The sequence below is a fragment of the Mus musculus genome, chromosome 14 (assembly GCF_000001635.26).
Source record: "Mus musculus strain C57BL/6J chromosome 14, GRCm38.p6 C57BL/6J".
Classification (NCBI taxonomy): domain Eukaryota; kingdom Metazoa; phylum Chordata; class Mammalia; order Rodentia; family Muridae; genus Mus; species Mus musculus.
This window is the reverse complement of record NC_000080.6, coordinates 37308809-37380897: the sequence shown is the minus strand read 5'-3', so window position 1 is coordinate 37380897 and position 72089 is coordinate 37308809.

Genomic DNA, 72089 nt, shown 5'->3' with positions numbered 1-72089 from the left:
TGTTAATCTCTTTATACTCATGCATATAAGTATACATATATAGGGGAAAGCATTGACTGTACAAAGCATGATACTATCAGAAGTTGCAGTCACCCAGGGAAGAGATTAGAACAAATCCCTGAAAATTGAGGAAGATGACGATAAATTACAGAGTGCAAGCCCTAGGTTGACAGTGGTTTAAATGTCAAAGAGTTTTATTTTCTTTCACATAAAATGAGGACAAGTAATAATTCCTCCCTGGTGGGTTATTGTAAGAACCAGATGGGGCAGTTGAGTTCAATCCATTGTGCAATCTATAAATTATATCACCAGTGGACTTGCTTCTAATCCTTCTTATCTCCTTAACAAATGACCCAGAGTTCAGCCCATAGTAAGCACTCAATAAATACTTAAAAGTCTTTCCTTATAGCTCTTAGAGGCTTTGCATAATGCCCAAACTTACCAAATAAAATCACATTAAATCCAACTCTTGGATTTTTTGCTATTGATTTATGCTCATTTCTCTCCCATCACCAACTCAAATGCCCCGTCAATATTTTTCTGATCAGAAAGTCTTATGACAAGCAAAAACAAAAAACAGAAAAAAACACAAAAACAGAGAAATATGTACAATTTTTTAAGTATCTGTTGTGATAGAGTAGCATTTTCTATAAAATGTAGCTGAAATGCAGCATCAAAGGACTACAGATGATCCTGTCTACCTCGGTTCAGTCTATCATAAGAATCCACGAATTGCCTTCACTTTGTAATTCCAAACTGAAACCCTACTGCTGCTTTCTATAGGGACAGAAGAGAGAAAAGTCATTTCTTTAATAAGCATTGGGTAGGAAGAGTTTCTCCCTCCACCTCATCGAATGGTTTCTAACATTCAAACAGAGGATGCACACCCATAATTTGTCTGAATCGAGATATCTTGAGATGATAGGTAACCACAATGTATAATTTGCTTTTCAGAAATAGAGTTCTGTCTCACAGGTTCTACAGAAGAAGCTGCTGAATTGGCTTCTGAGAAATGAAAAGCAGAGGAAAATTATTTGGTCTCCCAGTAGCACCAGAAAAGTAGCCGCAAAACCTAAATAGAGACAAACATCACAGTGAAGTCTTCTTTCACAGGTGTTTTTTAAACTTATTTTAATTTGATTGTCTTTTATAAATGTTTAACCATTTATTTCTGGTCCCAGATATGTTTACAGAAATTTTAGAAATTAACAAAAGAAACCACAAATTGCAAATCCACTCCCTTCTTTTTCCCTTTTTTTTTCAAGATAAACTTTTTGTTTTGAGATTTTTTTTTTGTAGACTTGTACACACTAGTAGGAAATACCAGTTATAACCCCTTTTACTCAGTTACCTTCAGCAGAAATATCTTGCAAAAATTACAACATGTGTTTACAATCAACATACCCATATTGATATGACCTTCTCAGTTTCTGTAGCTTGTCTCGGTGTGTTTAGTTCTACCATTAAATTCATATGCCATCAACACAAGAAGCCAGAGACTTCTGTCACAGTAACCCCCTTCCACAACTCCCTTTTTGAAGTTTCTATTCCCTTGCCTTGTCTCAAAAAGCATTAAAGATTGCTCCATTTTTATCTAGCAAAAGCCTTTGAGATTTATCCAAGTCATCATATATGATTTGCTTCTTTAGGTTAGCAGAGTAGCTCCATGAGAGAGCATGCTATGAATGTACAAAGCCATGCTTTGATCCCAGAACTATAGTGATTGATGATGATGATGATCTCCTGTTTTCTTAATAAGTATTTGACAATATAGATAATATTATAATCTGTTTAGCTATTTACCATTAGTAAATCTTGGTTGTTCTCTTCTGGGGACTATTGAAAATAAAATTGCTCAGACTTTCTGGTAAGATCAGGGCTTCTAGAAGCTGCTTCCAGATGTTCTAGTTAAGGACAGGTGTCATTAGAAGAAATCCATGGAGCCTCTTTAAAACAAAGAGAGGAAGGGTCTACAAAACTCATGAAGACAGTTATAGGACAGCATAACTGCCAAGAAAAAGAAAAGCCACAAACATGCACATACGAAAGCCAGGTTGAACACAGCTCTAATCATGCATCATCCTGGGAATGGTGGCAGAAGCCACATCTAAAAAGTCAGCCAGGTGAGCTACAGTGAAGAGACTGGTGGATCTATCTTTAAGACAATCCCAGACCTCTCAAAAGTCCCACATTTAGTTTCAGATTTTAGTGAGACACTAATTCCTTCAGTTGACACATCAGTCATGGAAAGTTGTCTCCTTCTGTCACTCTACATGACGCAGAGGCAATGGCCAGGCACTGAGAGGGACCACCTTAGAATTAAATTTAATAAATAGAACTCTGAGCTGTGGTGTTCTACCCACCTCAATGGTTTGTGTTCCCACATGAAAGACACACATACAACCTTTATATTTTAATACACCTTAATGGACACAATATCTGGACCACTGCCTAACACCACTACCTCCCGCCGATAGTTCAGAGTTACTGCTGACTACATTCTGTGTTCCAACTTGACTGCTCTAGACTCAGTTGGCCAGTCCTCTGAACCGCACTCTCACGGCTCCTTCCCAGGGCAGTTATGCCTCTCTGTCCTTCACTCTTCTCAGGCCTGGTGTCTCTCCTTTCCTCCACACTCTCCTGGCCCTTAGGATCTCTCCTTTCTCCACCCAGTCCCAAGCCCAGGAATCCTAAAATCCTGCCTCTCTCTGTCCTCTCCAGCTATTAGTTTTTGGCATCTTTATTTACCAATCAGAACTAACTGGGACAGGTTCTCAGAAACTGCAGACATTCTTGTGCAAGAAGTTTTGGGGGGAACATAATTAGCATTGGAATACAAGCAGCTGCAGAGCACATTGAGCAAAACCATCCTATCCTGCACATTGAGCAAAACTTTCCTACCCTGGGGGTGGATAACCCCAAGACAAGAGACATCTCTGATAAACAAATGTGAAGATCAGAAGAACCACACAATGGCAAACTGGAAAGTGAAGGTATAGTTAGGCTAGACTCAAACAGTCAAGTGCATAACTGTTCCATCAATGACTCTGGCCAGGAGCAAAATAACACCAGAGCACAATGAACCCAAGGCAGAGGTCAACAAGCAGATGAGCCCTCTAGCTGTTCAAAAAAATGTTGGCATATACACAAAGTCAGAAGACTGTACTTATTTAATTGTGAATCTAAAAGTATATACCATACATTTAAATGTAAAGATGTTTAAAATCTATAGACTATCTGACAATAGCTTGAGTCCAGGCATAAAAATTGTTGTCCAAGTTGATGGTCAGGGTAGACCTAGTGACTTCCAAAATAACATAGGCTACTGCTGTTGCCTTGGATCCCTCTCAGAGGCTGAAAGGAAGTTCCTATTGCTGAAGTCAGTGTACACTTAGGACAATAGAGTTTGAAGATTCAAGCTGGTTCTAACCTAAAAGCCTCCTTCCTACAGTCTGCCTTCCATAGTTCCAGAAGCTTACTGTGGAAGCGTCCCAGTGAAAGATTCAATCCACAATCCTTTTACGAAAAAAACTCATTTTTAATATTTTTAAGCATGTGTAAAAGCATGTACATGTGCTTGTGCGTGTGCGTGTGCGTGTGCGTGTGCGTGTGTGTGTCTGTAGAGGTGTGTGTGCTTAACGCCGAAGTACACGATTTGTAAGCCAACTGACATGGGTGCTAGGAACCAAGTTCAGGTCCTTTACTTGTGCTCTTAACCATAGAGTCATCTCTCCAATACTGCTATTTCCTTCCTATCTTCTTTTTTTCAATCTTTAATCTTCCACATTCTCTCTTTCATAGTTTTCTTCTTGCTATGCTAGTAAAAGTATCTTTTTCTCCTGTTTATTTCCTTATTCCTTGTTATATATGTATCTAATTTTACTTACGAATCATTTTTATTATTGGACCAGCTTTATCCTTCTCATTTTATTCTCCTTTCTTCTTTTCGTTCTACATTTGCCCTTTCTTCCTCACTTTGCTCAGCAATATTTTCACTGTGTATTATTTTCTTTTTCTGTATGATAGATTTTTAGGTTTTAGTCTGCTTAAATTTATTTAATTTGCCATTGAACTTTTCTCATTATTTTTTCATTACTTTTAAAAGTTTTGATCTTTTGTGTTTTTCTCCTTCCTTCTCTAACATTCTTCTCTACTCCTTTAACTTTCATTCATTTAACCTTGCTTCTCAACTTTCCCCCTTCTTTGCCTCCTTACTTTATCCCACTCATTTACCATTTTTATGTAGGCAAAATGTTTTTTTGTGTGTGTGTATTGTGTAAATATTAGGCTTGTATTATTGAAATGCTGATTTCTCTGCTCTCCTATCTTGTTGCAACCTGGACATGGCATTGTAATGCTTATTCTAAATATCTCCTATTTCAAGTTTGTGTAACCATTCATCCCCATTTATTCTCTCACTTCAAGTTTTTGTCAATAAAAGCTAATCAGCCTCAAACTGTACTACAGAGCAATTGTGATAAAAACTGCATGGTACTGTAACAGAGACAGATATGTAGATCAATGGATTAGAATTGAAGAGCCAGAAATGAACCCACACACCTATGGTCACTTGATCTTTGACAAGGGAACTAAAACCATCCAGTGGAAAAAAGACAGCATTTTCAACAAATGGCTGGCAGTTATCATGTAGAAGAATGCAAATTGATCCATTCTTATCTCCTTGTACAAAACCTCAAGTCTAAGTGGATCAAAGAACTCCACATAAAACCAGAGACACTGAAATTTATAGAGGAGAAACTGGGGAAAAAGCCTCGAAGATATGGGCACTTGTGAAAAAATACCTAAACAAAACAGCAGTGGCTTATGCTGTAAGATCAAGAATTGACAAATGGGACCTCATGAAATTACAAAGCTTCTGTAAGGCAAAAGACCCTGTCAATACGACAAAAAGGCCACTAACAGATTGGGAAAGGATTTTTACCAGTCCTAAATCTGATAGGGTACTAATGTCCAACATATATAAGGAGCTCAAGAAGCTGGACTCCAGAAATTCAATAACCCCATTAAAAAATGGGGTACAGAGCTAAACAAAGAATTCTCAACTGAGGAATACCAAATGGCTGAGAAGCACATGAAAAAGTGTTCAACATCCTTATCATCAGGAAAATGCAAATCAAAACAACCTAGAGATTCCACCTCACTCTAGTCAGAATGGCTAAGATCAAAAATTCAGGTGACAGCAGATACTGGTGAGGATATGGAGAAAGAGGAACACTCCTCCACTGCAGGTGGGATTGCAAGCTTGTACAACCACTCTGGAAATCTGTCTGGCGGTTCCTCAGAAAATTGGACATAGAACTACTGGAAAATCCAGCAATACCCATCCTGGGCATATACCCAGAAGATGTTCCAACTGGTAATAAGGACACATGCTCCACTATATTTGTAGCAGATATATTTATAATAGCCAGAAGCTGGAAAGAACCCAGCTGTCCCTCAACAGAGGAATGGATACAGAAAATGTGGTACATTTACACAATGGAGTACTACTTAGCTATTAAAAAAACAATGAATTTATTAAATTCTTGGGCAAATGGATGTATCTGGAAGATATCATCCTTAGTGAGTCAACCCAATCACAAAAGAAGTCACTTGATATGCACTCACTGATAAGTGGATATTAGCCCAGAAACTTAGAATACCCAAGACACATTTTGCAAAACACAAGAAAATCAAGAAGAAGGAAGACCAAAGTGTGGATACTTCATTCCTCCTTTGAATAGGGAACAAAACACCCATGGAAGGAGTTACAGAGACAAAGTTTGGAGCTAAGACGAAAGGATGGACCATCCAGAGACTACCCTACTCAGGGTTCCATCTCATAATCAGCCACCAAACCCAGACACTATTGCATATGCCAGCAAGATTTTGCTGAAAGGACCCTGATATAGCTGTCTCATATGGGGCTATGCCAGTGTCTGGCAATTACAGAAGTGAATGCTCACAGTCATCTATAAGATTGAACACAGGGCCCCCAATGGAGGAGCTAGAGAAAGTACCCAAGGAGCTGAAGGGTTCTGCAACCCTATAGGTGGAACAACAATATGAACTAACCAGTACCCCCAAGACCTTATGTCTCTAGCTGCATATGTATCAGAAGATGGCCTAGTTGGCCATTAATGGGAAGAGAGGCCCCTTGGTCTTGCAAACTTTATATGCCCCAGTACAGGGGAATGCCAGGGCCAAGAAGCGGGAGTAGGTGGGTAGGTGAGCAGGGCAGGGGGAGGGTATAGGGAACTTTCGGGATAGCATTTGAAATGTATATAAAGAAAATATCTAAGAAACAGAAAAAGAAAAAGAAAAAAAAAACTGATCAGCCAATGGCTGGGCTGAAGAAAGAATAGTGTGGGAGTTCCATGAGCCAAGGGAGAGAGGAAGGAGCAAACGAGAATTTAGTAACAAGTGTAAGAGGACACATCATGAGAGATCACACCTGAAGCCCAAAGAGCAGAACCAATACTAAAATTCAAGTATCTCAGCAATTTTGGATTGGAGGTAGCCAGATTGAGATCAATGACTGCCCATGTATTGTGCAGTAAACCTAATAGTCTCTGTAACATTCATTTGGGAGCTATCTAGGGATAAAAAGAAATACTGCCACATTTTAAATACAATTACATTTTAAAATTTATACTATGTACTAATCAGAATTTTTTCTAGTAGAATAGAATCAAGAGAATGAATATATATTATGAAAGGTGTTTATTATACTGGCTTATGTGATTCTGACTGCATGTCCCAACAATGACTGTCTGTAGGGCAAGAGTCCAGTATCTGTTCAATCCATAGGTCTGGATATCTAGCACTCCTAGTGAGATGCTGAAGCACATGAGGATTCCTCAGGAGCTGATCATCCTCAGTCCTCCCTGGAAGGTTGAAGAAGCTAGACTCCAATGGCAGCAGCAGTAGCAACAGAAGAGTAGATGCACTCACCATGAAGAATGAAAGTAAGCAGGCAAACATATCACTGCTTTTCTTAACATCATTTTATATCTGGATCACAAGCAAGATGGAAATAAAAATCACCAAATATTCAAGATATCAAAAATACAGAGCAAAGAAAGGATGGAAAAATCACCAACTCACCAATAAAGCAAAAATGGAGAGGTAGCACCAAATCTCCCTCAGCACATAGACTTGATTTTATTTTTATTTTTTTATTTTTGTAAAATAACAGGATACTAAGTCACCATGCAAAAGTCAGTAGTCATCCTATATACATATAATAATGCTAGGAGAAAAAAATCCCATTTACAGGGGATTCAAAAATATCTAAAAGCAAACATACCAAGGAGTTGAAAAACTTCTACAATGAAAATATTGAAACACCTAAGACATTGAAGAAGACACTAGAAAATATAAAGACCTACCGTAGTCATATATTGGCAGTTTTAACAGAGTAAAAAAAAATATATATATATATGCCTACGTTAACAAAATCAATGTATAGATTTAAAGATATTCCCATCAAAATCCAATGATGTCCTTCACAGAACAAGGGAAAAAAATTATCTTAAGTTTCACGTAGAACCCATAGATCCTAAAAGTCCTGAACAATCCATAACAAAAATAGCAATACTAGAAATATATAAACAGTAACTGATCTCAAATTGTATGGCATACCCATACTCACAAACAGAATATTTCTGTCACAGTGGAAACTTCAAGACCAGTAATACACAACAGAGGACCTAGTAATAATCCTACACAGCCCCAGCCCTCTAACTTTGGATAAAACATACACGGGAAAAAAACTATTTCACAAATGGTGCTAAGAAAACTGATTTTAACATGTAAAAAATTAATTCTAGGTCTAGATCCCTCAACATAACAAAAATCAATTCAAAATAAACTAAAGCTCTAAGTGAATTGCCTGAAATTTGAATTTGCACAGGTCTGCATAAGTAAAATACTTCAAGATATAAGCATAGCTGAAGATTTTGTGGAGAGGATTGAAATAGCTCAGGGAATCATTGGGCAAATTGGCATATGGGATTACCTGGAATGTAAAAGCATCCTCTAAGAAAGGAGACAATTGTCAAAATGGAGAAACAGCTACAGAGCTGGAGAAATATTCTTGTCAAATTAATTTCAGACAGGAGATTAATATTTGGGATATATAAAATACTGCACAAACTAAACACCAAAAAATCCAAATCTTGTAATCATTTAATAGGCAGATAGTCAAAATAAGAAAAACAAACAGCAAACAAGTGCTTAAAAGAATTGTTCAGCACCGGTGAACATCAAAGAAATTCAAATTAAAACTGCTTTGAGACTTTATCTCACTCCTGTCACAATTGTTGTTATGCAACAAATGCTGGCAAGACAGTGAAGAAAAAGAAACTCTTCTTTGTTGCTACTATAAATTTAAAGTTTTACAGTCACTATGGAAATCAGTATGGAGATTTGTCAAAGAACTAAAAATAGGATGACTATATGACCCAACTGTGCTTTTCCTAGGTAGATACTAGAAGGAATCTAGGTCAACATACCAAAGAGATATGCACATATCTCTATTTATTGCTGTACTGTTAAAATAAAAAGGAAATTTAGCCATCCTCAATTTCTATAAACAGATAAGGAGGTTTTTTAATGCGACATGTACACAATGAAATTTTATGCAGCCAAGCAGGAAAAAATAGACATTTGCAGGGTGTAGTTGGAAATGGAAATCATTATGTCACTAAAAATAAGCCCAACATAGAATGAAAAATACTGAATGTCTCCTACATGCAGATTCTTGATTTAAATTTGCATGTATGGGTATATATAGGTGTACATTTGTATGTGTATGTAGGCCATGATACTGTAATGAGAATCATGAGAAGGAAAATAACAATCATAATGAAGTAGGAAATAGAGGCTGTATTAGAATACCAATAAGGGAAATGGGGATTGGCAGAAAGAAGGTAGCAGCTAGAATGGGAAAGAGGGAGGATGGGGGAGGTCATGGGGGAGACAATGGATGAGATCAAAGTCATGGCATATGTGAATGAAGATACCATGATGAAACACATTACCTGGCATACAGATATAGAAAACAACTTTAAGAAGTCATCAATGAACTGCATTTCTAAAAGTTCACCTTAGCTCCTTTGTCACAGTTTTGCATATGATAATATCTATAGCTTCACACAGTGTTCTGTGCTAGAGCATGAATATATGCCTCATCACTGTGCATGAACACCAGTGTTTTGGAACTTGAAATAAAGTGGGAAACCTTGGTTTCTGCCTTAGGGTTTCCATTGCTGTGAAGAGACACCATGACAAAGGCAACTCTAATGAAGGAAAATATTTAATTGGGGTTTATAGTTTCAGAAGTTTAATCCATTATCATCATGGCTAAGATAAAAGAAGTGCAGATGGACCTAGTGCTGGAGGAACCTAGAGTTCTACATCTTGATCAGAAGACAGTCAAGAGAGACTCTTCTACACTGGATGGAGCTTGAGCATAGCCCATCAAAGCACACACCCACCCTGACACACTTCCTCCAATAAAGCCACACTTACTAATAACAGTACCACTTTCCATAATCCAAGCATATTCAAACTACCACACTTTCCTTTAGGTCATTTTAGTTAGCCTTACTTTTTATTTTTTCAGTCCTTGGTGTTTAAGCACCGAACCTCACACATTTTGAGCAAGTGAACTAATATTGAGTTATACCCATAACTCAGGCCAGAATTCAGTATCATTATTTTAAGTGTTATAGCTATAATGCTAATATGAATCATTTTAAGTGATATGTCAACAGCACAAAATTATTTATCTACACACACACACACACACACACACACACACACACACACACACCTTTCCATTCTTCTAGCTTCCATATGGATACTCTAAAATGCCTATTGCCATTTTCAGTGAATTTTGCAAATGATTCTAACTGGCTCACCTCCTAGTATTGGGTTGGGACTGGACCTACCAGCCTAACTTTTTATAACAAGAGTTCTATCTTCATCGCCTTCTGTTTCCTGGGTCTGTAGCTGTACCTATCAGAGAAAAATTGGAAGAATATATTTTCTGCTATCTCTTGGTCCTCTGCACCATGTTGAAGCCAAACCTTATATCAGTGCCACACAGCGGAGAGAGGGGCAACTTGTTTTCCCTACATGGGCTTTTATGTGACTAAAATGTATTTGTTTATGGATTAAAAAAATTTTTTAAATTCAAAAGATTGTCATAAAACACTACATTTCTGGATTGCCTATGAAAATCAAATCTGCTTCCAGTTTCTATCTGTGCCCAGAGGTGACCCTGTGCCACAGCTCTCCATACCAAAGTTACTCCCAGAGACAACTGGTCTCCCAGGAATGCTGATACATAGGCTTACAGGAGGAACAAGCCACACACAGAAGACCAACCAACACTAGAGATAACTAGATGGCAAGAGGCAAGTGCAAGAACATAAAGAACAGAAACGAAGGCTACTTGGCATCATGAGAACCCAGTTCTGCCACCACAGCAAGCTTTGGATAATCCAACACACCAAAAATGCAAGACTCTGAAATAAAATCACATCTCATGATGATGACATAAATAACTCCCATAAAGAAATTCAGGAGAACACAGGTAAACAGATAGAACCCCTTAAAGAGGAAACACAAAGTTCCTTTAAAGAATTATAGGAAAACACAACCAAACAGGTGAAGGAATTGAACAAAATTATCCAGGATCTAAAAATGGAAATAGAAACAATAAAGACATCACAGAGGGAGACAACGCTGGGGATAAAAAACCTAAGAAAGAGATCAAGAGTCATAGACACAAGTATCACCAACAGAATACAAGAGATAGAAGAGAGACTCTCAGGAGCAGAAGATACCATAGAAAACATTGATACAACTGTCAAAGAAAATGCAAAAAGCAAAAAGTTCCAAGCAGAAAACATCCAGGAAATCCAAGACACAATGAAAGAGCACACCTAAAGATAATAGGAATAGATGAGAAGGAAGATTTCCAACTTAAAGGGCCAGTAAATATCTTCAGCAAAATTATAGAAGATATCTTACCTAATCTAAAGAAAGAGCTATCCATGAACATATAAGAAGCCTATAGAACTCCAAATAGACTGGACCAGAAAAGAAATCCCTCAAAACACCAAATGCATAAAACAAAGAAAGAATATTAAAAGCAGTAAGGGGAAAAAGTCAAGTAACATATAAAGGCAGACCCATCAGAATTATCCACACTTCTCCTCAAAGATTATAAAAGCCAAAAGATCCTGGACAAATGTCCTACAGACCCTAAGAGAACACATATGCCAGCCCAGGCTAATATATCCAGCAAAACTCTCAATTACCATAGATGGATAAACCAAGATATTCCATGACAAAAACAAATTTACATAGTATCTTTCCATAAACCCAGTCCAACAAGGATAATAGATGGAGATCTCCAATACAAAGAAGAAAACTACACCCTAGAAAAAGCAAGAAAGTAATCTTCTTTCAACAAACCAAAAAGAAGATAGCCACACAAATATAATTCCATCTCTAACAACAAAAATAATATGGAGCAATAATCACTATTCTTTAATATCTCTTAGCATCAATGGATTCAATTCCTCAATAAAAAAAATACATAGACTAACAGACTAGATACCAAATAACTCTATTAAATAATGGGGAACAGAGCTAAACAGAGAATTCTCAGTTGAGGAAACTTGAATGGCCTAGAGGAACCTAAAGAAATGTTCAACATCCTTAATCATCAGGGAAATGCAAATAAAAATGACCCTGAGATTCCACTTCACACCAGTCAAAATGGCTAAGATCAAAAACGCAGGTGACAGAAGATATGGGCGAGGATATGGAGAAAGAGGAACACTGCTCCATTTCTGGTGAGATTGCAAGCTGGTACAACCACTCTGGAAATCAGTCTGGTGGTTCCTCAGAAAACTGGACCCAGCTATACCACTCCTGGGCATATACCCAGAAGATACTCCAACATGTAACAAGGACACATGCTCCACTATTTCATAGCCGACATATTCATAATAGCCAGAAGCTGGAAAGAACCCAGCTGTCCCTCAACAGAGGAATGAATACAGAAAATGTGGTACATTTACACAATGGAGTACTACTCAGCTATTAAAAACAATAACTTCATGAAATTCACAGGCAAATGGGTGGATCTAGAAAATACCATCCTTAGTGAGGTAACCCAATCACAGAAGAACACACATGGTACTGATAAGTATATATTAGGCAAAGAGTGCGGAATACCCACGTTACAACTCACAGACCACATGAAGCTCAAGAGGAAAGAAAACCAAAGAGTGGATACTTTAGTCCTACTTAGAAGGGGAAGCAAAATAATCAAGGGAAATAGAGGTTGGGAGAAACTTGGAAGGAAGAGAAGAGGGGGAGGGGGGAAAGAGGGACAGAATCATGTATGGGAGAAGATGAAAGAGATGTACAGAGGGTCAGGAATCGAACAGAGGTGTATTGAGTAGTGGAGTATGGGGAACTGGGGGTAGCAACCAGAAAGTCCCAGATACTAGAAAAGCAAGAGCCTCCCAGTACCACACAGGAATGATATTAGCTGAAATACCCAACAAAGAGAAGATAGAATCTGTATAGACCAGGCCTAGAGGTTGCCACCCACCCATCTCCTAAATTTTAACTCCAAATATAGGGACAAAGAGTGGAGCAGAGACTGAAGGAAAGACCATCTAGAGACTGCCCCACCTGGGGATCCATCCCACGTGCATATGCCAAACCCAAACACTATTGCTGATGCCAAGAAGTGCTTGCTGACAAGAGTCTGATATAGCTGCCTCCTGAGAGGCTCTGCCAGAGCCTGAACAATACAGGTGAGAATGCTCACAGGCAACCGCTGGACTGAGCACAGAGCCCCCAATGGAGAAGTTAGGGGAAGGACTGAAGTAGCTGAAGAGGCCTTATCTGGCATCAGTGGGAGAAGAGGCACTTGGATCTGTGAAGGCTTGATGCCTCAGTGTAGAGGAATGCTAGGGTGATGAGGGAAGAGTGGATGGGTGGGTAGGGGAGAACCCTCATAGAAGCAGGTGAAAGGGGGAATGGGATAGAGGGTTTGCAAAGGGGAAATCAGGAAAGGGGATAGCATTTGAAATGTAAATAAATAAAATATCCAATTAAAAAATAAAATAAAGAAAATAAAATATAAATAAAAATTATATTCCTACCAAACGAAAAAAGAAAATCATGTTCTAGAAAACATGGTGCTAGGCAGAACTTTCTTCCATGAGTAAATCTCCTATCCCTGAGCTAGCTAAGGGTGGGCCATAGTCACAGCTATCATGTGGCTAATAGGACCAAGGAAAATTGTTTTAAATCGAAATTTAAGTTTACTTAAATTTGAACTACCATTTGGGATTGAAACGGTTGTACTGGTGAGTATGTCTTGGACTCTAGCTACTCAGCTACAAACCAAACACACAGCAGCATTTGGAATCTTTTGCAAAATGCAGACTTCCAGGTCAAACCCTGAGACAACTAGACCAGCATTCACATTTTGACCTAATTCCTGTATGAACCTCATGCCAATAAAGTCACTATCCACTTCCTGGAATAAAAAATGAAAAACAAAAAGAAAATCAAATCTGTCACCCAGGACCTGACCTTAACTCAACCTTGACTCCTGTCATCTTAACAGAAACAACTCTGCCGTAACAATGAACATGCAACTCTCTACTTTTCTTCAGGGTCAGCTTCTCCAGCCATAGAGATTGTCACTCTGTGTCCTTGAGCTAACAGACCTTGAGTTAGCTCAATAATGAGCAACCACCAACATTATCACTGCACTGTACAAATACTTTCCCCAGAATTCATTTATTGCATCCTCACCATTAAAAGCTGGCACCGTTTAATCCTAATTCTACAGAACAGGTGTTCTTCTCCCTGTTTGAAAGCCCAGGAGACTAACTTTCTGAGAGGGAAGTTTTGAGATGATACCTGGCTTTTTGTTGCTAAGTCCAGTCCAGAGTACTTTACTCTCTGTTCCAGCAGATGAAGCAAGGAGACAACCTAGAATGCCTTGCTTTAACATGTGAAGGTCCTTTTATCAAAAGAATGCCATGGATTCCCCAGGCTGTCATTCATTGCCACCCACATGGAGTACTTATTTTGTCAATCTAATCAAAAACAAAATCCAAATGAAGAAACAGATCATACTGAGAAAAATCTGGCTATGACCTTTCCAATTACTACCTATTAAGATTGAAGCAAATTGCTTTCCTGTCACTGAGGTGGCTTCATGTTCACCCACTTCTAAAATCTCTAAACATGGGCTAAAAGAAGGCACCATCATACTTTCAAATGACCAAGAATAAAATATAAAACAAACAAACAAACAAAGGGGTTTGCCACCCACCCATGACAAAAAATGTGTCATTATACGTGGTAAAAATCTTAGCGTGGGTATGTATGGAGAAGAGCTACTAAAGTGTAATAAAAGTTGAGCTTAAGACTCCACAGTCCATTCTGTCATCTCTATTACCTCTAACAGTGTGACCTCTGACAACACCGCTGTGTGAAGAGACAGAACCAGAGCACCTCAGAAATGCCACGAATAAGCTTCTTTAGGCATGATCTTCCAAATGCTGTTACTACAAACCCAGCCAAATGCCAGGTTTTCTCAAGGGATAGATAATAAGTAACTCAATCCCAGCAAGCATACAGCAAGAACAAGAGAGGGGGGAGGGATAGGGAGACGAAGAGGGAGAGGGGGAGGGGGACTCAGACCAACAAGAGAATGTACTACTCATGGGGGAGGCAGCTTCCTTACACTGAATGAGGAGAGAGGCAGCATAGAAAGGCAGAAGCAGCAGCATGAGCCAACTAGGGCAGACAGTACTGCAGTAGCAAACTGTACTCACAGATTCGGGGATACTCAGCACACCCTTTTTTCCCTTGAAGATGGCATGGCCAGGGATCAGTTCATCTGGAACGTGGTGGCAGTAGTAGTGTGTTTGCCAGGGTCAGGCTCCAGCTCTCATTCCTACAATCTTCCCTTGCTATGTTGGACAGTCCTCAGGTGAGAATTCCAGATGAGAATTCCAGATATGCAAATGAAGGAGTTTGCAGGTGTATCCAGATACCAGGTAGTGATTATTCTAACCACCCTCAGCTCCTGAATTTCCCACTGAGAACTCAGACATCGGGGAATGAAGAGAACCCATTCAAGTTTCAGCCTTCTGAACTTCCTGAAGGATGGGATCTGTATTAGTTTCTTTGCTTGATGCTGAGACAAAATTCCTGAGAAAGTACAGTTTAGGAAAGGAGTGGTTCCTTGTGGCTTATTCTTGGAGAGGCTACAGAATCCACTAGCACAGTGTTGCATTCTGGGACTCACGTGTACATAGGCAAGCAATTTTTGATAGTAGTTTGAATGATACCAATGGTAAAGTATGTGCATTGTCTGATACTCAAGGGGTCTATCATAACAGTGCCCTTATAAAATGAATATGGCAGCTCCTTAATAGCACACCAGTATCAAGTCTGACTCCAAAAAGTACATGGCAGCAGGACCAGCGATAAGAGCTAGATACAGTCAGACAATAGACAGGACCTGACACAGGCTGTCCTTCTAGACAACATTCTGAGTCGGGAGATTCGTCCCCTCATATATGCCCATCCTGGGCAGTTATCAGATGTTTCCTTCATGAAAGGAACTAAGGCATTCTTGTAAGGATGAAATGTATTTCAAGGTATGAGAGTTGTCCCTGTGCTGAAGGGATCTCCTCTTGTGGAAATATCCAGTCCAAGTTTCACCATGTGGGGAAGTAACAGATAGTATTGGCCCTCAAATGCCTGAGTAGGCCATAGCTTATCATCAGTCATAGAGCCATGGGACATCTCTGGTATTCTATTGCACTGTACTATACTATACAATGCTATATATTTAATACCCACCCTTTTAAGTTATATTTAATTATCTGTGGAGGGCTTATGTATATGTGTCCAGGTCAGAGGACAACTTGTAGGAAACAGTTCTCTCCTTCTACACATAGATTCTAGGGATTGAACCCAGGTCCTCAGCTTTAATAACAGATTCCTTTACTCTCTTTGCTGGAGAGTTTTATATCAGCTTGACACAAGCCTGAGTCATCCCAGTTAAATGAGCCCTAAATTGAAAAACCGTCTCCATCAAATTAGCCTGTAGGCAAGTCTGTGTGGCATTTTCTTGATTAATGATTGAAAATGGGGGCACTGCCACCTCTGGGCAGGTGATGTTGGACTGTATAAGAGCCATCTGAGCAAGCCATCAAGAGCAAGCTAGCAAGCATCACCCTCTATGGATGTTAGTTCCTCCTTCAAGGTTCATGCCTTGACTCCAATCCATGATTGACCATAAGCTATAAGCTGAAATTAACCCTTTCCTCATCATGGTTTCATCACAGCAATGGAAAGCAAATTGAAACACCCTTGGAGACATCTTGTGTTAGTCATTTTTTGCATCCCTAAGGTTGGGGTAGTTTATTGTACATCAGCTATCAGAGGATGAAAATATGAGACACATTCATCACAGAGCCTGCACAGGAAGGAGAATCAAGCATGACCCAAGAATGCAGCCAAAATATAAAAGATAAAATCAATGGAAAGAAGCATTAGCTCTAAGAGCTATTAGTCTATGCTACAAAACCGATTCTCAGTGCCAGCAACACACACAAATGGCTAGAATCACATTAATCATTATAATCACATTAATCAGCATGGGATTATTCTCCAGAGAAATGCCAAATGGCCTTTTTATATTTTTTTCTTCTAGGCAAGAGAGATAGTTTAATATTTTTGCCAGACATACCCTACCCAGCCCCCTGGTGAGTGCGCTACAAGGCACTAGCTTATGAGGAAGCCAGTAATCACTAGCCCTAGGAATATAAGGGACTGGTTTCTGATGAACCCCCATGGACCAGAACTGTTTCACCACTTGAGTGTTGAGCCTATCTGATGCCTTGTCTAGTACTGCTGCTTGGGACATGTACCATTGTACCTCAGTGTGTACTGGTTTCTGATGAACCCCCATGGACCAGAACTGTTTCACCCCTTGAGTGTTGAGTCTAACTGATGCCTTTTCTAGTACTGCTATTGGGACATGTACCATTGTACCTCAGTGCTGTGCTTCGGTCTTTTACCTGCCTGATCAGAACTGTCCTACTAGGGCTCCTCACTGTCATCCTCTATGAAGAAGACATGCCTCCTGGATTAGATATCCACACAGGATCAAGCCCAAGAACTGCTACATTTTGGGCTGCCTGTAGAAAAGACTACTAGCTCTCCTATACTGCAGAATTTTCCTGAGGCTCTATTTGGCCTTTGGGCCCAAGTACCAGACTCTTCTGTTCCACAGTGGTCCCACTCACTCACTAGCAAAGCCTCCTGTGTTGTGATAACTTTTGAGGAAAGTTCAGCATCCCCACAAAAGCCTGAGCATCCCCTACCTGGAGCCATTGTGAAGCCTCTTTCTTTTTCTAAGAACTGCCTCTCGTGATTCCCCAAACATTACTAAGGAAGGTCAGAGATACATGCCAACTCATTCTTCCTAGATTTACTCAGGCAAAAGTAAACCTTGCTCTAAGGAGCTGTTTTCTAAGTGGGGCATTTACCTTCAGCTTGCCAGTTAATACCTGTGGAGCAGAGTCCCAGCTTACTCAGCTCTGCGGCTACAAGAAAGACTTAATGGACCTCAAGATCTCATGGGGTTGGCAGTTTAAGCACAAATTTCCAAATTTGCAAAGGAACTGTCTTGTTGTTTCAGTTGTTAGGGGGGAAGACAAAACAGGAGAGTGGTAGTCTATTGACTCCTCCTCTTGCAAAACAAAACAAAACAAAACAAAACAAAACAAAACAAAACAAAATCCAGGCAGGGCTGCAAGGATTATGAACAGAATCAACAAGGGGCACAGGTGGCAAAAGGTACTATCTACCAGTCAAAGCTGATCATCAGAGAAGCATCCAACAATAGACACCCTTCTTCTCCCAGGAAGAAAGAAGCAGCAGGTCTGAGCAATGGGAGGAGAGCCTTGGAGCCTTGATTGAGCCCCATTGTGGAGCTGACTGGGAAGGTTGCACAGCTGGCCTAAGTGTTGTATTCAGCAAACCACATGATGGGCAGGGCTTTTGTGCCAGGGACACTCCAGTCAGCACGGAGCCTTAGACACTTGAGAAAATTAAAACCTCTCCGAGCCCTTTCACAACACACCTGATTTCTGTATTAAATTTTGAGGGTGGATAGGCATTGTGTTGGGTAATTGCCAGCCCTGAATGTCACTACAGGCAACAGGCTTGCTCTGATCTCTTCAGACAATGGGCAGAGGCTGGTTCTCCATAGACAGACAGACCAACCCTGGGAACCACTGATAGCCGCTGGATGCTGGGTTCTGGCCCCATTAATTTCCAGCTCCTGTCTCACCATGTACTGGAGGATAGCATTCATAGTTCGTGACCTTAAGTCAATGGACTGAACTGGCAGGTGACCCAACGGGTTTGACAGCAGACCTGTCTCTAGCAGCAAGCATGCAGCTGCAGAGTGAGAAGGAGGGAGGGGATGAAACTGATCATATATAAAGGAAACCTCCAGGGTGAGCCTGCAGCCCTGCAGTACAGTTTCTCATCAAGACTGTGGCTCTTTTTAATGGGAAACTAAAGACAGTCTTAGGGTCTGCAGGGTGGGGCAGTTGTATGACAGCTGTCTACCACTAGCAGTGCTAAGATAACAAGAAAGTCATCTGCTCTGTGCCAGGCAAGGTACTAAGCTTTATATACCAAAGACAGGAATGAGGGAGGTGGATAGGAGGAAAATCTGACTGCTGGAGATTAGATAAGGATCCAGCCTGAGCCTGCAGGCGCCTGCCATTTCTTTTCATTCAGAAACAATGTATACCAAAGTGAGGTAAGTATGAATTGCCAGCTGTTCCCGCCCACCTGTAACAAAGTATGCAATAAAAGTTGTTTCAAGATAGGAGGTCCGCCTCTGATGAGAGAAGACCCTCCGCACACTGAGCCTTCTGAACACAGCCAAATTCTGCACTAAATCAACATGCTCACTTCTTAAATGTTTTCTCAAGGGTGTGTTCTGCTCTCTCACCTTTGTCCCTAGATTCTCTGGGCTAATAGTAATGGACACCAATGAAAACTGATAGCCCCATTCATTAATGGCTTCCTCCAAAATGAGAGTGGCTGGATTCTTAATATTCTTCCTTCCTTCTTTTCTTTTCTTCTCTTTCTCCTTCTCCTTCTCTGTTTTAATTATCTTATCTAGCTCTCTCCTTTGACCAGTCATCTGTTATGCTGTCCTATACAGAAAGAATGCTGTATCTTCCTGTAACCATATACTCAGCCCCAATGCTTATGAGCAGCTTGAGGTTCTATTATAGCTGCACTTGGATTCATCGTCCATCAGATTCTGCTGAGCTGCCAGGTTTTGAATAGGCTGCCATGCCTCAGCATCCCAAATGGAATTTCGGGAAACATCAGGGATTTAGCAATAAAGTCCTTAGCACCAAGTTCTGCACCAACAAGGAGTTCTCTGTACATGTTGGACTTTCAGCCTTGTAAATGATCAACATGTACTCTTTCATCTTCCATGTCTATTTTGTCTAGACCCTGGGTCAACCAGCTATCTCGTTTTTGCTCAGACCATAACTTCAATGTCATTTTTTCAGAGAAACCCATCCCAAACTACCTGAAACACATCACCATCAGCTGTTCCATGAAATCATATTTTGGTTTTCCTCTTACTTTTATCCAAACATTGCTTCCTTTATTTGCATACATCTAATTTATCTCTTCTTCTGGGACATCAGTTCTATGAAAGCAAAGGTTTATCTCTCTTACCCATGGCTGCCTTGTTAGGACCAACAACACTAACTGCACAGATAGCTAATCTTCAATCAGTGTCTGGAGAATGGACTTAGAAGAGGCAGCAATGTCATCGGCACTGTGGGGCACTGTGTCAGATTCTGTCTTTGGTCATAGATGTGGACATGGGGCTACCTCAGAAGGTGCAGGGTCTGGTCATCGCTGTAAGCATAACAGTGGGTGAGCAGCAGAGCAGATGATCCATGTTTATGCACAGTGCTGGGTACAGTGGAGAGGCTCTGGGCTATGGTAGATAACTTTGGAGCCAAAATAGTGGGCATAAAAAAGGGCAGGACAAGTTGATCTTTGACCACAAAGATCATACCTATAAAACATTAAATTCTTATGGTAGGTAAAGAATCATGTGAGGACTTTCTTCTTGGCTTGTGAATAGCCATATTTTCTCTATTGCCTTTCTTCATGTTGCATGTTGTGGAGAGAGAGCCCAGTCTCTCTTCCTATAGCAACACTGATCCTATTGGGTCAAGCCCCATATTATATCATCACTAAACCTTTAAACTGCCCATAAAGCATTGATTCCAAATATGGACACAATGTGAATATTAAGGAGATGAAGTTTCTGCTACAAAGATAGCTATAATAAGTAGGTGTTCCTGTTACATATTGTACAACCAACAGCCTCCTAGTGGACTGGCCAGTACAGAAGATGAAGCCTGACTACGAAGGCTAAAATTTTAGCATGTATTAACATCAAAAACAAATCTTTATTTTAATGAAATGATGCGATATTTTTTCTCTCTTTTTTTTGGTATTTATTTCATTTACATTTCCAATGCTATCCCAAAAGTCCCCCACACACTCCTCCACCCACTCCCCCACCCACCCACTCCCACTTCTTGGCCCTGGCACTCCCCTGTACTGAGTCATATAAAGTTTGCACGACCAGTGGGCCTCTCTTTCCACTGATTCATATTCAGCTACAGACACGAGCGGGGGGGGGGGGGCGGGAGGGGGCAGAGGGAAGGGGTACTGGATAGTTCATATTGTTGTTCCACCTATAGGATTGCAGATACCTTTAGCTCCTTGGGTACTTTCTCTAGCTCCTCCATTGGGGACCCTGTGATCCATCCAATAGCTGACTGTGAGCATCCACTTCTGTGTTTGCTAGGCCCCGGCATAGTCTCACAAGAGACAGATATATCTGGGTTCTTTTAGCAAAACTTGCTAGTGTATGCAATGGTGTCAGCTTTTAGAGCTGAATATAGGATGGATCCCCAGATATGGTAGTCTATAGATGGTTCATCCTTTCATCTCAGTTCCAAACTTTTTCTCTGTAACTCCTTCAAGGGGTGTTTTGTTCCCAACTCTAAGAAGGGCAAAGTGTCCACACTTTGATCTTCATTCTTCTTGAGTTTCATGCGTTTAGCAAATTGTATCTTATATCTTGGGTATTCTGTTTCTGGGCTAATATCCACTTATCACTGAGTACATATTGTGTGAGTTCTTTTGTGATGGGGTTACCTCACACAGGATGATGCCCTCCAGGTCCATCCATTTGCCTAGGAATTTCATAAATTCATTTTTTCTTTTTAATAGCTGAGTAGTACTTCATTGTGTACATGTACCACATTTTCTGTATCCAATCCTCTGTTGAGGGACATCTGGGTCCTTTCCAGCTTCTGACTATTATAAATAAGGATGCTATGAACATAGTGGAGCATGTGTCCTTCCGGTTGGAACATCTTCTGGATATATGCCCAGGAGAGGTATTGCAGGATCCTCCCATAGTACTATGTCCAATTTGAACCGCCAGACTGATTTTCAGAGTGGTTGTACAAGCTTGCAATCCCACCAACAATGGAGGAGTGTTCCTCTTTCTCCACATCTTCGCCAGCATCTGCTGTCACTTGAATTTTTGATCTTAGCCATTCTGACTGGTGTGAGGTGGAATCTCAGGGTTGTTTTGATTTGCATTTCCCTGATGATTAAAGATGTTGAACATTTTTTCAGGTGCATCTCAGCCATTCAGTATTCCTCAGGTGAGAATTCTTTGTTTAGCTCTGAGCCCCATTTTTAATGGGGTTATTTGATTTTCTGGAGTCCACCATCTTGAGTTCTTTATATATATTGGATATTAGTCCCCTATCTGATTTAGGATAGGTAAAGATCCTTTCCCAATCTGTTGGTGGCCTTTTTGTCTTACTGACAGTGTCTTTTGCCTTGCAGGAGCTTTACAATTTTATGAGGTCCCATTTGTCGATTCTTGATCTTAAAGCACAAGCCATTGCTGTTCTATTCAGGAATTTTTCCCCTGTACCCATATCTTCGAGGCTTTTCCCTACTTTCTCCTCTGTAAGTTTCATTGTCTCTGGTTTTATGTGGAGTTCCTTAATCCACTTAGATTTGACCTTAGTACAAGGAGATAGGAATGGATCAATTCGAATTCTTCTACATGATAACCACCAGTTGTGCCAGCACCATTTGTTGAAAATGCTGTCTTTTTTCCACTGGATGCTTTTTGCTCCCTTGTCAAAGATCAAGTGACCATAGGTGTGTGGGTTCACTTCTGGGTCTTCAATTCTATTCCATTGGTCTACTTGTCTGTTGCTATACCAGTACCATGCAGTTTTTATCACAATTGCTCTGTAGTACAGCTTTAGGTCAGGCATGGTGATTCCACCAGAGGTTCTTTTATCCTTGAGAAGAGTTTTTGCTATCCTAGGTTTTTTGTTATTCCAGATGAATCTGCATTTTGCCCTTTCTAATTCGTTGAAGAATTGAGTTGGAATTTTGATGGGGATTGCATTGAATCTGTAGATTGCTTTTGGCAAGATAGCCATTTTTATTATATTGATCCTGTCAATCCATGAGCATGGAAGATCTTTCCATCTTCTGAGATCTTCGTTAATTTCTTTCTTCAGAGACTTGAAGTTCTTATCATACAGATCTTTCACTTCCTTAGTTAGAGTCACGCCAAGGTATTTTATATTATTTGTGACTATTGAGAAGGGTGTTGTTTCCCTAATTTCTTTCTCAGCCTGTTTATCCTTTGTGTACAGAAAGGCCATTGAGTTGTTTGAGTTAATTTTATATCCAGCTTCTTCATTGAAGCTGTTTATCAGGCTTAAGAGTTCTCTGGTGGAATCTTTAGGGTCACTTATATATACTATCATATCAGAAATGATGCAATTTTTATTTTGGTATAAAGAATTAAATTCAGGCTCAGTTTTTGATGTTGTAGGAGGCAGAACACCTTCAATGTATTTTTTTAGGGTTGATCAATACTTTGATTTTGTAATCATCAATTCTGAGAATGCCACTTGGCATAACTATACAGTACAAAAATGACAAAATTGAGCATAGGGTCATTTTAGAAATTGTTGAAGAGTCTGTACTAATACCAGGCGAAATTCACTTAATGATTTTTGTTACGAAGCTCAAGTCAGCAAACTCAAGCAGCAAATTTTAAAAGCCAAACATTCACACACAGTACAACCCAAAAACACCTGCATGCTGAAGAAGGATGAGGAACTAAGTAAGGTTTTCCATTTTTCCTTAATTAAGCCATTATGTTCTACGAGAGAAGAAATGTTGATGTACACAGAACAAACCGCGGGGCTCCTGACGTAATAAGAGTCTCAAATCTGAGCCTGTGAGCGGCCATTCAGAGCTCTTGCGTGCAGTCATGAGGACCATAACTAGAATTCTAGCATTTATGTAACAAGGTAAGCATTCTACAAAGGCCTGTAACTGGAGCTCTTAGGGATTCTATTCTCTTTTTTTGAACCCACATGCACAGGTGGGCAAACATCCTTACGTGCCAAGGTGCACATCAGGGGGCCAGAGAACAACGCTCAAGGGGTCAGTTCCCTCCTGACACCTTATGGGAGACAGTGATCGAACTCAGATCAGTAAGCCTGTTCCTAAGAACCCTACCCACTGAGCAAGCTCACCAGCCCACAGCCCAACACGTAATAAACTGATACTTAACGAATAAAAGCAATCAGAAAGAGGCGTCTGACTTCTTAGGATGTGTGGCCTTTTCTGCTATATCAAAACACTAAGCAATTACAGTTTAATGTGGCACTTGCTACGGGGTGAGGCAATACACACTTTCCGAGCTCAGAAGGAATGCCCGAGCCCGGCTCTGGGTACCCAGGAAGGCTTTCTGGAAAGTAGCACCTGGGTAGACACCTGTAGTATAGGAAGCAGTTCTCAGATAAAAAGAGAGAGAGGTGTCTGATCAGACAGACGTTAGAAACGTGAAAGCAGTAGGTCAAAGGGACAACAGTTTGCCGTTGTGAGCTGCTGCAGATGGAGTCAGAGATAGACAGGGAATGAAATCCATCGGGTGAAGACCCAGAATCTTTATAGTCTCCTGAAGGTACTTGTGTGTTATCCAGAGGGACACAAACAGCTCTGGAGAATTTCAAGAACGAAGGCATGGTCAGGCAGAAAGACCATTCTGATTGACATTAGGAAGTTCAAAGAGAGGCTGTGAGGCTAAAGGCAAATGGAGGAGGAAAAAAAAAAAAAAAAAAAGAGGAAGTGTGCCAAAAGTAATAACAGCTACTCACGGAAGGAGGCCTACCAGACACAGCAGACAGAAGTGCCCCCCACACCAAGAGGTCATGTCCCAGCAGACCACCAAGAAATCCAGCTGCTGCAGCCAAGCAGAAGCAAGTGGGACAGGGTCTTCCCCAACCTCTTCCCAAGGCTACACATCGGATGCAAATTAGAGTCCTCCTTGTATGTGTGTCAGGAGCAGACGCTTCTCCTCCATGGATTCCCCCTGAGGGCACCAGCACATCCGTGGGGAACTTGGCCACATTTTGAGCATTTGTAGCCATGGGCATTTGGTAAATCTGCTTTGTGTGCAAGCAAAATTCACATTTCATCTCCGGAGGCTGCTTAATCTACCGTGCTGTGTTGCTTGCTTAGCCACTGCACAGCGGCCTCATTAGTGCATGCCTTTAGTCACAGGTGAAGAAGAGGCAGAACAGTGCCCCCTGCTGGCAAGCTTTGGGAAAATATGCTGGTTGGAGTAAGCGAGGCTGTGGATGGAGCAGGAGAGGATTGGAGTAGCCATAGCCTCAGAAACTGCATTTATTCCCTCCCCAGAGTTCGCTGACCCTAAAGACGTGAGTCTAGGAGATTCAAAGGAGCCAAGCTTCCGGGAAGCTTTGGCCATCTCCTCCAGCAGAAGCAGCACAAGACACAGGAGACATGGCATTCCAGCAGGAGCCTGAGTATGCCCTTCTGCCCCACCTTGTCTGTGCAACTGCTTCAGAAAGTGGGTAGGTCCGTCTCGTAGAAAAGTATTGGCATAAGAACACATTCTCCACTATGTTCATAGCAGCCTTATTTATAATAGCCAGAAGCTGGAAAGAACCCAGATGTTCCTCAACAGAAGAATGGATACAAAAAATGTGGTACATTTACACTATGGAGTACTACTCAGCTATTAAAAACAATGGATTTATGAAATTCTTGGACAAATGTATGTATCTGGAGGATATCATCCTGACTGAGGTAACCCAGTCACAAAAGAAGTCATTAGATATGCACTCACTGATAAGTGGATATTAGCCCAGAAACAGAGAACACCCAAGATACAATTTGCAAAACACAAGAAAATCATCAAGAAGAGGGAAGACCAATGGGTGGATACTTCATTCCTCCTTAGAATAGGGAACAAAATACCCATGAAAAGAGATACAGAGACAAAGTTTGGAGCTAAGACAAAAGGATGGACTATCCAGAGACTACCCCACCCGGGGATCCATCCCATAATCAATCACCAAACCCAGACACTATTGCATATGCCAGAACGATTTTGCTGAAGGGACCCTGCTATAGCTGTCTCATATGAGGCTATGCCAGTGCCTGGCAAATACAGAAGTGGATGCTCACGGTCATCTATAAGATGGAACACAGGGCCGCCAATGGAGAAGCTAGAGAAAGCACCCAAGGAGCTGAAGGGAACTGCAACCATATAAGTGGAACAACAATATGAACTAACCAGTACCCCCAAGACCTTATGTCTCTAGCTGCATATGTAGCAGAAGATGGCCTAGTTGGCCATCACTGGGAAGAGAGGCCCCTTGGTCTTGCAAACTTTATGTGCCCCAGTACAGGGGAATGCCAGGGCCAAGAAGCGGGAGTGGGTGGGTAGGAGAGCAGGGCAGAGGGAGGGTATAGCGAACTTTTGGGATAGCATTTGAAATGTATATAAAGAAAATATCTAATAAAAAATAATTAATTAATTTAAAAAAAAAGAAAGAAAATGAAAGGTATTGGCAAGTTAAAGGCCGCATCTAGGACCAAACTTGTGCAGAAGCAGCCCGTCAGAAGCTTGAGGCTGGCTGGTGTTCCTCTGCCTCTATCAGGATACTACTTTAAGCGCTACTTTCTATCTCTTGACCCTAAAAGGAGACCCATCCCTAACAGCTATTGCTTCATCTTCAGCCAATTCCTATGCAATGAGCATAGCTACTTTTGCCAAAGACTTCCTTGTTGCAGGCAGGTCAGGTGAAAAGAGTTTCTCACAACTGGGTTGCTCTTCTCTTCTCTTCATCACTTTCATCGCAAAGGAAGATGGGCACCCCTGTCCTGACCCTGCCTCTTCTCACTCTGGCAAGCATTATGTTCAAGAGCTTCTCATTCACAAATGGAATGAGAAATTTTTAAATGTTCTCATTTGTACCAAATTCTTCATTTTTAAAACATATAGCAATTGCAATTTTTTATTTCACCTTTCAGTGATCATTTATGAAAAAAAATTTGTTTGCCATTTGCTGTGGGATTTTTTTTTTGAGTCATGCTCCCTCCTCCCACCCCAATTCTATTGTATCCAGTCAGATATTGTGGCTTGTACCATTTATCCCCTTTGAAACACACTGAGATTTTTCTCTGCAGTTCACAATATCATCAGCTTTTGAATCCTTGATTTGATTTATCTTTTAGTCAACCAAAAACATCTTAGAGCAGTTTCCAGGCATCATAAGAAAGAGGCAGACTTTCTAAACCATTGCATTTCTGAAAGTGCCTTTTTACAGCTTCACACATCAACAACAATCTTGCTGAACACAGAACTCTGGGGTCACAACCTTCTTTGTGGAAGTCTCTGGAGACAGAGGTTCTGGTTTTCTTTGGAATGAAATCTGAGGCTGTTGCCTGCTTTGTAGGTACTCTGTTCTGTTGAGATGCTTTCTGGCTTTTTGTTAGCTCTTCTGAATCACACTGAATTCTCTCTATCCTCCACCTGCTCCCAGCATCCCTCTACCACACTAAGTGCCATCCCGCCCTCAGTCTCTAGGAAGTTAGAACGCTGAGATGAGTCTGTGGTAGGATGAGGAGGGTCCTGGGCAAGGCTCACCCAGAAAGTGCTCCCCGGTGCATTCAGGAGGATCAAGCTTTCCAAGATAATTTCCCAAGCTACATGCAACATCAGCACCAAGCACAATTATGTAGCTGTGTGCTCTGTGCTCTCATTTGGTTTCATGGGGGACTTATTACAAATCCACAGGACTTCTATGGCAAGAACAAAAGTTACATTCATGAGACTGAGGAATAATAAATTGAATCATGAAAAAAATGTTCCTAAGCTGTGTTATATGTTCTCAGAGTTCTGTGTTTCAGGAACACATCTCGAAATTCCCACAGGTACCCACCCATGACAAAATGTGGCTTCTAGTCTCACCTGGATCCAGATGGTTCTGCATCCTTCATTCAAACTGCTTGATAATGTAAGGCAATCCATCCATCCTAAGATTGTCTAAGACTGAAAAGGCATAAGACAGTGCTCCTGGAAGAGGATCAGATGAGGGCAATTTCACTCTAAAACTAAAGAAGAGTTTGCAAGTGTTTTGGCTGCTTTCTGTTATCTCTAGATTTCTCTATATTTAATGTCCACAGTCAGGGCAGACATCCAATGCAGAGTCAACTGCCCTATGGGGACACACTTAGGACTTCTTCAATATCCCTAGTGTCAAAGATAACATTGCCAATTTCAGATAGCCAACATGACTCTGTCATAGGTCCCTGACACCTGGCACTCCATGCTGGTCTGGCGATCTCTCACCCCTCTTGGGTTGGCATCTTTGGTGAAGAATCTTCCAGGAAGCCCAAAGTTTATCTCATTTTTAAGAGCCCCACATCAATTGCCCTATAGAACCGCTCGGGGGCAGCCTCAAGAAGCCAACCACTATAGGTTCCATTGGACCAACCTCCATTCAGATCCCTATCAGCAAGCCCATGCCCTCTTTGCACAGGGAACCCCATCCCTCTCAACCCAGTAGTATCAAGAAAGACCTCTACTTAGACATGAGGAGCAGATAATAGTCAGTTCACTATCAACTTCTATGTGGTTTAGTTTCCTGGAAATAGGCTCTGAAACAGAGACTTGAAAGAAGTTTATTAAAGGGAGCAGTTCAGAGGAACCACTGGGAAGAAAGGAGAGAGAAGGATTGGACAGAGGGCAGAGTGCGGCTTCCATACAGCAGTGGCAGCAGCAGCAGCAGCAGCTAATAAATAGACCATAAAATTCTCAAACTGGGTAGTTCCTTTCCAGTCCTAGTTGCAGGCCAACCCAGGAAGGACCATGACATGGTTGTCCTGCCTGCAAAGGGGGATTCCTAGAAAGGACAGATACCAACAATAACCAGGACTTCGGCAACTAGGGAATTGAGTTTTGTTCCACAAAGGAATCACAGGGGTGCAGCATAGTGCTTTACTGAGTATCAAAAATCAGGAAAGGCTCACCTAATACCATTCTCCAGAAATGGGAACATATGATTACATTGCTGTTTTGTGTTGTTGTTTTGTTTCTTACCAGGATGAAGATGGGTGTTGGTTAAGCTGCTCTGCCAGCTGCAGTGCCTCCCTGGAGAGTCAGCAAGGCATCTCTGTTTTTCCTGTGTTTACCCTTCACAGTCAGCTTCAAACATTTCACATTACTCTCTACCAGCTAATCTCCCCAGCTATAAAACATAACAAAGCTACCCTATCAACTCTTTAGTCTGTGGTGACATCTGATAAATGCAAAGTCTTTAAAAACTACTAGAGCTGGGTCTTCTTGGAAGTACTAACACAGTGTTGATGGAATAGCCAACTCTCTATGTTATGGCAGCCTCCTGAAGCACATTATTGCAATTGCTTAATAAAATTACAATGCCAGAGTGACTGCTCTGGACCACACATGGCAGCAGGCAGCAATGTCCAATAGTGCCATGGCCTAGGTATTGAGACTTCCTGTAAGTTATTGTCATCACATATAAGGACAGTGCAGCCTGATAGACTTCCAACACATCAGAGGTTCTATCCTAGCTTTGACAAAGTAGGGGCGTTGTGGTTGATGTTTCCACAAGGAAGTATTAGAGGTAAATTGCCATTGAAGAGTCTTCACAGCAGATAGATCCACATACACAAGGCCAGAATTATGAGTAGACACTTTAAGGAGATGGGTGATGTTCAAACACTGTTGAGAAAACAACTGTGGATAGGGAAGGGTCCACAGAAATCAGCAGTGCAGGTCATCAGTAAAATACTAAAAAATCAAGGCTTTGTATGGGACACTACAAGGAACTCATGGATGGATTTTTGAGTAGTTTAAGGATCGCTAGTCTGGGTGACCTCCCAGTTCACTCTCAACAAATATGCTTGCAATAATAAATTTCATTAAGCTCAGCCAATAAACCCTTGCACATTAATTGAACCAGTCAACAAATATTTGCTAAATATAATTAAAATGTGATTATTTAAATCACAAAGACTTAGCCGAACACCTCTTGGGGAAGAGAGATAAAGGTAGAAAATGTACTTTCTGTTTCTCAAAAGGCAGTGAAGGGGAAGAGGACAGGAGGGAATGCAGACGGGAGCTACAGAGCTCAAGAAGAGAGGCACTGCCTAAAATAGCACAGGTAAAAGCTGGATCACTATGGGGCTGAGAAACAAAGGTAAGAGATGAGAAAGGTGTCTGTGAAGCACTGGACAAGGTTAGGCTGGAAGGGTCAACTCCAGAGCGTTGAAGTGCAAATCTTCCCACTCCTTGCCCAGCCAGAGAACACTCTTGCCCCACTGCCCCACCAAAGCCAGTCTGTGAATGACTAAAGCTACATCTCTCAAAATACAGACCAGAGCATGTGAGTCCTAAGGAAGGTTAGACAGCACTTCAGGTCAGCATCAAATCTCAGGAAAATATCCGGAGCCTAAAGATGAGCCATCAGCAAACGAGTTTTGTTAATTATTAGAACTTTCTTCTCCAAAACATATTCCCCCAAACAACATGTATTCCTGTGTGCACAGTATGATCTGGCCTGTTAACCTTCATGACACAAGCATACACATGCAGGCAGTCAAAAGAAATCTGTCAAAACTTTCCCTTATCCTGTCTCTAAACTCTCAGCCCAGTTTGTGATCAAATTTACCGGACCTCAAAGCAAGAGCACATGCTCATGGCCACTCACCAGACATCCCTCCTTCTCACCCTCACTGAAATAAAACAGGTACCACTATCTTTGACCAGCACCAGGCTATGTGGGAGACAGCTTCATGCATCAAAACTACAGGCGAGGCATCTCACCAGCTCCAGTCACATGGGCCTGAATACTGTGTGATGACCCAAATCCTCAGCCAGAGCTCATGTCCCATGGCAGAGCTAGCATAAACAGCATCCCACCTGTGCCCTAGCTCTGTGATCTCTAAGGGAAGCTAGCTGGGGATGACAAACTGTCTATAAGCATATATCCAGCAGGCATTATCCTAGAGCTTCATATTAATACAAGTTTTGTTTATTGTTTCCGAATCCCATTGAATCCATCATGTGAGTCTATTCTTGCCTAGAATTCCAAAGATAGGGAATAAGAGTCAATGCAGACCAGGGCTTTTCTTGGGTGCAATCTGATCTCTGCCACCATGGATCTTTGCATTTTGCGGCTACTTGGAAAAAGTCAGCCTCTTACAAGGGCGGAGGCTCCTGAGTCACAAGGACAGAAGAGAGGATCAAAGCATGCTGACCTAGAGGCCCCAGGCTGAGGTCGGGGCTTCAGGGGCCATTCTGACTTGGTAAAGTGAAAAACATAATAAAAATAAAAATAAGTCCAGACACTACAAAGGGCTCCCTGGAAACAAGAGAAGCAACAAGACATGTTCTTAGACAGTCCGCAAGAACTAATCAAAGGCTAGTGGACTTCTGAAAAGATCACTGTGCACCTGTTTCAAAAGCTGTCTTTGAAGGTGTTTTAGAAGTCAAGGACACTTCCAGTGGAAGTCAACTGCAAAGTTACTCAGAGTGAAAACAGAACAGCCACAAAAAGGCCTCTTTGGCCTTCTCAGAGGTAAGCCGCAGGAGCTGCAAGAGACATGCTGAGGAAAGAAGCCACCTTGTCATCCTGTTAACCTCCAGGGCAAGGGCCAGCTTGCTTTCCCTGAGGAACAATTCTAGGTCAAGGTTGAGCCCCTGGAATTTGTTCCATGACTTCTGAACGTGTGGAGACAAAGATGGATAAACAATAGTACCAATCCCAAGATGCACCTGCTAAACCTCCTCATGTGAGTGTGTGCACGTGCACACGCACACAAGCACACACACACACACACACACACACACACACACACACACACACACACTGATCCTTTGAAGCAGGTGCTAGCAAACATGCCTCTAGGACATTTCTGTCCTTTCACTTTTCAAGAATAAACCAGTCCTGAGAAAGCCAGGCATGGTGGCGCACGCCTTTAATCCCAGCACTTGCAAGGCAGAGGCAGGTGAATTTCTGAGTTCGAAGCCTTGTCTACAAAGTGAGTTCCAGGACAGCCTGGGCTATACAGAGTAACCCTGTCTCGGAAAAAAACAAAAACAAAAACAAAAACAAAAACAAAAACAAAAACAAAAACAAAAAAAAACAGTCCTGAGGGAACACAGTCAGGATTAGCATCAAGAACACAGCCCGTGTATCCCAGAGGACCACACTGAAAAAGGCCCACAATATGTCAATATGGTCTAATGTGTTGCTGGTGGCATTTTTTTTTTCAATACTGGACGTTGAATCCAGAGCCTCACACAGGTTCAGCAAGCGCTCTGTCTCTGAGCTATATGCTTCTCCTGGTTTCTTTGTTTTGTTTTGTTAACTTTTAAGTTTTAGATGAACTCTCACTAAATTGCCCAGACAGACCTTGGAGTTGCTCTGGAATCCAGACAGGCTTTGAACTCACAATCTTTCTGACAAGCTCTTGAGTGCCTGGGATTATAGGTCTGAGCTACCAGGTCAACCTCCAATTCTTTTTTTTTTAATATTTTTATTAGGTATTTTCCTCATTTACATTTCCAATGCTATCCCAAAAGTCCCCCATACCCTCCCTCCCCCACTCCCCTATCCACCCACTCCCACGTTTTGGCCCTGTCGTTCCCCTGTACTGGGGCATATAAAGTTTGCAAGTCCAATGGGCCTCTCTTTCCAGTGATGGCCAATTAGGCCATTTTTTGATACATATGCAGCTAGAGTCAAGAGCTCCGCGGTACTGGTTAGTTCATAATGTTGTTCCACCGATAGGGTTGCAGATCCCTTTAGCTCCTTGGGTATCTTAATCATAAAAGATATCCCATGTTCTCATTTTGGACTCTTTCAAACCTACCATTTAATCATACGTGGGTACTTGTACATTTATATATCTATATAACTGCTTCCACAGTGAGGTGTCTGAGCTGTGTATTAGTGACAGACTTTGTGGTCTGCAGAGCTAAAATGTTTACTGACCAACCCTTTACAGAAAAATAAAGGCTAAGCTTAGCCTTTTAACACATTGTGTTATGACACTCACCATGTCCAGAATGAAGGTGGAAGGACTACTGCCAGGCAAAGAGACTTTAGTCTTGGATTTAGTCCCTATTGCAAGTCCTGCTGTGCATTCATGAACATATAATTCCTACTTCACCTCCTTTATCACCTGAAATGTCTTCATTTACCATTAAAAGTTTGTCCTGTCTTGGGGTCAGAAAGATGGCTTGGTGGTTAAGACTATATACTGGTCTTTCTGAAATTCCCAGCACCCATTTCAGGTGGCTCACAACTCCCTCTAACTCTAGCCCCAGGGCCCGACACCCACTTCTGATATCTGTGAGGACTGCACTCACATGCACAAATATACACACAAACACACACAAACACATACACACAGAGACACACACACACACACACACACACAATTTAAAAATAAAATAAATCTTTCTTTTAAGTTTACCCTGTTTTACTCTTCAAGTTTGATCTCTGTTGCTGTGATGAAATTTTCTGACCAAATACAACTTAGGGCAGAAAGGGGGTTCTTTCAGCTTATATTTCCAGGCACTAGCCTATACTGAGAGAACTCGTATCACAGTGAATATCAGTGACAGTGAATATCCAGAACCAAACAGTAGAAGGAAATCAAGAAGAAGGACTTCATATTCAAGACTTCATATTCTTATTCAGGACTGACCAATGACTTAAAGGCCTCCTACTAGTCCCCACCTCTACCTCCTCACCATAAGACAACGCTGGGGCCAAGTGTTTAACAATAAGCCTTTGTCAGACGTTGCAGGTCAGCAATCATGTCCTGAAGAAGCTGTAGAATCTTGGATCCTTCTTCTTGATTTCCTCTTACTCCTTTGTTCTGGATATCAGCAATGTTCCTCTGATGTCCACTCCTGCCATGATGTGTGGTGCTTCATTATAGGCCTAGGGCCACAGGAGCAAGTTTTGATAGACTGGAGTCTCCAAAACTGTGAGCCAACAATTAACTTTTTTTTCTTCATAAGCTGAGTATCTCAGATAACAGAAACCTGAAAAACTCCAAGAGTTATCTGAGATACATTATCAATCCAGCTTATGATTTGTAGTTTTGCACTATATAAATATCCCTGCCACCAGCAAGCACCTGTCAGAATTTGCTATCACTAGCACCAGCTACCAGGAACCACGGAGCTTCTTAGGGATGTTAGCCACTCTCCTGCCCTGGCATTTCTTGTTCTCTTGCTTTGTGGGGTCTCCCTAAGAACACAGTCAAGTTGTCGGCCCTCCATCCTTCATTTCTAAGCCTTCCAGTTCCACTTTTAATAGAACAAGAAATTTCTTCAATTTAAGCTTCATTCTCCATAAACCATATTACATTCAAACTTCATCAAGATGTCCTGGAAAGTCATAGAACTAATGAGGACTCCATGCCAACATACTCTTTCCTGCTCAGAATAGTTCACATTCCTTTCTCTGTCTCTTATGTGTAAAACCTGCTTTCATGAATATTTGCTTTTTTCAGGCTATAATTGGTACTGAGATTGGCTATATAGTTCCTTAAGGTACTATATACAGTTTCAACCATGATTTTTCAGGGTCTACCTTACTCTGGGAGACTCCATTTTGCAAGAAGCTTTTGCCTCCATTTTGTGTGAATTAGATGACCACAGCCCCTGGATGGATCCAGAAACCAAACCATCTGTCTGGTATCACATATTGTGCACAGAATGATAAATGACTTATTCCTTGGAATGGAAGAGAGGAACCCTACAAGGTTATTGTGATTAAATGAGTCTGTGGACATCCATAGTTGTATCATATCAGGGAAACCAGGCTTAAGAATATCTGACATGCCAGATGAAAGAAAGGATATAATTCCCTCACCTGGACCCTAGAATATAATAGACATCATTACAGATGGAACAATAGTAATGGTATGACTGCACACTAACCTATCACCTAAGGCAGGTAAATTCATCAAGTGTTGTGATCCACTGACTGGTTTTGGAGCTTTGGCTCACCTCAGTCCCACACTGTTGTTTCAGCCCACTTGCTTGTCTGCCTATCTGTCCACCTCTTTGCTCACCTGGACCCAAATCTGACCTGCTTTTCTCTGCCCAGGCCCATTTCATGCTATCCAAACCTGGTTCAGCCTCTAGCCTAGCTGCTGAACTCTAAAGCTTCTTTCTCTAACCTAACTACAGAAGCTCCATCAGGATCAAGTTCATTATCTTATCAATAAAGACTTTTTATTGGCCCACTTCTCAAATACATTGGACTCTGTCACAGCAGCCTCTTTACCTTCGATCCATCCTATAACCCACATTTTTATATGTAGATACATAGATACATCTACATCTTGTGATCCAAGAGCTAATATCAGTAATTAAGACTAGAATATAAGAACCTGCTTTCACCTCACTACAGCCAAGCTACTGTGGTAGATGGGCAAATGACAAATTGCTGTGGTTAAAACTGTTAACCTTGTGGATTTATTGTTATTCAAATCTGACGTTGCAGAAAGATACAAACTTCTCCATCTACGTTTCTGCCCAGGGCATGCATAACAAATCAGTAAAGTCACAGAATCCACTTGTTATGTGGCTCTCTCACTTGCTTCTAAAAGCCTGCACTTCTTTACTTCCAGTGCACTAAGACATGATCCTTGCTGCCATTCCATAGACCTTGTGAGGAGGAAAGCCAGACCTTGAGCAAAGAAGGCATCATCATATGAGATTCCTGCCTCAGCTGAGGGATGACAGAAAGCTCATCAGCCAAGGGGAGATTACTGTTGTTTGGCAAAAGAGAAGAGGCTGCTCCTGACAGCCATGATGCTTCTAAGCTTAGGTTCATTCAAACATCCTATCTTTCATCTGTCACAACACTGACTTTATCACATCACACAGTCAATGTCCCTTGCAGCCTCTCTGCTGTCTGCCAGATCAGAGTATCTCCTGTATAACACTGTGACCATTAGCTTTCCTAGTGTAGCTAGAAGCAGCCTTTAACTGTCCTGTTTTAGTAAATTTTAAGCTTTCCTTAAAATTTCTACTATAACCAGTGAAGGGATAGGCAGATGTCTGTTGTCATCATCATTGTTCACACTGACCAAGCTCACTGGCCACTGTTTTCTTCTACACTGCTTCAATGTGCCGCCACAGTCCAGTGGAGTGCAACCACAGTCCAGATATTCTTAGGATGCAGCACTATGCTTCCAACACACTTTAGGCAGCAAGGAACCCAGCCTCAAAGTCTCACCCGGCTGGTCTGCCACTAAGGACACCACTTATCTTACTCACAGAACACTGACCCCAAAACAATTCCTGTGCCTCTTCTTTTCCAGGACCAGCCATCTCTGCAAAGCTGGAGTGAGGGGAAAGAAAGATGGAGTGAAGACATGAAACAAATACAGAGCTTGATACAGCTGAGTAAGAAATGCCAGCGTGCTCCTCTTCATTCACTCTTCTCAAGAGAGCCTTTGATGACTCCCTGGTCTTTCAAACATCACTCCTATTGCAGGAGAACAATCAACAATCCATCCTCTGCTCCTTGCCACCTCCTGTGCTATTGACTTACACGTTAATGCTACCAGTGGGAGATGCTAAGGCTACAACTACTCTCATGTCCACCTACCCATGTGCATCTGAGTGGATGCTAGGAAAGTGGAAATCTCAGTTCTTGTCAAGTTGAGCCAGACATTGGGGCATCTAGGGCAATGGAGAAATGCTGACAGACAGCCTTGTCCTCCAGGAAAAGCTGAAACAGCCTAGAGTATTAAGAAATAGGCTTTCTAGGATGTCGTCCTAGGCCCAGGAGGCAGGCAAGCAAGCTTTCCTGATCAGGGAGAGGCATAAACTGCATCCAGCGGGGAGTAATTAAGTTGTGATTTAGCTTCTCATTATCTCGATCCTCTAGCAGTTTAGGTTTGAAAACATCCATCCAGCTTTAAAAATAAGTCCCTCAGATGACGATGACAGCTAATTCTGCTACTCACACTCAAAACAAAATGAAATGTTTGATATAATTCTCCTTTAAGTGTTAGAGTGAAAGGGGTTTTAAATTATATTAACCTATCCACTAACCAATTAATACACTCAGTTATTAGTAATTTCCCAACTTATTAATGTGAAGGATAATGTTTGAAGTACTGTAGGCATTACAATATTTCCCATTATCTGTGATGGATGTATTCTAAGATATACCCCCACACATACCACCAGTAGATTTCTGAAACCATAGATCTTCTATACAAGATTTCTGTGTCCCATGTTTTTCCTATACATATGTACATCTGTTAAAATTTTTCCTGGGAAAGCAAACAGATTTATATGCACTCCACTTAGGGTACTAATGACAGATCAAAAAAGAAAAATGCATTCAAATCTAGCTTGGTGAATCAACAAGTTTAATTGGGGTTATTTATAGGAATGTGGAACACCTATTGGTGGCTGTACAACTGAAGGAAAGACTTTCTTCCCAGCAACTATTAACTGCCTTCATGTCCTTGAGGAAGTCAGTGGCCTTATGAGCCATGATAGAAAGTTAATGAGCAAACTCTTGAATAGGGCTCCTTTCACTAATCACCAGTGCTGATAGTTCAAGGAACCAATGTCATCCCAGGAGGACATGTTTCACAATAATAACTATAAGGTTTAATTTATAAGTTGTACATAGTACAAGATCACTGGGATGGCTAATCTTGCTTGTCAACTTGATCACATCTGGAAACAACAAAAGCCAATGCATCTGGGCATGCTTGTGAGGGATTTTTCTCGATTACATAATTTTTCTTCTATATCTACACAGTGCAGTGCAAACCAGGCATTCACTGTGTAGACATAGAAGCTGGCATTTATTTATTCTTGTTATTAATAATTATTATTAATACAATACAGCATAAACAATGTAGTATAGAGGGATGAGTCACATCCAAGGGGTGATGGAGAAAAATAGCTTAAGGTTTGATCACCTTACAATAGTACATAATTTAAACGACATGAATTACTTTTGTACATCTTTGTGAAAGATTTTATGGAAACAAAATTGGGAGATGGGGGTACTACCACTGCCATTCACACATTAACACATAAAGTTACTATTGCTAAATTTGATTTACAAATTAGGAAAGAGGTATCTAATTCAATGACTTTATCTATAAACAGATGATTAGGTTACTATGCCAGCCATGAAGATAGGAAGCAAAATTTATCTTAACTCAAAAACCTCTTATTTCTCAATTTAATGCAGTTCTATGATTGTTTGTGGTAATGAGGGATGATCTAGACCTTACAGAGGTAACCTAAACAGATTCCTTACATCATCTTTTAAGGAAGCAAGACTGTGTTTAGCTCAGTTGACTTTGCTTTGACTTTGTCTCTAGCACTGGTTGTTGCACTGGGGACTGAGTCTGAGATGTATCATAATGTAATTACTGGCTTTTAACTACCCAGTGCTGAAGCCCAATCTGAAACTCCTCAAGCCATGATTGAAAGGTTGATTTCTACTCTTAATTGCCTTGCAGCCTGGCAATGACATATTGAAGGCGTTTGAGACTCTGGAGTCATCTGGGTGAAATATTGAGCATAATTCCTGCCAGCCACAACCTCATCTGGGACATCTTCACACCATCTCCTGCTTTCCCTAAAGCACAGCCCCATGAAGGGAGATGACAAGATATCCTGCATGTATTCTAGAGCTTGATTCATAATGCTCTGTTCAAAGAGGTGGAAACATCTGTCAGAGAATTGTTAATATCATCATTGAATTGCAACAAATAAAACCATAATGGCGTAACAACCCTGAATTTGGGGTTATTAAAGTTTCAAAGCATTTTTCTAAACTTCATCTTCTATATTAAACAGAACAATTTTCAAAAAGAGTTTTGCTGTTCCCTTTAGTGTATGCTCCTTCTCTACTAAAAATATCCAATGTTTCTTGAAGACTGAGTGGGAAATTAGGGTCCTATTAATACAAACTATCTGCACTTAAAAGCTACATCTATCAGATAGCTGACTCCTGGTCTTAGGACCCCAGTAACCATGCAATAATTCAGAAAAGGTGCACCTCCAAATTCACCAGTACTCTCAAGTCCTTTAGTCCATTATGCTGGTATAAGAAGATACTATAAACTAAGTCATTCATAAACAAATAAAATTTGTTGCCTATAGTTCTCAAATTCAAAATCAAGGTTCAGGCAAATCCAGGATCCAGTATGGGCTCATTCCTCCATATCTTCTTATTCCTGCCTCACATGGTAGAAGAAGTGGTGCAGGTCTCTTGTGTATGAACACTAACCTCCTTCACTTTCCAGAGGGTCCTGCCTCCTTAGAGATTAGAATTTTACTTTCAACATAGGAGTGTGAGGGAAAAAGAAACATTAATACCATAGCAACTGATGATGCTGGGTAGTTCCACGGCCCTCTGACCCACTGTGAGTGTAGTGCCCCAAGCCCCCAAATATGACACTTATATTATAAATGTGGTACCCTAAACAAGAAAATGTGAGTTATAGCAAACGTAGTAAGATCATGAAATGGTGCTGACAGTATGCACTTCTTGGCATCCACAATAGTATCTGGGTTTGGTGTTTGTATATGAAATGCATACCCAAATGGGACAGTTTTTAGATGGCCTTTCCTTCAGTCTCTGTACCACACCTTGTCTCTGTATATCCTCCAATGAGTATTTTCTTTCCCCTTCTAAGATGGACCGAAGCATCCACACTTTGATCTTGTGAATGGTATCTTGTGTATTCCAAGCTTTTTGGTTAATATCCACTTATCAGTGAGTGCATACTGAGTGTTATTTTGTGATTGGGTTACCTTACTCAGGACATTTTTTAGTCCCATCCATTTGCCTAAGAATTTCGTGTACTCGTGGTTTTTTATAGCTGAGTAGTACTCCATTGCATAAATGTACCACATTTTCTGTATCCATTCCTCTGTTGAAGGACATCTGGGTTCTTTCTAGAATCTGGCTATTATAAATAAGGTTGCTGTGAAATAGTGGAGTATGTGTCCTAGTTATATATTGTGGATGCCAAGAAGTGCATGCTGACAGGAGCCTGATATAGCTGTCTCCTGAAAGGCTGTGCCAGAGCCTGACAAATACAGAGGTGGATGCTCTCAGCCAACCATTGGACTGAGCATAGGGTCCCCCATGAAGGAGTTAGTGAAAGGACTGAAGGAACTGAAGGGGTTTGTAACCCACAGGAAGAACAATAATATCAACCACCCAGACTCCCAGAGCTCTCAGGGACTAAACCATCAACCAAAGAATACAATAGTCTTGCACGCGCCCGACTTGCCAGCAAGAACGACACTGCAACAGGATCCTTCTGCACACATTTATTGGGAGAGCTTGATTGCAGAGGTGAAGAGACCCCAAGCCCAGAACTGGTGCTGCTTATATAGGCCTAGGAGAAGCGTGTCTCACACCCGGATTGGTTATGCATGGGTTATGCTTACCACCTCATTTGCATGTCTCACATCTGATTGGTTAACATGTCCCTCATCTGATTGGTTAACTTGTCTCTCATTTGATTGGTTAACTTTCTCTCATCTGATTGGTTAATTCTCAAAACCTCATCTTGGCAAAAAAAAACTTTACTGCCTATGTATGCGTGGTGGCCAGCATTAGCCAGCTCCACCCTGCAACAGCACATGTGGCTTCCCACACAATTGAGGGACTCATGGCTTCAGCCACATATGTAGCAGAGAGTAGCCTTGTTGGACATCAATGGGAGAAGAAGCCCTTGGTCCTGTGAAAGCTCAATGCCCCAGTGTAGGAAAATGCCAGGGCAGGGAGGCAGGAATGGGTGGGTGGATGGGAGAACATTGTCACAGAAGCAGGGGGAACAGGATAGGATGGGAGATTCTGAGGGGTAGGACTAGGAAAGGGGATAACGTGTAGTGTAAATAAAGAAAATGTCTAGTACTGAGCAGTCACTGGGTATGAGAAGGGATGTTGAACATACAAAATATCTCTAGGCTGCATGATTACCATAGAATCAAGTTCTGAGGTGGTTTGGTGTTTGACTAAGAAAGTTGGTTTATTAGAGGGGTAGAACTCTTGGTGTTTCATGAATGCTGTCAGGTCAATTTCTGGTGAAAATCACAGAGTTAGTTATATGAGGCAAAGTCTGCATCACAGTGGGATGTGGTTTCATCAGCAAAACCAATCATGATTGAAACCATCAACCTCATTCCCTGTGATACTTAAAACTGAGGAATAAAGATGAATATGAGGAGCCAGCAAAGTTTCTCCATGAAAGATGGTAAGTAAATTAGCCATGGAAGGATACCTGATCTCTGTTAGAACCAGTATAACTGCTGATCAGATGTCCACGAGAGGGCTATGAACCCATAAGACTTTATTTACTCAAATAAGGTGCTGCCAAGATTTTGCACACAGACAATGGTTTGTATGCCTGTGATGTAAGGTGAGTGGAAAGCCTCACAAATCTCAGAGCTGCCCTCAGAGAGAATTAGGATGCCACACTCCTGATTGAGAATATGGTGATAAGTTTCATCCCAGTTTCTTTGGACTTAGTCTACTTCTTTCCGCAGTACACAAATTCTTCACGCTGTTAATCTGCTGAATCCGTCAAGCAACAAGAGTTATCGGGAGGCTAATAGATTCAGTTCTGAAGGAAGTCAAGTGCATTCTGGTCTATCAGTACCTCTACTGTTCCCAGAAATAACAGATATTAAGAGGGAACTTTCCTGTACGCATAGAGAGCTGGCTTAGCAGGCTTGGGAAAAAATTATTCTCTCCTTTGGTGGAAAAAAAAGTTTAAAAACATCAATGTTATGTTTGTACTATGTTTATTCTATTAATTCTGACCTTGAAAATGAAGAATCAACTACCATATAATCAGGGCATAATTGCCTAGTAGAGCCTGTCCTTGAAACTAGAACACTAAAATCAGCTCTGAGCTGGGATTCACATAGTAATTAGTCTTAGCCTCATAAAAAGGCTCAACACAGCAAATCCATGTTCCTTAGTCAGTTTAGAATGAATATGTTGCACACTGCAAAGGTAGCTGATGTATTTGAGCCAAAAAAGTTTTTCAGTGAAGGAAAGCAAAGGGTTTAGATGCATCTGTTACAGGCAACATTTCCTGACAAGCATAAAACTGCTAAGGTGGAAGTTAGAAAGGGACTCCTTTTTTTTTTTTTTTTGAAGTGTAAGAACCAAATTAATTCAATAATTTCAGTCAGCACTCTATATTCCCAGGTTCTGTGTCCACACAGTCAATTGGTTATAAATTGAAGACTCTTAGAATAAAGTGTACCTGTACTAAAATACAAGCTGGGTTTCCTTACACCTATCCCCTAAACAATATACAATCGCTATTTACACAGCATTCAAGTTGTATTGGCTATTCTGGGGTGCCTAGAAATAATATAAAGCACACAGGAGGATGGACATAGGTTATATGAAAATCTGATATCATTGTATTTGAGAATCTTGAGGTGTAAACTTTGGTATCCTTACAGCATCGGAGCACCACCCTCAGAGGTATTGGAGGATGGTGACAGTGTACAGGAGTCAATCCTGTAATTATTCATGTGTAAAAATTCTAAGGGGGCTTTTGAGACAACACATGGCATCAATTGCCTAAGATTTGAATAGCATACTGTGGACATGAGTAGCATGGCATACAGGAGTCACAGTGTGGACACTTTGCCCCTTCTTAGAATTGGAAACAATCACCCATGGAAGGAGTTAGAGAGACAAAGTTTGGAGTTGAGACAAAAGGATGGACCATCTAGAGACTGCCATATCCAGAGATCCATCCCATAATTAGCCTCCAAACGATGACACCATTGCATACACTAGCAAGATTTTGCTGAAAGGACCCTGATATAGCTGTCTCTTGTGAGACTAGGCTGGGGCCTAGCAAACACATAAGTAGATGCTCACAGTCAGCTATTGGATGGAGCACAGCGCCCCCAATGGAGGAGCTAGAGAAAGTATCCAAGGAGCTAAAGGGATCTGCAACCCTGTAGGTGCAACAACATTATGAACTAACCAGTACCCCGGACCTCTTGACTCTAGCTGCATATGTATCAAAAAATGGCCTAGTTGGCCACCACTGGAAAGAGAGGCCTATTGGACACGCAAACTTTATATGCCCCAGTACAGGGGAATGCCAGGGCCAAAAAATGGGAATGGGTGGGTAGGGAAGTGGGGGGGGGGAGGGTCTTTTGGGGGACTTTTGGGATAGCATTCTAAATGTAATTGAGGAAAATACGTAATAATAAAAAATATTTAAAAAAAATAAAAAGGAGTCACACAATAGTATCGTCTTTCCAGGGATTTGTCTGTTTGAAGCAAGAGCTCAAACTATATATTGCAGAAAGTAGAAGAAAAGCGAAGGGATTCAGAGAACCAGCAGGCAAAGCAGTACAGCAAAGAATGTGGAAGCTGATAGAGCTAAACAAGAGCATTGGGTACAAAACAGAGGAGTTAGTAAGTCTGAGAAGACAAATGTTGATATATGTTGTAATGGCTTGTATATACTTGGGCCAGAGAGTGGCACTATTAGGAGGTGTGGCCTTAGTGGAGGTGTGTCACTTTAGTACCCTAGTCCTAGCTTCCTGGGAATGAGTATTCCTCTAGATGCCTTCAGATGAAGATTTAGAACTCTCAATTCCTCCTGCACTATGCCTGCCTGAATGCTGCCATGTTCCTGCCTTCCTGATAATGGAATGAACTTCTGGAAGCATAAGGCAACCCCAATTAAATGTTGTCCTTATAAGAGTTGCCTTGGTCATGGTTTCGGTTCACAGCACTAACTCCCTAACTAAGACACATGTGAAACACCTGGGACCTTGTTGACAAGATTCTAATTCAGGAATCTAGGATAGAGGCTGAAATACTGTACTTGCAAGTATCAAAGGATTGGAGATGCTTGCTAAATGGTCACACCTACGTATCTGAATATGAAGGCTGTGTGTCCTTAGTCATTACTATTAGGTAGTGATGGGTTCAGCATAGAAACCAGCCCCAACTCAGAATTCGCTGCAACTCTGTCATGACACAGATGAGACAAGGGAGGTCAGGGGGGTGTTTGCATGGTTGTGTTAGTGAGAAAACCTCCTGACTCGCCTTCCAGTGTACATTATCTCTCTGAAAAAGAAAGAAGAAAGAAAGGAAGGAAGAAAGGAAGGAAGGAAGGAAGGAAGGAAGGAAGGAAGGAAGGAAGGAAGGAAGGAAAGAAGAGAAAACTTATTTAAAAATTAATAGCAGGAGAGGGCCATTTGGTCGATTAATTTTCATTTGCGGTAATCTAAAAGTTTTATCATACATTCCAAATGTGAGGTAAAATTCCCAAACCAAGGACCTCTATTTTATATTAATAATAATTACAAAGTACTCCCAAAACACTTCCCTTCTAGATCTAGGTCTGCCAAGAAGCTATAGAGAAGAACTCAATACGTCATCAAATTTCCTATATTCCCAAAGATTTCTAATAGAGAGCTTTCTTGACATTGAATGATCGCGAAAGCCACAGTAATAGGAACATATTGTCAAACAAATGAAAGTTCTTAGCCCTGTAAGGTGGAATAACTCAGGAGCTCTCAGGTCACAGAAGGCAGAGCAGCTGGGACAGGGCCATACGGGCCTACATATGTACTCAGGAGGTGGGGCTCTTCTGCAGCCCTCTATGTACCTCCCCTGCCAGGGGAGAACTTGCCTGCAGGGAGTGTTCTGACAACGGGACTCAGATGAGATCACCTTTTCTCTCTTGTGACTCTCTAAGGCAGGATCACTCAGGAGTGCACAAGCCTCAGAAGCCAGAACAGCTGGGACAGGGCCCTATGGGCCTACATCTGCACCCAGGAGGAGGGGCTCTTCTGCAGCCCTCTATGTACCTTCCCTGCCAGGGGAGAGCTTGCCTCTAGGGAGAACTCTGATGCTGGGACTCAGAGGAGATTGCCATTTTCTCTCTGGTGAGTCTGTAAGGCAGGTCCAGCCAGGAGTGCAAAGGCTGCCGAAGCAGCAGAGCAGCTGGCTAGGACAGGATCCTACCTGCCTCCATCTGCACCCAAGAGGTGGGTCTGTTCCACAGTCCTCTGTGTACTGATCTTGACAGGAGAGAGCTGGTCTCTCCAGGAGTGCTGACACAGGCTTACAGACACACAAGCTCCAGTCAGAGACAGCTAACATCTAACACCAGAGAATACCAGATGGCAAAAGACAATTGCAAGAATCTTACCAACAGAAACCAAGACTACTTAGCATAATCAGAACCCAGTTCTCCCACAACAGCAAGTCCTGGATACCCCAACACACCAGAAAAACAAGATTAAGATTTAAAATTATATCCCAAGATGCTGACAGAGGATTTTAAGGACATAAATAACTCAATTAAAGAAATACAGTAGAGCACAGGTAAACAGGTAGAAGCCCTTAAAGACGAAACACAGAAATCCCTTAAAGAATTACAGTAGAGCACAGGTAAACAGGTAGAAGCCCTTAAAGAGGAAACATAAAAATCCCTTAAAGAATTATAGGAACACAACCAAAGAGATGAAGGAATTGAACAAAACCATCCATGATCTAAAAATGGAAGTAGGAATAATAAAGAAATCATAAAGGCAGACAAATCTAGAGATAGAAAACCTAGGAAAGAAATCAGGAGCCATAAATGCAAACATCACAAACATAATATAAGAGAGAGAAGACAGGATCTCCATTCTCCATCTTACAGCACAGGCCATTGCTCTTCTGTTCAGGAATTTTTCCCCTATGCCCATATTTTCGAGGCTTTTCCCCACTTCCTCCTCTATAATTTTCAGTGTTTGCAAAGCTTCTGTAAGGAAAAAGACACCATCAATTAGACAAAAAGGTCACCAACAGATTGGGAAAGGATCTTTACTAATCCTAAGTCAGATAGGGAACTAATAGCCAATATATATAAAGAACTCAAGCAGATGAACACCAGAAAATCAAATAACCCTATTTAAAAATGGGATACAGAGCTAAACAAAGAATTCTCAACTGAGGAATACTGAATGGCTGAGAAGCACTTGAAAAAAAAATGTTCAATATCCTTAATCATCAGGGAAATGCAAATCAAAACAACCCTGAGATTCCACCTCACACCAGTCAGAATGGCTAAGATCAAAAATTCAGGTGACAGCAGATTCTGGTGAGGATGTGGAGAAAGAAGGAAACTCCTCCATTGTTGGTGGGATTGAAAGCTGGAACAACCACTCTGGAAATCAGTCTGGCAGTTCCTCAGAAAATTAGACGTAGTAATACCTGAAGATCCAGCCATTCCTCTCCTGGGCATACAGTTAGATATTCCAACTTGTGATAAGGACACATGCTCCACTATGTTCATAGCAGCCTTATTTATAATAGCCAGAAGCTGGAAAAAACCTGGATGTCCCTCAACAGAGGAATGGATACAGACAATGTATTTACACAAAGGAGTACTACTCAGCAATTAAAAACAATGAATTCATGAAATTCTTAGGCAAATGGATGCATCTGGAGGGTATCATCCTGAGTGAGGTAACCCCATCTCAAAAGAACACACATGATATGCACTCACTGATAAGTGGATATTTGGCAGAATATGATATACTCAACTCTCATGAAAAGAGAGAGTAAAAGGAAGCTACTTAAGGAGTAGAGCAGAGAGAGGAAGAAGGCAGTTTTGCCAGAACAGCTTTACAGAGACAGTTTGCAGAGAGAACAAACTAGACACAAGTGAAGACAGAAGTACCCAGAGAATGAGAAGGATCCAGAATATAAGAGCATATTACCAAAGTTAGTATGAGGCCAGGCAGATCAATTCAGGAGAGGCTGAGAGAGAGAGAGAGAGAGAGAGAGAGAGAGAGAGAGAGAGAGAGAGAGAGAGCAACCAGATTAAATCAGTCAGCTTGGTGAGGAGCTTGAACCAGAAGAGCTGAATTCAATCAGCCTTCAGGGAGCAGAAAGACTTAGGAAGGAGTGAGCTTACTCAGCAGTGAGCCTTAGAGACTGAAAACCTTCTAGACCTGGATAAGATTGCATGGAGACTAGAAGCTTCCAGGACAAGGCCTAGGTTAGGAGACTGAAGCTGAAAGCTTTGGAGATGAAAATTATGTCAGGTGAATATTAGTTACTTTTTCATATAGCTATGTGAGCCCTGCATCAGAAAATGGCCTAAAAGGGTTTTAGAAAGGAGTAGTGTTGCATTTTTCAGACCACTCTGTCCTATCTTTCCATGGCTTTCAAGATGAATAATCTAACCTTTCAGAAACTACCCACACAATCAAGATAGCTAGACTCCAGGTTCAGGTGATGTACATATGTTTACTACAGTGCTTTTCTGGACAAACTTAAGTGCATATTAAGTGCATGATAAATAGGATTATGTTCTAGAATTCTGTCTCTCCAAACAGTGTCTATGTGGGGGGCAATACCATTGTCTTCATAAAGATATTCCATAACCATATCCTGACAGCCCCTCTGAGAATTTGTACTTAGATATCTGCTCAGCAGCCACTGCTGAAATTTTTGTAGGGGGTTCTGCTGCTGGGTCCCATCCAATTGGGCAGACCTGGGAATTTGTAGCCATACATTTAAATAGCTTATTTAGCTGTGCATGTTCCACATTAATTGCTTCTGCATTCGATTGGATTTGTGCTTGGTAATTTTCTCCTTACAAAGAGAATACAGATAAAATTTGATGGGCCATGTTGGCTGTGGCCCGGATGACTGCAAAGCCCTCTGCCTTGATGACGATGAGCATAGAAGATGTCACAAGCCAGGGGAGCTCATTGGGCTCTATGTTCCAAAGAGTGCTAACGATACTTCCCTAATTTATCATTTCTGCTTTCCTTTTAGCTTTTTTCGTAGATCTGGTTGACAGGGACTGCAAGGCCTTGCAATTAAAGGATGCATTTCTTCAAGTTTGCTTAATGATTTCTGATGAGGGTACAAGATAACTACTTCCGATTATATTCCCTAACCCCAAACAAATGGCTAGGGGAGACCATCACCAACCCTAGGACTTTGCCTTCTGTTTATGCCATAAACAAACTTAGAGATATTGCCCAGCAAGATTGTGTTACATTAGGATCAATTACATGAAACAGGGGTTAGTTGTTAGCAGGAAATGGCTTTTTCTTCTCACTGTGTTTCTAGTTCAACAAAGCTTTACAGTTTCTTATCTATTGACCATACTTGGCTGGGAAGTTGTGTATCTATTTGCCACACTCACCCATCTATTCACACATGCAAGTACAGAGAGACTGCCTAAGAGAACATTTTAGCCTCAACATTGTCAATTCTGCAATCACCAGGGGCAATCCCAGACACTGAAGAATGTAGATTGGTAGCATCGAGAGTCTCCATAATGGCCCTGGGAATTCGGTATGGACATCTATGCTACTTTTAGTAACTTTTTTGAACACTGAGTGATTGTGACTTAGGGACAATGCTGATGTTTATTAATGGTAACTTTGGTCTGATGCCAGTGTCACACTGTGTTAGAAAACACTCTGGCTTGTTTTGGCCTTTGAACCTGAGCTTCAGACACCTAGTTGCTGCTTTACAGAGATCTAGGAGACTGTTTCCACTGAGAGAAAGAATATAGAACACTATGGTTTTCCATATGTCAGTGAACAGATGACCCCTCTAGATCAGTAGAATCTAAGCAAGAATTCTGTGAGAATCACCGTAGAACAATTTGGTTCTTCATAAAACATTACCAGAGATTTTTAAAGTGTCTCAAATCCAGATATTCTCTTTCTGTCAAATTCTCAAGACACATACTTCTTTCCCTCTATGCTGTACTAAGGGATATCACCATCCATTCAGCTGTGCAAGATAAACTGTACGTTCTTATTCCACTCTTCTCTTTTGTAACCCTCAACCCCTACTATAACAAGTCCATCGATTCTCACAGTGACACTGGGCTTAATCTCACCCAGTTATCTAACTAGATAGCTAAACTAAATAGCTTATTAGCTAAACCACTTAGCTAAACTAAGTAGAGCAGACTGAGCTGTGGTCTCCTGACCTCAGCCCCGGCCCAGACACCCAGTCCATCAGCCAGTCCGCCCATAACACATGCTGTGGTTTTGCTATGAATGATTTGTTTCAACTAAAATACATATTGATGTTTAATCTCTATAGATGTCAGATGCTTTAAAAGTGTTTTAGGACACAATGTGCCATGCTTGTAATTTTTATAAGGTGAACCAACCCCTGCACCCTAGGTTTTCTTGACTATGTGCTCCTTCCAAAAGACTGGCATCTGTTTGTGCTGCTCTTCATGACAGGATTTAGCACAAGGATCTCACTGGGAGCTAACCAGATGCAACCCCTAATTGTAACTAGAAACATTAAATATAACCCTCTTTCTTTTTTTCAAAGTGCTCAGAGTTCGACTAGCACAAGAGTATAAAAACAACATATTAGACTAGGTTAATCCTAAAACATAAATCTACCATGTTAGTCCTCTAGTCGTTCATTGGCTCCTATCTCTACAACACAACCTTCAGCTCCTTCCCATGCCATCTGAGTTGTGTGGAGTTAGTAACATATCTCAGTCTTGTGCTTCTACTCTCTGCTGTTCTACTCCATTGGGTAATATTTGACAACCACACCAAGCCCTCTCATGCCCTATTCTACCTGTGTTGTGCCATGAAATGAACCCCCAAAAGACCACCAAGGAGCCAATTCCAGTGCAATCACATTAGGGTCTCTTTATTAAAGCTTGACCCACCAACCCTGACATAGCAGGAAGGTGGATCCCTGAGACTAGTTTTAGGCAAGCATTTATACCGACAATAAGGGGTATCTAGTATGGTAAACATCTGACTGGGAGGCCATTATGGCCTTTAACATAACTGACTGATGCTGGGAGCCAAATCATAAACTTAACTTCTGTTTTCCTCTTGATTGGTGGTTGTTAGGAAGTGAAGTGTCAGGGGCGGGCTTGTAACCTGGGAGTACAGATTTGTTGGGGAATAACCAGAAAACTGGTGTTAGATACAGGTCTTGTTCAGAGGTAGCCTGGAAAGTGGTGCTAGGTACCGGCCTGTTAGTTAACTTGAGTTCAACCTTAGGTCAGATTCTCTAAGATGGAGTCTGACCCCAAAATATTCAGTATCTCACCTGACACACCCTTTCTCTTTCTCAAAATAGACAATTTATTCCCAGTCATTTTATTTTTACCCAAAGATCATTTGTAAGACTCCTAAGAATATCTTCTATATACAATATTTTTTATAGTCAATGTTTGATGTGCCAGTTACCTAAGGTCCCATTGGGTTCTCCCGGTCAACATTTCTAGTCCATGTGTATAGTCTTATCTTACTAATATTTAGGGAGGAAAGGAATAAGGAAAGAGTTTACTGATGTATACTTTAGAAAGATGGGGCCTATAAAACAGCACAGGATTTGTACATTAGATCCATTCAGAGAATACAGATTATATATTTCTTTGCTGGTTTTGGTTGGTTAGTTGGTTGGTTGGGTGGGTGATTGGTTGGTTGGCTGACTGGCTGATTGGTTCCATTGGTTTGCTTTGATTTTTTGAGACAAAGTTTCTCTGTGGAGAACTTTGGATATCCTGGAACTCGTTTCATAGACCAGGTTGTCCTCTAATGTAGAAATCTGTCTGTTCTGCCTTCCAAGTGATGGAATTAAAGATGTATGCCATCAAGCAAGTTTGGAGTTTTCTCAATATGCACATACATAAATACACACATGTATACATTCACATGTAGATCCGTCCAAGAGTGAAGATACTGCTTAAAGCACCAGGGCATGTGCAGGAACTAACCTGGGAGTTATATGAGAGAAGATGATCAGAGTGGGCTATACAACATGATTTCTTTGTATACAACAAGTATCCCTCATACTAGTGTCTGAGAGTGCCCCTCATCTCAAACAGCCAGATGTCTTTCTACTGTCTGTTTCCATGTCCAATTTTACTGTGCAATTAGATTTTTATAGCCCTACATATCAGAATCCAGAATACAATTGATGTGAGCTGGAAACAAAACTAGTCTGTGCTTTATTTCTTGGGCTGCTTCAGCTGTGTCCATGACTTATAACACCAGACCAATATCTTTAATCTCTCTGTCTCGGTTTTGTTGTATAAGAAATGGGAAATGACTCACATGGGGTTGTCCTTCCATCTGCTCAGATGACAAATGAAAGTAGCAAGCTGACAGCTCAAGCCCAGTAAATGGGTAATAAATTGCAGTGACCCAGACACACACTCTCTTCTGATAGTGGGCTCATTTGTTTAATATGTTGTTGGTTTCGTTATTAAGCATATCTACTCTCTGATTAAATGAACAGAAAGCTCTGGTATTTGGCTGAGCTGATGACATTCAAAAGCCCCCACATATCCTCCTCTTCACATATATAACTGTCATGTGCAAGGCAGGCTACATTGTGTGTCAGAAGGCAAAAAGAATTTGATTTTCATCCTCCTTAAGTGAGATAAAATGTGAAAAATGAACAAGATAAATGGGTCATTTCCCTGGCAGGTTTTGCTTATTAAGAACTCATTTTGAATGCATGGAAACTAATCTTTGTTATGTTGAGGGATTTTTCCCTCACACACTTAATGTGAAACACAGCATTAAGTTTGTACTGCTGTCTGAACATATTCATGGTCAATAGAGGCAACAGGTCACAAAGAAATGAAAGAAAACAACTAATTTCTTTTCAGATGGAAGTGACTTGGTATCACTAGATCAGTTTCTACATGGTCAACCCTGAATTGATTTGCCTGTAACCAATTGTTTTTCTTTGCATTAAGAGTCGGTAGCAATAAGTACTGGAAACTTACTAAAATTGCATTATAAACCTAGCCATTGGCTTTGTCTAATTATGCAAATGTCTCTTAGAGCCCAAAGGGTTTAAAAAACAAAGATTTGTGTCCCAATCCCTTAAAGAGTCCAGAAAAAATATGTTAAGAATGAGAAAGAAAATTTGTTATCTTATGATAGCAATCTGAACATATATGACTAAATTTCCTCTTCTTTGTTGCACCCCAATTATTATTAACTGTCCAAAAACCTATAAAATTGGAGATGAACCTATTATCAGTGGTGAAATAAAGACATAATAGTATTCTCATGGCAAGAATATAAGACAATTTTGTTTGTTTTTTTTAAGTTGGTGTACAAGGTAATGAGTTTCAAAACATTTCATACTTCATTTTTCCCTGTGTTCCCCATTCCATATCTCTACTCCACCAGCCCCCTTCCCCCTCCCCCGTCTTGTCAGTCCCATCCCGACTCTTCATAGACTTCCTCAGCAACTTTTAAAAGACATCCTATTTAATACCCTTTTTTTTTTTTTTTTTTAGGTAGTGCTATGTCCTGTTCCTTCCTATCAACTCCTGACAATGTTATGATAAGGGGCCTGAGGAGAATCTCTCAATATCACATCTGGAAGATGTATGGGAGAAAAATAAGGCTGAGTCTCAGAAAAAACCAGTTGACCCATGAAGTTTGCATGAATGCTGTGAGGAAGCAAACAGATATCTGGTAAAGACTAAGCATTGGCCAGTATGGGGACAGAATTGTCCTCTTAGGCATCTTTATACCTGACCCCCTACCAAAACACCTACATAAAACCTGGGATTAAAAAAATAGAATGATCCTTATCCAAATAGTACTAAGCATTTTGAGATTGCAACAGAGGAGAATTAAACCAACACTACAGCTCCCTTGATCCTGAAATGCTATATAATTACACAGATCAAACATGGATAAAAGCGGTCCTGTATCTTCCCATCTGTTTGCATCAGGGATTATTTGGAGTTGCACTTTCTTCAGCATCCAAAGACAACCTGCTCATCACGCCTATACCGGTTTGGTTTTATTTTCAACTTGTCAAAATCTTGAGTCACTGGAAAGGAACGTTAATTGAATTGTCCAAATCAATTGGCCTGAGGGCCACATCTGTAAGTTGTCCTGATATATGATTGACATTGTGACACCATCCTTAAGGAGTTAGGCTGTGTACAGGATGTAGTTGAACATGAGCCAGTGGGCAAACCAGTACTGTCATGGTTTCTGCTTCAGTTCCTGCTTAACTTACTTAAATGATGAACTATGACATAAAAGAAAAGCCAAATAAGCACTTTCCTTCCTGGGTTTCTTTTGGTCATGGTGTTCATCACAGCAACATAAAAGCAAATCAAAAGAACCTTCACATTAAAATTTGTATTCACTTTCTATTTTGCTCTACCTTGAGTTGTACCCTCTGAAGAACAGGGCCCACAGGCAGGAAACTTCCCCATCTCCTGAACTTCCTTATCCTTTTCTTCTTTAACCTGGCTCTTCTCAGAGACACTAAATGCCATGAAGCCTTCCCAACTGATGGCTGTTCCAAAGACCTTTCCCAGTGAGGTGGAAATGGAGCAAGTGTCCTCTTTGACCTAGCCAGTGTGCTTTTCAACAGTCTCTCCCACATCCCACTAAAAGGACATTCTAAACAGCTATCTTTCCTCTCAAACTTGCGGTCTATTGATCTCCTACTCATGCCCTGAAACCCTTCTATGCTAGGAGAATCATGGTTTACTTTCCACTTCTAGTCCCACAATCACCTTGAAAAACCTGATCTTTAAGTAGATAAGCTAGTGATCATATGGTCCAGCCATACTTAATGGTGCCTGTTGCTAAGTGGTCATGTTGTATCTGTACCTAGCTGGTTCTACTATGATGGTGACCAAATTACATGCAATTCCACAGACACCCCTGGAATTTATCATTATAAAGCAGGTGGTCAGACAAACAAGAATCCAGTAATATGGCTGTCTTTTGGCTATTGGTTGTAGCATTGATAGAATGCATCATCTCTAAGGGATTGAAAAAAATCTTTGGTTTGGGGACAAAAATGAAGTTGACATTTTCTATTCTTAGTATTTGAGGCAATTATAATCCTTCTACTTCACATAACAACAAATTATTTGTAACTGAAGTAAAGCGGCTCTGAAGGAGATGGAATCTGTACAAACATAACAGCTACGTTAAAATTAGCAAATGGCATTTTTAAAAAGACAGAAGAGGGAAGACCATCAGTTCTAGGTCAGTCTTGGCTATACAGCAAAACATTGTCTAAACAAATGATACATCACATGCACTGAATAATATCCATTAACCGTGACTTCTCCTATGCTACAGCATTCTGCTGAGTCCATTTATATTCCATATTTAGTCATTATATTTACTCCTCATCAGAAAACACACTTATTTCTGTCTCTCCTTAAATTCATGTGTAGAACCTCCAGTGTCTGCCAGATTCAGGACAACTTGAGTCGGAAAATCAAAAGGGATCCCCAAGTGAAGAGCAAACAAACAATGCCCATACCCACTTACCCTAATGGTTTTATTTTGTTTAACTTTCTAACTTCAATGTCAATGAAAAGAAATTGTGACCATCCTATAACAGTAAATATACCACCTCAAATTAACAAAACCAGAATATATGATTTCTTAAAAATCTTGCGTCAAGTAATTAGTTCTATGTGGGTTTTTTTGTTTTGTTTTGTTTTTTGTTTTGGAGTAAATATTGTGACCTTAGAACTCAGTTCCTAATAAGCTTCAGCCCTTAGATGAGAATCTCAGGGCTGCTACAACTCTGCCTGCCATACGTGTGGTGCTTTGTAAAAACATACACATTCCACATTGCAAAACACGGAGGAAAAATATGAGAATTAGGAAATCATAGGATATAGGAAAATTAAAATTAGTGAAATACATTTCCCAAAGAATTGTTGTCACCATTGTTATGAAAATTATGTAAATGTTAACAGTAAAGCATTGAGCTAAAGTTTGCATATAAAATGTTTACACAAACAAAGGCCTTAATAAGCTCAACATAAACTCCCAATCCATGTGTTTTATTTACCTATTGATTGCTGTGGTAAAACACTATGAAAAAGGCAATTTATAAGAGAAAGTGTTTAATCTGGGGCTTATGGTTCCAGAAAATTCACGTATGTGACTATCAAGGCAGGGAGTATGGAACAGGCTGGAACAATAGCTCAGAGCTTACATGCTGATCCACAAGCATGAGGCAGGAAGATCTAACTTTGAATGGCAGACTCTCTTGAAACGTCAAAACTTGCCACTAGTGACACACCTCATCTAACAAGGCCACACTTCCTAATCTTTCCCAAAGAGTTCCACATACTTTCCAAGCAGTCAAACATGAGCTTTTGGGGGGGCATTCTCACTAAAACCTCCAATGGAATGGATTTAAGGCAATATGGTGCACAGTAAAAGGAAGCAATGCAAAATATAGAAAGAAAGAAATTATAATTGAATTAAAATTTTAGCCTATAACAGGATTATGAAAAAAAATCACTTTATTCTTGAAGTTAACAATAGATGCAACATCTGTGTGCATATGACTGGAATGTGAAATAGCTCCCACAGGGTCCTGTGTCTGATCATCAGCTCTCCAGCTGGAATCCTTGGGACATTATACACCAGCTCCACTTTAAGCTCAGGCTCTTTGAGGAAATGACAAAGGGAACTTTTTTTCTGTATCCTTGTCCAGTAGCAGAGTTGGCAAATCTAGTCCAGGGCTGGAACCAGGGCCTTTTAGGATTCAAGGCTGTGGCTTTCTCTGCTCGGCTATGGTTAACAGCCCTTACACAGCGATGTCTGAGATATCCTCTCTTCTGTATGCCAACCTTGTCTGATGTAGCTCTCTGCTGACTTTGACCACTTTTCCCCTGAAAAAATATATATAGTTGTATATATGATTCTGTACTTCTTAATAAACGTGTTTGGCATAAGCTGTCAGTTTATTCAAGACACCCTGGTCCCAGATATTGCTTTTGTCTTCTCTAGTTCTCATCCCTGCTCCTCTCACTTAACACCTTAGCATCTAGGATCCTTATTTTTTTCAGGTTGAGGCTACTCAGGTAGCTGTCAGAGCTATAGCAACCAATATGCCATGTGTGCACACATGTATATCTTGTTTCCTTTAAGGTATGGTCCTTATTCTAGAAGTGTGTACTAGTCAGACTTTGCTTGATGCAACATTTATCTGATAAAATCCGAAAGAAGGAAAGACTCATTTTGACTCATGTTTTCAAAAGTCCCAGTTGATGGTTGCTTGGATTCATGCACTTGGCAGTCCATCACAGTGGGGATAGCATGTGACAAAGGAGCTTCTTTACCTCAAGTCTTATAACTAACCAGGAGTTAAGACAATAACCCCAACTACCCACCCTCAGTGATCTCCTTTTTCCAGCTAGGTCCAGCTTCTTAGAGTTCTGAGAACCTGGCACAAGTGAACCAGCACCGAAGACCCAGAGTTTAATATCAGAAGCCTGTGGAGATATTTTAGATTCAAAGGACAGCACTGTGTGCATCCAATTAACCCAAGAAATTCTTGTCTTGTTTGATTTGTTTTTCTAAAGAAATGGGTCCACCATGAAGTGTTGCAAGGAGGCAGCCCATGGACAGGCACATCTATATAGATGCCCACCTACACAGCAAATAGAAATTGACTTTGTAATTCTAGAGTACTTATCCCAAAATAGAGCAGACCCCCAAACCTAAAGAGAGCTGACCACCATACCTAAAACCCGTACATCCTTCTCCTAAGGCAGCAGGTCAGACAAGAGTCAATACAAACAGACACATCCTATCTTATACTAAAGCTGCTCAGACGCAGTTCACCCAAAAGAAGCCTCAGCAACAGCCCTGGGAAGGTCTCACGGTTTCCTCTTCCTGAGCCCAATACGCAAATGCAGAATGGCAAAGCTCATCATTGCTGCCCTGAATCCAATCCGCCCTCACTCTGTTGTGAGGGAAGAGGCCTTTCAGCATAATGATATTACAGTGCCATATTCAGAACCCTTATAACAATGGCATCTGTTTGAAACGATAGTTGAAATTTTCTAGGAACCAAATGAAAAACAGGAAGCACATCAAAGGTCATAGTGCCACGACTAGATAAAAGATGTACTATAGAAATAACAAAGTAAAACAAGGAAGAGTATGAGAGCCAACTAATTTATGGTTGATTCTTTTTTTTTTTTTTTCGCTCACATCATTTCATGCACAGATTAATACCTATCTCCAGGGTGTGTTTTTCAATCCTTACATAAATGAGGGAGACTCATATTCCACAGTCGTATGATTAAATTCCATAAGGTGAAGTCTGTTCTCATTTCCCTTCAGTATTTGTTTTATAGTGTTCAAAACTGTTATTCTAACTGAACTTGCTTGGGGGAGGGGGTGTAGATGAGGCTACCCACCTTATATAACATATGACACTATCTACCTCACATACCATTATTAATAGATATCATATTTTTAATTCAAAGCAAGAATATTGCTTGGTCCAAAGGACTGCTCAGCATGGAACAGGAAGATGTACCCAGAGGTATGACTCTCCCTGACCACAGCCAGGTCAGCCAGCTAAATGGAACCCATAAACACCTGCCTGCACGCTCTGCCTGCAGCACAGGATAATTAATACCATGTTCATAAGCCCTCTACTTTCCATTTACTTTGCCTATGCTGCAGTTACATACCACTGACTTTCTCAAATTGGATATTAATGACTTACTCACTGAAATCTAAGAGGGCTTGCAAAGCGTGATAGCGTGAGTAGCTTAAAAAATGATGAAAGGAGAAAAGGCTGCCTTCTTCCCAAGTGGGTGTGGCCAGGCCAGTGATTTATGGCACTGAGTCTCCTTCCATTCTTGACTAGGAAGGCTGGGGCGGGGAGAGGAAGTGAAGCTGGCTGCATGTCTGCTTCAAACATCTCAGTTGCCTGCTGACAGCATTGAATTGATCGTTCAGGAAGGGCTCTTTCTGCATAGCTGAACTAATAGAACTCATTCATATTCTCACATAAAAAGCAAGAGGAGTCACTGTCATCCCAGAAGAGTCCATGGATTGCATGCCCGGACTCTTCCACCAGCTTACCAGGTCCCACCTCCAGCTCATTGAGCACATTGCATGCTAGGTTCTGCAAGTGCCTATAGGTTACCAACTGGAGTCCTAACCAAAGCCATCCTCAAAGGAACTGTCCTCTCAGCCCTGGCTAATAACTTTCACCCCTTCTTTACCTTATCATTCTGAAGGTCAAGTTAGAAAGGTTGGAAGATTTTACAGTAGCCACGCATGGCATATTCCTCCATCAGAATCACTCAGCACATATTCAGCAACATCCTTTACAGTTTTCCTTCATCTTATCCTCATATAATTGCAGCACCTCCAATGACTTTGTTTCAATGGGTAAATATATATAAATCTTTTAGACATAAATTAGTCGTATCCAGATGTTCTCATTATTTTTTATTATGGAAAGACATTTACCATGGGAACTACCCTCTCACATACTTCTAAGTCCACAATATTCTGTTGTCAGCTATGGACCCTGTGTGGTACAGAGCATCTTTAGGATTTAGTCATCTTTCATATGTAAAACTTCTCATTAATTGAATAACTATATACTTAACTCTCTTCCATTGCCTGGGAATCATCGTTCTACTCTGTTCCTGAGTTAAACTATTGTAGACTTCTTTTCAATGATATTGAGAGAGAGAGAGAGAGAGAGAGAGAGAGAGAGAGAGAGAGAGAGAGTAGAGGTGCCTGTGGAGGTCAGAAGGAGATATATAGCTGGAAATATAGGCAGTACTGAGTACCTGGATGAGATGCTGAGAACCAAACACTCTAAGAGAAATACCCATTCATTACTGGGTAGCCTTATCTAACCCCCAGGCAAGTTCTGTTAGAATAACAAGTTTGGACACTATCAAACACACACTTAAGGTAAAATGAGAACAGACCTCACTTTATGGAATTTATGCATATGACTCTGGGATATGAGTCTCCCTCATTTGTGTGCAGATCAAAAAAATGTACCCTTGAGATAAGTATTAATCTGTACATAAAATTATATGTTAAAAAGCACAAGGTAGTTGGTATTTTCATACTCTTCCTTTTGTTTTCATTTTACTTTATTATTTTTATTTTATTTTCTCTAACCCTAGTTACTGTAGATGCTTTGCATGAGTGGAAACATACAGTATTTGCCCCATACTTATACTGCATTGCACTTAATGTAATGTTCTTCAGGTACACACATGTTGATGCAAATGACAAGCTTTCCTTATTCTTAAGGATTTTTAATGTTCCATTATGTGTATATACATTTGCATTCTCCATTCATGTGCCAATGGGCACTTGGGCTATTATAAACACACTGCAATAACAGAATAACTACCTCTGTAATGCCCTGGTTTTACTTTCTTTGGAATACTCAGAAGTAGGATATAGTAGGATAGCTAGAACATGTGGTAGTTAAAGGTTTTGAAGAGTATCCTTACTATTTTCATATGGGCTCTCCCAATTTACATCCCCCTCATCTGTGTAACCATGGTTCCCTTTTCTCTTCAACATTTACTTTTTGTGTATAAGAACCACCCTAAGAGATCTGAAGTGAAGTGACAGACTCCTCACTGTGCCTTCCATTTCCATTTCTCTGACAACTAATGTGCACTCTCCTCTATACATTGACCACTTGTATATCTGTTTAATAAAACTATCTATTCAAGATCTTTTCCACTTGAGTTATTTGGAAATCTGGCATTGAGTTGTAGGAGTTTTCTCCTTCTGTATTTTATATCCTAGCCCTTTATGGGTTATATAGTGTGTCAATATTTTATTCACTCACTAACTTCCATTTTACTCTTTTAAAGACATACTTTGCATTGCTTTGGCAATGACTTCTTTGTTATGATACCAAGCTTACAAATATGGGAAGTAAAATCAGAAAATCAGGTGAGTGGAACCACATTAAATTAAGTGAAACGTTGCTACAAAGCTTTGTTTAATTATCAAATTGTGTCAACTGTGTAAACACAAGCATTTTCTTTCTTTTGTCATTTATTTATTTATTTATATTCCAAATGTTGTCCCTGTTTCCCGGTCCCAAATTCACAGAGTCCCTCCCCCAGCGCCCTTCCCTTCTCCTCTGAGAGGGTAGTACTCTGTATATTCCACTGCTCAAACACATCAATTCTCTGCAGGGTTAGGCACATCCTCTTCCACTGAAGCCAGACACAGCAGCCCTAATGACCAAGAGATTCCACAGTCAGTCTACAGCTTCAGGATATCCCCTGCTCCAGTTGGGAGGGGGGGACCAACATAGAGAGTGAGCTGCACATCTGCTACATATGTACCTGAGTCTTACGCCATAGGCTAATACCTATACTTTCCAACACCTTCCCAGAAACACACATACAAATCTAAGACAGGATGAATGATGAGAAGAAGTGATAAAAAAAAAACATACTTTTTAACACCAAAGAGAAATATTACATTTTGACCAAGTCAAAGGATGTTTTTCAAACCTCCTTGTCCAAGAAAGCTGTGCAATATTTTATCCCAGACACAATAGATGAAGAAACAAAAGCTCAATACACAAAGCAATTTGACCAGGTTCTTGCAGCTGCCAATGGTGGTACTGTGCTTGACCAAGTACCTTTTATTTAATATCTGAATTCCTACAACAAAGAGAGAGATGCAACTTGCTGCATAGAAATCATGTGACTTTGCACATTATAGGTGCAAGGGATAGCACATATGCACATACTGACAACCATGCCCTATCCAGGGATCTCCAGAACATCATGCCATTGTTACTCCCCAAGACTTCAGGCAGGTTTTATTACCATCCCCATTGCTCAAAGGAAGAATCTTGGTCCAAGGCCAAAAAAAAAAAAAAAAAAAAAAAAAAAAGGGAAAACACTGTGTTAAACTCTGGTTGATGTTGGAGTCAGTTTGTCCTCCAAACATGGCAAACTTTAATTCTGGCTTCTCATGTCTCCTTAACTTAATTCTTTCCACACTTACCCTCCTAGCACTGCTTGGATAGAGTGGATACCATTTCTCCAGGAAACTGTGGGGCACACTGGCTAAGTAGTTCTGTGAGGAAGCTAGGGTGGGACAACACAGCTCTCCATATTGTCAACCAGCAAAGCAGTGGGGAGAGAGGAAGACAAGAGGGATAAAAATGGTGTTTTTTCTGTATTCCATGGCTTTGTCATTGGAAATTTCCTTCCAAGACACATAAAGCAAGAAAAGTATAAAGAAAGAGGAGGAGAAAGTAGATAAAGAGAATAATAGAAAGAGAAAGAACAGAGAAGCTGAGAACAGAAGAGAGAGTAAAGCCAAATGAACGTTTTCAGCAATTATGGTCGAAATGTTCAAAGTTACCATTTTCCCCAAAGGACAAATATATAGAAGGGACCCATACACCGTTAAGATGGAATTTGGACTGGAGCTAAGATGTGAATTGTTTGACCAAGATCCAATCAACTGTTAAGTAATTGCTCTAAGCTTTAGTTTCTGCACTTCTGCAACAGGATGATCTTAATTCCTGGTGCCGTGTTCTAGTGATAATTAAAGGAGATAAGACCCCACACATACTTACCCCAGTGGCTGATTCATACCAAATACTCAGTCGATATCAGCTCCTCTTATTCCTGTTTTTCTTAAATAAAGCTTAATGAAAAATAAACAGGGAACACCCAGACAGAAAAATAAAAGAAAAAGAAAAAGAAAAGGGCAAAGCAAGTTGGCTATGTGTACTAATTAGGTTGCTGTAACAGAGTTTGAAATCAGCAATCAAAGCCTCATGGGAGAGAATAGATTTTTATCCTCTTATTTCCATGGAGCCACAGACACTGGAAAGGGAAACCAGAGGATGTTTTCCTTAACTCTGATGAAAGTCCCTTAGAGGACACGATACTCTGAGTTCTGGTGCTAGGAAGAAGTGTATGCCTTTTATGGGGACGGCAGAATGGTGCCTCTCTTACACAAAGCTGAAGATGTAAGAGTGGGTAAAATAATAAGACAATTTTCAGCAGAAGTGTATGTAAACTTCCCAGATTGGTAGTCAGCAATACTTATAATAATTTACAGTAGTTAATGGTTCTGACTCTGACCTTTATGAGGAGTAGGAGCTATGCATTGAGTGTGCACCATCCATATGATATCAATTTAAAAAGGCCACTCTGCTGAAAAAAAAAAAAAAAAGGAAAACAAGACATAGAGACTAAGCTGCTACCCTCAACTTACAGAGCTGGTAATTACAGAGTAAAGATGCAGTCTTTAAAACCTTGGCTACGAAGCCCAGTCTCTTAATCATCATGCAGAATAAGCTAAACAAAGTATGATGACTGAGAGATCTTAACGTCCTTGAAGACCAGATTTCTACAGATATGGATCTGTATAGTCATTTTACTACATCCTAGTGTCCTACTGTGGAAAGAACTAGAAAACTTCGTTTTACATTCCGGGACAAATGCGTGATTGAATCCTCTTCTTGAATCAGAACTGGAATTTCTCAATCAGCCACCCCTGGTTGGAGACATCAACTAACTTCTCTGGTATGCTCTCTGATGTTCTGCCATCTAAATTCAATCAGGGAATTAGATCCAAAAACAAAAGTATAAAGCCCTCGCCCCAGAATTTGCCAGTAACTTTCAGGCCATGAAAAGGCAAAAGGTTGAGAAAGTAATTTTCTCTAAGAAAATTCTTCCTTAATGAAAAATAGCAGCAATTATGTCTAACGGCAGAAGAGACAGGCAGATACAGAGAAATGCCTGTCTAGGTCTATCTAGACAGCAGCATGGAGTCTCTAAAAGGTTGATTAAGGCTTAAAGTGCTGTTGCTCTAGCAAGGGGCCAAACACATCTTGTTTTCACAGTTCCACTATTTCTGGGAACTAGTTTCCATCAGTTCAGAGCCTATCCCAAATCCTTACCCCTCAATGACATGATTATTTACTCATGCCTAACTGAAGAATGGATTGAAAGCAGCAAGAGAAACAGGAGATTTAGAAACACTGTGAAAGAAGGGAGCAATATCCTTATTACAGACTCTAGTGCTTCTCTCACTCTTACCGCTTCCATCCATGGTGGATTCCTACAGCCCAGTCAGCCAGCAACCCCAAACAAAAAAGGTCCATTCATTGGCTAACTTGGTTAGTTAATAACTACATACCTTTCCATTAATTTCAAATTAACCCCTTAGGATATGGCTGTGTGAGACCCACACAGGATGTGGTCCCACTGGACCTTACACTGTAAAGTAAACCCAGGACACTTATCAGGAGCAGCATGTCCAATATCCAACAATAGAAGCAGGTGGAAAGAGTGGCATGTGACAGACACAAAGAAGAGGTCATTGCTTGGCTGTACATTCAGGCTGCTTCTCAAAACTTTACAATAACCCAGCCCAAACGGTCCTGAGTTGATCATATTAGCATTATCAGGAATGATTAACACTAACCCAACCTTAATCTTAGATCTGGTATTATCCTAAAATTCTCACATTGAGATCCCTTTATTTCCTTGTATTATTCCCAAAGTACTTCTGTGATTCACGCTTTTCTGTTAAGGAAACTGAGGCTCTGAACTTCCTGTTGTAAAAGCAGGAATGCAAAAGTGGGTTGCCCAGAGTCAGTGCCCACCCCCCAGCTGCACATTAGGCTTCTTCTTGACTCTATGTCAAAAATCTTCAGACTATGGTATATCACCTTGCTCTGATAAAGGTCAACTGCTCAGTTCTCATTTATGATGATATTGTAATGAAGCTGGAGAAACGGTGAGCATCAGTGAATCCAGAGTTGGGGTTAACCTCTTCCTGCACACTAGGCTTATACATAAAACAACCCTCACTTTATCCAACTATGAAACATCCATTCACACATGGAAGAGTGAACAGTCCTCAAGGTTTCAAACAGGTTCAGGGCAAGGTGATTTAAAAAAAAAGTATCTCAAAGCTAAGCAACCAGCAGATTCCAACTATATTGGTACCACTGTTCCTCATGACAAAATGGTGTAGAAAATTAAGGAGTGGTGGGCACCAACTACAGAAAAGGGCACAGTATCCTGTGAATGCACAGTGTGTCCCTTTCTAGTCTCTACCCTACTACTTCTATGAATTCTAGCAGCCAGCTTGTTAACTTAGATAAGATAGATCCCTTTTCAGCAGCTTTTATATGGGGCCACTGTTCCCAAGTCAAAGTGTGTTTTGTTTTGTTTTGTTTTGTTTTGTTTTGTTTTGTTTTGTTTTGTTTTGTTTTGTTCTTTTCTTAAAGTGTGTGTAGTTCATGGAAACTAAGAGGATTGTCTGTGAAAGCAAGAAACACCAGTTCGTTTTTGTGTAGAGTTGTCATATATTGAAAAATGTTGCTGTAGGTTAATGAATTCCTACAAAAGAATGAAGTAGAGTGGGAAAAGAGAACGAGAAGATGAGCCAGGGTGAGTTCCTACATGGCTAGTATATGCTTCATTAGCATTGCCCACGTCTGACAGTGGCGCATAAATCTCAGCTGGACAAAGTCTGGACAAGAATTCTTACCACAGGTGTGAAAAGTGTTTCTGTTCAGGAAATATTCCCCTGTGCCCATGTGCTTGAGGCTCTTCCCACTTTCTTTTCTATTAGTTTCTGGTTCTATGTGGAGGTCCTTGATCCACTTGGACTTGAGTTTTGTGCAAAGGCTGTCTCCTGAGAGGCAATGCCAGTGCCTGACAATACAGAAGTGGATGCTCACAGCCACTCATTGGACTGAGCACAGGGTCCCCAATGGAAGAGCTAGAGAAAGGACCCAAGGAGCAGAAGGGGTTTGCAGCCCCATAGGAGGAACAACAATATGAACCAACCAGTACCCCCAGAGCTCCCAGCTACTAAACCACCAACCAAAGAGTACACAAGGAGGGACTCAAGGCTTCAGCCACATATGTAGAAGAGGATGGCCTTGTCAGACATAAATGAGAGGAGAAGCTCTTGGACTTGTGAAGGCTCGATGCCCCAGTGTAAGGGAATGCTAGGACAGGGAAGCAGGAGTGGGTACGTTAGTGAACAGTGGGGAAGGGAATGGGGGTTTTTCAGAGGGGAAATGAGGGAAGGGGATAAAATTTGAAATGTAAATAAAGAAAATATATAATAAAAAATAAAAATTTTAAAAAAGAAAAAAAGTGGTTTTGCTCAGCCCCCTTCTGACATGGAAGACACAGCTGCAGGGCTTCTGTGGGTGAACCAGAGTTCATGCTTCCCCGGACAAATCTAGGACTTGGGAACTTGCTTAACTCTTTTCCAATGAAAATGCCACTCACCCCTGCCAAATAAATTTGGGGAACAAAAATGAGGACTCCACCCCACCACCTGATACACATGGCAGAATCTAATTTCATGCAGCAATACGTTTCGGGTGTTTGTTTGTTTGTTTGTTTTTACTGTATCTTCTTCATGCTTGCTCTTTGAAGTGTGATATGTGGACTACCACCATTCGTATCGCTTTAGAAGTTAATGGAAACTGGAAATTTTTCAAGACCGTCTCAGGCCTTCACAATCTGAATCAGCACAGAGCTTTGTCAAGTCAGGATTGAGCCTGGAGTGTTACATTTTCAACAAGCTCCCTAGTTGACATTGGTGCAGTTGAGCCATCGGGTGCACTTTTAGCAGCCAGGCTCGACTTTTCTGGTTAGCACCCCCACCTGCCTCTTGGAGTACCAGCCTGGCTAGAATGAACTCAGTTCCAGAGAACACTGTAGCAGAGCCAGCTAGCTGCCTTCCAAAAATGTGATCACCCTCTTCAACCCTCTGCCATTGTTTCACAGAGAACATTCCCATTCAATCGTCATCTTACCCAGCTACCTGCCCCTCATCCATCTCCTGGAGTGGCCAAGCAACTGGTCCTCATCTATGTGGGCACATATCCAGATCAGGACTTTTTGGAGCAGGGTATCTTCACTTTTCCCTCTGCTGGCTGCAGACTCTGAGATCCCAGCGGATGGCAGAACAGATGGAAAGAACGTGGGTTTCTCAGACAGCATATGGGAGAAAATCACCCTGAGACCTCCCACCCTGCATTAGATGATTACATGTGCAAGAACAGACTCCCATTGTTCTCTGCAACTGAAACTCTGGGCTTTCATTGCTCTGATGCTTCCAGTCGATTACATTACTCAATTCCGGCACAAGCACTATAGTCTCCCTAAAATTATAATAACTACATTTTAGTTAGCCACAACTACTCCTTGCCGGGCACTGTGCAAACTATTTTGTATGCATTGTTTCTAAACTCCCACAGCTATCAAGACCCTCATTATGCAGATGTAGAAAACTAAAACCCCAGGAAGATTAAATATATTCAGCCATCCATAGCAGTAATGGCCAAATCCTCAGATTCAGAACACCACAGATTTAACCAGTGACAGATGTAAATATTTCAAAAGTTGTATCTGTACTGAATGCATATAGACTTCTTATCATTATTCTCTAAACATTGTACTGTAACAGCCACTGGTATAGCCTTCAAATTGCCTTGGGGATTCTAAATAATCATGAGATTATTTAATGTACATGGAAGGATGTGCAGAGATTATATGCTAATACAATGCCATTTGTCAAACTGATGCGTCCATAGATTGGATATCCACTAAGTTCTTGAAACCAGTCTCCCCTCCCTGACCATGAACTCAAGATCACAGCCCAGTAAGTGTAGCTAGGCCTCTGCTATGAATAAGAAAAAAGTTGACAGAGATTTATATGCACAAAAATGTGGAGGTTCATAATCCCACGCCATACTGTTTTAGAAGTTCTTGTTTCACCTGCCTCTATCCTTGGTACTTGAGTTCAAAAAATCCTGACAGTTTGCACACATCTCCATCCATCTAGCCCAGTAGTTCTAAACGTTCCTAATGATGCAACCTTTTAATACAGTTCCCCATGATGTGTGGAACCACATAATTATTGTTACTACTTCATAATTATAAATTTGCTACAATTATGAATTGTAATGGAAATATCTAATATATAGGATACCTGATATGCAACCGCTCAAAGTGGTCATGACACACAGGTTGTGAACCTCTGGCCTAGTGCCAGGCTTCTCCTGAAGCTGTCTTCTCTCCAGGATTGCCCTGGATTTTAAAGTACAAAATAGTCACCATTGAGATGGCTTAATGCTACCTGGAAGTCAAACTACTGGTTTCTTCCAAGATGCTATTATTGCTTATCTGGCTGCTTCTAGCTTTGTGAGGAACTAAGGGATTTGCCCTCTGCTCCTCACAAAAGCAAGTGCATTCAGAATGGAAGAGCATCTGCACAGGCAAGGCATGAATATGGTAGGATGGGGTTGTGGGTGGGGTGTCAGCCATATGCTTCCTGCTTACACCTACTAGTCCAGAAAGACTCAGTTCAGAGACCTTGCTCTGCCAGCTTTCTGAGTCATAGATGGGTGACTGTCTTTCCACTCTTTTACCTTAAGACCTCTTCTGCCTTCCTTGCATGAATTTAGTGGTGATCACTCTTGTTGCAGGGAAAAACACAGGGCTATGGTATGAGTGCTCAGATTTGAGATGTTGTAGAAATTAAATGTTCCTTCAAGCTAAGACTGACAAGGACCAAAAAGCGGTAAGAAAATAAAGGCAATCAAAGCCTTCTACTATCAATGTCCCTCATGCTTTGTCATCATGCTTTAGATGTAATAGATGCTCATTTAGTACTGCTTTCATGGAGAATAAAATTAAGAAACAAACAAATGACCAAAGTAGAAATGTAACCTGTCTAAGAAATTTAAGAGAATAAAACATCTAGGTTAGGGCCTTGAAAGAAAAATAGCATCTTCCTGTGACTGGAAGGGGCAGCAGAACTCATGCTGTGTACACTTTTACCTTTTAGTTGTACCTATAAAGCACTGAAACTTGTCATGACTTTACCTCAAGTGTACTCAGCAACAAGGAATATCTTGTTCTTCTCCTGCTGTTTATCCAAGTCTAACTGGATCCTCATGGGCCTCTAATGACCATGACAAAGTAGCTGATGAAGAGAGTCTGGAAGACAGGTTTTCTAGCATAGGTGATGGCTCAAAAGGGGAGTCCAGGCAGTTCTCTATATTAACACAATTCTAAGAGCTGATCCCCTACTCCAACACTGTGCTCTTGTGACAAGAGTTTTCTTACTGAGTCCTTGTAACAGTTTTGAAAAGAAATAGACATGGAGAGCCAGATTTTCATGTTTGGGCATCTCATCTCCCAAAAGCTATGGGCTAAAAACTTGGTTTTGGGGAGCCATTGTCAGGAGGCGCTGTAAACTTTTGGAGGCAGTAAGTAGGGGGAGATCTTTGGGTCAATGGGGGAATACCACTGAAAGTTTTGGGTCACAGGAAACTGCTGTCTTCCTCTTTTTGCCTTGTGGTATAAAGCAGCAGTTCTTAAACCATGGGCTGAGAGTACGTTGGTGATCTAATGATCCTTTCACAGGGGTCATATATCATATATCACGCATATAGGATATTTACATTACAATTCAGAACAGTAGCAAACTATATTTATGAAGTAGCAATGGAATAATTTGATAGTTGGGGGTCACTAAAACATAATGTGCTATATTAAAGGGTTGCAGCAGCAATGGAAAAGTCAAAACCCACTGAAGTGTAAATGGATTCCTTTGGCCCTCACTCCTGATCTCTATTCAGAGGTCCAAACCAATGGGACCTCCATATCTTGTACTGAAACTTCCAGAACTAGCAGTCAAAATAACCTTTTTATCTTTCCAAGTTAATTGCTTCAGGTCTTTTGATACATCAAACTGAAATTGATTAATACTAGAAGCTTATTCCTGTTACAAGTCTTTAAGGGAGAAAAACCAAAGTTCACACCTAGGTAGTCTAGTGAAATAGCACATGCTTCCCTCTGTGTGGCCCACAAGCCTATTCAGTAGTGTGTGACCACTGCTCAATCAAAGGCAGTGATCATCTTCTGAGGCTGCACATGGAGGCCAAGCACACAGGCTACACAATGAATGAAGGCTCAAGCAGAAGTAATTATTTCATCCTCTAGGCCTGAGCAAAGATGCTCTGCTCTTATCAGGCTTGGTCCATTGATGTTTAGGTCCTTGGACTGGGCTTGAAACTTGTACCTTTTTTCTAATTTCTTGCCCAAGGATGGCAATCCCAACCCCAACCCCCAACCCTTAGCCTGCTCAAAGACACTGTAGTGTGTTTTTCAACTTCTCCATGAGACATTAAAGTAGACAACTTGGAGTGGTTTGGGGATAAACAGGTTGAGGCTCAGATCCCTGATATGCCATTCACAGACTTAAAACACTGTGTGTCTGGAACAAATTGTTCAGCATCTCTGCTACAAATGTCCTCATTCGTAAATTTGGGATAATACTATAGGTCTTAGGGAAATACTCTGAAACTTGAGTTAGAAGTGAAATTGCCTCTGTAAACACAATGTATGGGCTTAGGTGCTTAGCCGATTATTAAATTCCTAGAATTAATCCTGATTAGGAAGCAAGCAAAGTTCTGAGAGAAAAATAAAGTCTTTCCCAGAACAAAACGGTTTGCAGAAAATGATCAGGTACTGCCCAAAACTGACATCTTCCCATGCATGAGTGGATACAAAGTCTCCTAGCCAAAGTCATCAACCTGCCTTCCCTGTCTGGAAGACATTGGGATCCATCTACTTCAGTAACCAGTGACCAAGTTCATGTTCAGAGGCCAAGAACACTCCAGAGAGGGTTGTAAACAGCATAGGCAACAGCCTGGTGCTACCAGGAGAGAGGTCTATGCTGAATGCCACTCTGTCCCTCCTCTGACACTGACCCATGTGTCACTGACAGAGTAATATTTTCTTTTTCTTATTTAAGACTCAAGTCTAGAATAAGCTGGGAGAATGCCACTTACCACAGGTCACTGCCCAAGATAATTGCATTTCATATTAGTGAAATTTAATACAAACACACAAAAGAGAGGTTTTTCTTCTTAATTTTTTTTTAGTTACATATCCCTCATTTAAATTGCTTTTGTTATAAGAAACAGCTATGAAATCGTGGCACAGAACTGAACCCCAGTATGTGAGAACTGAGACAGAGAAAAAAATGTGACTCTGGAGATGGCCTGGCTGATACAGCTGGACCTTATCAAACAAGAACTTGTTAACCTAGAGAGTAGAGATGTAGCTTTGTGGTAGAGCTGTCAAGTATGGTTGACAGTTCATCCCCTACACTGATAAAAGCAAACAAACAAAAAGCAACCAAACGTAATCACTTACTTGCAAATGGCTGTTCTATGCCTGTTCCCTCATCTATGAAGTAAGGACCATATTGCTTATCTTCCCAGGGTTGATACAGAATCAAATTAAGGAAAGGATGGTAAACTGGTTGGAAGCTGCTTCACTCCACAAGAGGCATCATTTTTATTTCTGTTAACAGGATAGAAACCAGCAGGGAACTGCTTTGAGGGAAGGACTTTTCTTTACAGACTTCCAAGGAAGTTATTTCCATGGTCCTCCCTGGCTTCCACCTAATAGTTTGTACGAAACTATGGGATATAAAATCCTTATCAACAAATTTACCAATAGTTCCCAGTTATCAATAAATAAAAAAGCCCTCCAGTTTTCCCCCACTCACTCTCTCAGCCCCCGGAATCCACAACAGAAGGACTGCTGAGGATACAGCATACCACACCCACCCTTGGGAACAGTTCTACCTGGAACCATCACCAGAGCCTTTCTGGAGCTCTAGGGATAGCTCATGTTCCTGGTGGAGAAGGTTTGGAAAGAAAGGGCTCAAGAAACTTAGGGCTTATATCTCCTCTATCTCTTTTTCTTCTTCTTCTTCTTCTTCTTCTTCTTCTTCTTCTTCTTCTTCTTCTTCTTCTTCTTCTTCTTCTTCTTCTTCTTCTTCTTCTTTTCTGTGATTTGAATCAAGAATCTCACAAATAAGACCTGGTTTAATTTACAGCTTGTATCTACACAGCAGAGAAATCTGGCACAAGGAAAAGACCAGCAAGCAAACAGGAAGAGGCAGGGTGAGTCAGGCTAGGACAGGTGGTGACATTTGCTGTTGTCTGTCCAGAAGCCTTCATCTGGGGTTCACAAGAAACTCAACTCTTTCTGGTTGATTGTATAGCTTTTGAATAGGTCAAGGCCGCTTGGACATGTGTCATCTCCTTGTGACTCTGTTGAAGTGGAATTTTGGAAAAGAAATGTCAAGATGTCAGGAGGAAAGATCTTGAAATAAAGATGCTGACTTGCTCTAACTGTTGAAGGACCTAGACCCAAGGCTCTAACAATCATCCCAGAGGTATTGACTACTGGGCTTTTTGTTCACATGAGACATCATCTCTGAAAGATGTGGGTCTCCTCAGAGCGCAGAGGCCTCCACACAGCAGTTCTCTCCTTATCCTACCTCACACTCTTGGTTTTAAGGGGCTTAGACTACAATTGTTTGCTCTCAAATCTGTTGAAGTAATTAAAACGGGTAGATCTCACTGAGGAGCAGAAAAAGCATTCTGCCTAGACTTTTTCCTTTGGGAAGGATAAGTGGAAGCCACTTAAATGGAAGCTGATAAGTGTTTCTGATCAAAGGAAGCATAACAGGAGGAGGTGTCCCGACCACTTTCCTAGTGGTGTGTCATCAGAAGGAGCAGTTTGGAGCTGGGAAGCTAAGGATTCTGGGAAATGAAGCTAGGATGACAATATCAGAGAAAGCAGAATTCTGGTTATTCTAAAGGCTGAACACTTCAGGTAAGACATGGGTCTGAACGTAGGAAAGAGCAAACTGTGGTACCAAGACTGGCAAGAAAGGGACCCCTTTGTGAAATAGAGTCAAAGATAGATGTGACACCAAACTAAATTAAACAAGCCTCATGGGGGCACAAGATATTTTGCATGCAGAATCCCTAGAACATAGAGCATGCTTGAATAAGGATTTTGGTTTTTTAGAAGAAGTATGTGGAGGCGATCACTCAGATTTTTTACTCCAAAGCATAGGACAATGGTGAGTGACAAAGAATAGAAGCATCCAAGAAAAGTCACAGCCAGTGGGACATGCTGGACTCAGGCTTGCATTTGGAGGCATAGTGTTGGTACCTGGCTTAGCAATAATCTATAGCCCCTTCCTACTACCTAACCACAAGGATCACATCTTTGTTCACACAATAAGTGTCCTACAAGTACCCCATAAATTAATGCTTTAGGGCATAAGAGAAGTCACCTAAAATGTTCTGGATGATAAGAAGAAAGTTTGATAAAAATGTAGAGAGCTGATTCGTGCCTTAATGCCCTTATATTAATTCTTACGACATCCCAGGAAGTGATATGCTTGTTCCCATTGTGTAGAAGAGACTCCAGACACAAGCAAGGTAACACCTTTTGTCCCATGGCTTCTTGGTGACACTGCCATAATTCACACTCCTCTTAGTTTGAGAAGCAATGGCTAAGAGCTATAGATATAGAATCAGATGAAGCCAATTAAATTCTGACCATTGTGAATAATTTGTGTGGTTTGGGGGAAGCTATTTAGCAGTGCTGTGTAGTTCCCTTAACTATAAACTACAAACATATATAGCAATACCTCCTACAGTGGCTTTAGAATGGATTGGGGATGTTATAGGTAGCCGTGAAACTCAGATACTTGTAGACAGTAGAAGCTCAGTAAATGTCAACTCCCA